Source organism: Triticum aestivum, chromosome 3A, assembly GCF_018294505.1.
Source record: "Triticum aestivum cultivar Chinese Spring chromosome 3A, IWGSC CS RefSeq v2.1, whole genome shotgun sequence".
In the NCBI taxonomy this organism is placed as follows: domain Eukaryota; kingdom Viridiplantae; phylum Streptophyta; class Magnoliopsida; order Poales; family Poaceae; genus Triticum; species Triticum aestivum.
The window spans coordinates 516,555,528-516,626,729 of record NC_057800.1 but is presented as its reverse complement, the minus strand read 5'-3'; the positions used below and the strand labels follow the sequence as shown (position 1 = coordinate 516,626,729).

The following is a 71,202-nucleotide window of genomic DNA, read 5'->3' as shown; positions in this document are numbered from 1 at the left end:
GCAACTTGCAGATGCGAACTTGCGACAGCGAAGGCGCGGCGGTTCAATTGTGGCGAGTCACATGAAAGACCAAGCCTGTGGACCATCCGTGTACGGCTCATGTTTATTGGATCCGTATATTAACCAAGGCTCGCAGGGCTTATGCTGATAGCCTGCCTCTGATCCGATTTCTTTGGTCTTCATGTACTAATCCCACATAGTAGCCTTTTCCTTCTTTTAATCCTTAATTTCATCTCATGGCAGCGGCCACTCAGCGGATCAGAAAAAATAACCGCAACTTGATATGTAGATGCACCGGTAGCTTTTGGCGGATTGATTGCATAGGAAACCAACCTCCACCACGATGACCCGGCAGACTGATTTTTGCGGTAACCGCCTAAAAGCAATCGGACCCAGCTGTCGAATCCGTAGCAAATTCACCAATGACCACAGAAACGCTCTTGTCGATCTCGGCGACTTGCGGAAAACAAACAATGACGCAGCCTTACTTTTCTTGAATTTTAAATCTCAGACTATGAATCTAGACTGATGAATTCAAAACCATTGTAAATCCTTCCAAACCGGTTCTTCTTCATCCAGAAAATTGTGAACCTCTCGACTTGTGAAATAGATCCCTCCAAGAACTCAACACCACCGTGCGCAGGCCCCACGGTGGGCGCCAACTGTCGTGGAATTGTCACGGCAGATGTTCTAGTGTGAGGACTTAGTCGTGAGGCCAACGCATCTATGTGGTAGCTTGAGAGGGGTTGAGCGGAATCGAGAGATGCAACACAAGACAAGGGTTTAGACAGCTTCGGGCCCCAGGAAACATCATCCGGTAACAACCCTACATGTTGTTTGTGGCTAGGTCTCATTATCATAATCAGGGAGTCACCATAAACCGGCTCTCCCAGTTATGTCTAACCCTAAGATTATTCCCCCCCCCTTCTTGGGGTGCCCTGCCCCTCCTTATATATGTTGAAGGGGCGGGTTACATGTAGACTCCAACTCGGATTAAGACTCAAACTATTCTGACTTCTCTTCATGGGATTCTTAACGTCTTGGGTTTCATAACGTCTCGGGCTTCATAACTCCTGGCAACCGAGTTATCATTGTCTGCCGAGTTATGACTGGTGCCGGTTTATGATGGTCTGGCGGTTATGACTGTCTGCTGAGTTATCATCTAACTTAACTCCTGTCGGGTTATCATTTGACTTATCTGTGAGCCGGTTTACCATCTGGTTTATCATCTGTCTTAACTGTCAGCCGGTTTATCAACCTGCCAATTTACCGTCTCGGCTAACTGTCTGTCTTAACTATCTGTCTTAGTTGTCAGCCGGTTTATCAACCTGTCGGTTTACGAAGTCCCAGCCAGGTTATAACTTCGGCCGGATCATGCCGCGGGGTATATCTCCAACACTCACGATATATCTGGAGCGCGATCTCGAGCTCCAAGCTGGCTATTTCATCAGAGATCACCAGCTCGAGGATGCGACGGCCATGTTCCTCTACTGCGCCCAGGTGAACACCTGGGCCAAGGAGGCGGTCAAGCCTACCAACCAGCATGTTGGCATCGAGCGGGCCACGGACAAGGAGAACGACGCAACCCATGCGAACGGCATGGCAGGCGTCCGATGCAAGTACGGCGCGGCCGGCCTCTGGTGCAAGTATGACCCAGAAGGCCTCTGCCCACTCCTAGCGAGGAATGGGGGTACTGATGGGACGTGTACCCAGCTACGACGCCCTATTGACAGCAGGCAAGCGCCGATGGATCCGCTCTTGCTGTGCAGTGCGCCGCGCCTCTCGCTCTACGGCGCTCCAACGCTCTCATCATGCGGCGAGCCATAGCCTATCGCCGCTGACGTGCCTAGCTTGCTCTGCAGCGCGCCATTGATCATGTTGTGCGGCGAGCTACAGCCTCTCTGTGCTGACATGCCTAACTTGATCCGCAGCACTAAAGCGCCATGCGCCAAGGGTCTGCTCAACCCTGGCGATGACATGCATCACGGCGTCATCCATCGCGTTGCCGGCGAGCGCCTCGTCCTCGACGGGTCGTGGCTGAAGGAAATATGCCCTAGAGGCAATAATAAAGTTGTTATTTATATTTCCTTATATCATGATAAATGTTTATTATTCATGATAGAATTGTATTAACCGGAAACTTAGTACATGTGTGAATACATAGACAAACAGAGTGTCACTAGTATGCCTCTACTTGACTAGCTCGTTGAATCAATGATGGTTATGTTTCCTAACAATAGACATGAGTTCTCATTTGATTAACAGGATCACATCATTAGAGAATGATGTGATTGACTTGACCCATCCATTAGCTTAGCACGATGATCATTTAGTTTGTTGCTATTGCTTTCTCCATAACTTATGCATGTTCCTATGACTATGAGATCATGCAACTCCCGAATACCGGAGGAACACTTAGTGTGCTATCAAACGTCACAACGTAACTGGGCGACTATAAAGATGCTCTACAGGTATCTCCGATGGTGTTTGTTGAGTTGGCATAGATCGAGATTAGGATTTGTCACTCCGAGTATCGGAGAGGTATCTCTGGGCCCTCTCAGTAATGCACATCACTATAAGCTTTGCAAGCAATGTGACTAATGAGTTAGTTACGGGATGATGCATTAGGGAACGAGTAAAGAGACTTGCCGGTAACAAGATTGAACTAGGTATTGAGATACCAACGATCGAATCTCGGGCAAGTAACATATCCATGACAAAGGGAACAACGTATATCGTTATGCAGTTTGACCGATAAAGATCTTCGTAGAATATGTGGGAGCAAATATGAACATCCAGGTTCCGCTATTGGTTATTGACCTGAGACGTGTCTCGGTCATGTCTACATAGTTCTCGAACCCGTAGGGCCCGCACGCTTAACGTTCAGTGATGATTGGTATTATGAGTTTATGTGTTTTGATGTACCGAAGATAGTTCGGAGTCCCGGATGTGATCGCAGACATGACGAGGAGTCTCGAAATGGTCGAGACATAAAGATTGATATATTGGATGACTATATTCGGACACCGGATGAGTTCCGGGGGTCACCGGATAATTATCGGATGTCGGGGGGTTATCAGGAACCCTCGGGGGAACTAATGGACCAACATGGGCCTTAGTGGAGACAGAGAGAGGGCCAGCCAAGGCAGGGCCACGCGCCCCTCCCCCTCTAGTCCGAATTGGACTAGGGAAGGGGGGGCGGCGCCCCCCTTTCCTTCTCTTCTCTCCCTCTCCTTCCTTCCCCCTTCCTCCTCCTAGTTGGACTAGGAAAGGGGGAGTCCTACTCCTACTAGGAGGAGGACTCCTCCCCTCCTTGGCACGCCTCCAAGGGTCGGCCGGCCTCCCCCTTGCTCCTTTATATACGGGGGCAGGGGGCACCCTAGGACACACAAGTTGATCATTGATCTCTTAGCCGTGTGTGGTGCCCTCCTCCACCATAATCCACCTCGATCATATCATCGTAGTGCTTAGGCAAAGCCCTGCGCAAGTAGCTTCATCATCACCGTCATCATGTCGTCGTGCTGACGAAGCTCTCCCTCGACACTCAGCTGGATCGAGAGTTCGTGGAATGTCACCGAGCCGAACGTGTGCAGATCGCGAAGGTGTCGTACTTTCGGTACTAGGATCGATCGGATCGTGAAGACGTACGACTACATCAACCACGTTGTCATAACGCTTCTGCTTATGATCTACAAGGGTACGTGGACAACACTCTTCCCCTCTCGTTGCTATGCATCACCATGATAGATCTTGCGTGTGCGTAGGAATTTTTTGAAATCACTGCGTTCCCCAACAGTGGCGCCTGCTCGTTTTCCTCGTCGACGAGGTTGATGGCAGAGGCGGCACTTTGGTGGGTTGGCATGCTTGGAAATGTGGATGTGCTACAGGCTGCGTTTGTTGCCTCCGTGCGTCACACGTCGCCTAGGTGTATGCGCAATATCGATGGGTGGCGGGAAACCGGTGAGGAAATGGCGGGAAACAGTGGCGTGTTCATAAAATGCCATCAATTAATGGAAACTTAGAATAGAAAGAACATCGAGCTAGCACAAGAAGTAGATGATGATCAGATGATCATTTATCCTAGTATATTATGCATGTAATAGTTTACTTCGGTGTGTGGAAATGTCATGTGTGTACTAGCCTGTCACATCCCAAGTTTTGGTATGCTCTGAGCTAGCTAGTAATGTGCTGCATCATGTTTAAATTCTTTTCAATTTGAAATGGGGATTGATCAAACCCTAGCACCAGATCAAATCAAATAGGTTTAACATAAAATCATTTTCAATGAACCCAAAATGCCCTTCATAAATGTTCATCATTTTTGAATTGGTATAGAACCTCTGCCAAAAATGGTGCACACTTCTCTAGGACACTCTCGATTTTTGAATTAAACCATAAGTATTTGAATTTGGACATTTAAATTCTATAAAATATTTTAAATGTCCAAATAATCTTGAAAGCATTTGAGGGCTGTTGAAAATAATTCTAAAGGCGCCCACAAATATTTCAGGAGTTTTGTAAATGGATTAGTATTTTTACTAATTCAAACAGAGCAAAACAATTAGAAAATAGAAATAAAAGAGAGAGACAGAATCTACCTGGGTTACCTGGCAGCCCAGCTAACCAGTCCAACACTGTTGGCCCAGCCCACTACTGCAATGGCCCAGCCCAACACCGCCTCCTTCAACCTCGTGCCAGAAGGCACGAGGGCGTGTGACCGCGGTGCGCCAGCACGCGCACGGCCACCGACGGCCACCTCCTGCTTGCCGCTTCGCCATGGCCCTCCCTGGTGTAGCCATGCTACCCTCTTCGACTCTCTCCCACTCTCTCTCGTGCTTCTCCCCTCCTCTGCTCTCTCTCCCTATCGCCACCGAACGTGTCGAGCGTCGTCGTCGCCATAGTCATGTCCACAACCATCCCCGAGCCTCTCTGATGCGCCCCCGAGCTCCGTCGTGCCTCCCTCGTCATCTCCGTCGTCTCACGCGACCGGAAGAGCCCCAACGCGTCATCCCCGACCTCTTATTCATCGTCGGCCACTGAAGCTCACTGGCGTGGATTCGCGAGCTCCAGACCCTCCCCGTCCTTGTCGATGCCTCTGCTGGATTTGCCGTGAGCCCCTGCCCCTTTCCACTCTCTCCCCGCACTCGTCCGTGTCATCTAACCATCGTGGCCACCGGAGCCGAAAGCTCCTCACCGCTGGCCATGTCGCCACCGCAGCTACGGCCCTGCAAGCACGCGTCCAAGCTCACCACTGAACTCACTGCACCCCCACGAGTCTAACGCGGCCACCCGCGGCTCCTGCCATGCCCAGCACCGTCGATTCGTTCGACGCCCGAACACCGGCCGCCGCGCTTGCCATCGCCGCCGTCGTTCTAGGCCATATCCGGTGAAGCTGAGAGCACCACTCGATGCACGCGAGCTCCAGCTACTCGTAGATGGGCTTCGCCATTGTTTTGGTCACCGCAGGGAGATTTCCGAGCCTCACCGGCGTCGAGTCACCGGCGGGTTTGACCCGTGTTAACCAGGGTTGACCCCCCTGGGTCATTGACATGTGGGCCCCAGCACTACTAACTTTGGGTTAAGTTTATAATTAAACTTAATTAACCCTCTGACTCACTGACTAGTGGGTCTGGGCCCCACTGATAGTTTTGTTAGGATTAAATTAACGCTAATTAACACTATTAATTTGTGTTGGCACTGCCACGTGGGTCCCACAGGTCAGGTTTGACCTGGCTGACTGCCGTTGACCTGCTAACGTCACACTAACATCAGGCTGACGCAGTAAATCATTTTCTGGATTAAAAATAATCTAGGAAATTCCATAAAACAATTTAAACTTCTAAAAATCATAGAAAATCAACCGTAACTCCAAATAAAATAATTTATATATCAAAAATTATCAGAAAAATCCAATCTATCCATTTATGCTACTTTCATGCATGTTCAACCAACTTATACCCACTGTATAAGTGAAAACATGATAATGGCATTTTAAATACTTCTTATGGAGTTTGCATATGAACCCTTGGTTCATATGTACTTCATTTAAATTGTTGCTAGATGCATTAGTACAAATCACAGCATATTGCCATGTCATGATCATGCATCATATTGTCGCATTGCATTGATTGTGTTCTTTCTCTGTTGCCGGTGTTGTCCCCTCTCAATAGACGTGGTTTCGACGGTGAGATCGATGACACCGATGAAGAGCTATACTATCTTCGGAAGTGTCAAGCAAGCAAAACCCCCCTTGTTCATTCTGATACAATCCCACTCTCTCCCTTCTGCTCTCTTTTACTGCATTAGGAGAACAACGATTCAACTGTTACATGCTGCGGTAGTTGAACCCCTTTCCTCTACATGACCTGTCATTGCCACAGTAAATAGATGAAACCCACTAGCATGAGTAGGAGTTGTTTGAGCCCTGATGTGCCTACTCATTCATGCTTGTTTGAGCCCTGATCCGACAACCTAGTTGTTTATCCTTGGTAGCCTCTCTTATGGGGAAATGTAGTCTAGTGCTTCCACTGAGCCATGGTAGTCTGCTACAGCCCGGTTTACCGGAGTCCTGCTAGCCTAGTTACTACTGCTCCAGAACACTTAGACTGGCCGGCATGTGATCCACTTCGTTTCTGTGTCTATCCCTTCGGGGAAATGTCACGAGGTGATTTCCGGAGTCCTGCTAGCCTGCTACAGCCCGGGTTCCTAGAGTCCTGTTAGCCCAGTTGCTACAGCCCGGATTCACACATTGATGACCGACACGTTCGAGACTGGGTCACGTATGCCTGTCCCCGTAAGTTAGTGCCACTTTGGGTTCGCGACTAGTCATGTCGGCCCGGGTTCTCTGTCATATGGATGCTAGCGACACTATCATATATGTGAGCCAAAAGGAGCAAACGGTCCCGGGCCAGGTAAGGTGGCACCTGTGGGAATACCGTGCGTGAGGCCGCAAAGTGATATGATGTGTTACGTGCTAGATCGGTGTGACTTAGAATCGGGGTCCTGACAGCTTTGGTATCAGAGCCTGACTGCCTGTAGGATTACCAAGCCAAACTGGTCGAAGTTGAGTCTAGAAATTCTTTAGTTATATAAGGGAATTGATTGTGGAAGGGAACGTAAGGCTCTTTTCACTCCTTTATCTTATGCCCTTTTGATCCGAGTCAACCTCTTCTTTTCTACGGGGTTAAGGAACTAGGCTTCTCATCTTTCTATCAGGATCACGTGTTACTAATCCATAGACTTATAGGATTGATGGTTTCAAGCCCCAGTTCAGTTCCTACTACCTCCGTGTGATAACAGTTGGTCTCGGAACCTTGATATTGTGATGTTGAGTGGTTATGCCACTATTTTGCAGGATGTCTCAAATCTTTTGAGCATTTACAACCGTTATGATGTCCGAGTCATCCCAGGTTTCTAACTAATCTGAAGCATTTGCAAATTCCCTCTTCTCGTTACTGATGTTCCTTTGGGCCAGTTTCACCACACTAATCGGTGAATTGAGGTACTCTGTTGCCTCGACATATATGTTGGAGCTACTATTATGACCCTAGGTGTCAGGATCACCTAGTAATATACCATGTTTTGTGTTCCCCGTGTGATGATTCTGGCCATCATTCTCGAAAGCATCCCGTGATGTTATTAGTTAGTAGGTATTCTATTTCTGGGTTCTTGAACCCGAGATTCACCCTACTTACCTCATGTTGATAGTGTTGCTAGTTCCTTTAGGATATTAGTAACCTTTGCGATAGTCCTCGAGGTTCATGGTACATCCTTCTTCCAATTACCATGAACCATTCTTGGCAGGAGTTCTTTTGAACCAAAAGATCACAACAAGAGTGCTCTTGATGAGTTCTCCATTCTATATTGTGACTCTGCCAATTCTACCTCTCTGCATGGATTATCCGGAAGAAACCTGTTGAACTTGGTTCCACATACTAATCTATGCATCCACAACTCAGAAAATCATATGTTCCTTTAAGTTGTCCCTCTTTAGTTGTTTTCTGACCTTCATCTATCAATTGATAGTCAAGAGTATGCATGCATTCGTTCATCGTTGCCTTTACTCTTGCGTTCTGTCAAGCCATTCTATCTCAGAATGACTAGGAGAAACAAACTCCATTACCTCATCCATTTCTTGAATTGGGTCAAAGCAGTTGTATTCCGCAGATCAAAATGCTAAACCAGCCTTGGTTCTATTCTACCTTGGAGTATTACCCCCTTTATGTCAGGATTTTCATGAGAATTGCACCACCTCTTGTGAATTCTTGACAAAATGATACTTCTTGCCATCATCATTCATTCCTCGGTCTCCGTGTTATTGTAACTGGAATACTGACAAGTGAATTGTGATGTGTGAAATCAATACCCCTAGCAACTCCGTTGTTTGGTAGTTAATGGACAATACTCTCATTCTTAGCGTGCTGGTTATTGAATCATCATCCTAAGATTGATCATGCTACCTAGTCCTTATTTTCGGTGCACTCTTCGGTCAATAAGTTAGGATTGTGTCAATCCTTCACTCTTTTGATCATATCGTCTTGCCCTGAAAAGCAAGATTGTTCTCGAGCTTAGTAACATATCGGTGGTTCGTGATGTTCTGAATATCTTCTCGAAAGTATTACTAGGTTGTCACCTGACCGCTATGTTGAGTTCATGATCATGTTGGTTTTCCTCCAAACCACCCATTCTCCAAGATTATGTGTTGGATACCCCTGAGCTAGTTGGTCAAGCTAAACAACAACTTGGAGAGTTGGAAGATAAAAGCTTGTCCGACTTAGTTCATCTCTAAGGGATATCTTTTATGTATATGTGTGTCGAAGAAAGATGATATCTTCATCGATTGGTCCTCGTGATCAATTGTTGGATATATTGTCTTCTCAAAACTTTGATTTGAGTGTGGGCTATCCTCAAATCAAATCAGAACCAACGATGTTCGTAATGTTGTCTTACTCGTGGTTGATCCCTCGAGCATACACCATTACATCTTTTGGCCTGACCAATACTATCACATTGTTCACATAATGATGGAAATCCAGTGATATGGAAATTCCGACGAGTTGCTGTTGAGCCCATCAGCAACATTTTGTCTCCTCCATGATTCATGTTGAACATCAAGCTAGTGTTGGAAACTTTTGTAAGCATTATCTTCGTGTTCCGTTCATGAAGCCTATGTTTGGATGAAAGAAGTGACTCCCTCTAATTCATGTGCATTTGATGCAAGTTGCCGTCGTGAATTCGAGAAAGTCAATGTTGCTTCCTCTGGAATCATCCCAAGTCAGTCATGCATATATGCGAAGTATTCTATGGTTTGGAGACTTGCAACCTTCATTCCATATGTATTCCCTAGCACCCCAAGCCACTGATTGATTTTCTCAAGGAAACGGAGTTTATTGTGTTAATTCTAGATCATGCACAAGACTCTGATATCCTCGATGATGGTTCCCAACTAGAACGCGGTAGTGTTTTGTTGTAAGACTACCATATGGTCATGCTTGTCTGGGACAACATGTTCACATATGTGTAGCAAAACCAGCTCATATTTTGGAGCTTACTACCATAGTCCATTTCCCGAGAATCTCGCAACGTTATCCCGTCGACTTGTGTTGCAAACTTTCCTTTTCAGGCACGTGGATGTCTGGAATATTCTGTCACCAATCGGATCTGAATCTCAGGCAGATATGATGGTTGGAAAATCCCCAACATTTGCATTTTGTTCCCATCTTGCACTGCCATTGCACCAAATTCCCATGGGCTTCCCTTCTCAGTATTTGTTGTTCAGGATCATCTTCAAAAGAGTTCCCACCATGGGTCCCATCCATCTCCAATGATAAGCAAAAATCACTCATTGTGTTGTCTTCAACAAAGTAGTCCACATCATCCATTCTAGTATGAGTGTGCCACTCTTTTAAACTCCTTCAGACGATCGATTGTGTTTGCCTTAGGCCGGTATAAAGAGTTTCAATGATCTTTGTATCAAAAGAAATTCTTTTTGCCACTTAAGGGAATCGTTCTATGAGTCGCCTTCTCTAAGATATTTCGTTATGGTATCTTGGCAACTCAACTCCTCGCTACGTTGACAACCGTTCACCACCTTCTTAAGCATAAAATTGTTGTCTACCCAGTGAACCTTCGTCATCTGCTTCACCCCATCCCTTTGGATGTTTGCTTTTTGTCTCAACTCGCGAGATATTTTAATGTCTCATTCCGTGGGTTGAGCATCGGTTGTTCGATCTTTGAGAAGATCGATCCTTCTAGAGTTTTTCCTTTTCCTCTTGTTGTCATGTTGGTTGGAATTCTCAGAGCAAGACGCCGAGACAAAGATGGTGATGAATCAACATTCTTACAAAGTGCAACCTAGATCGTGAAGATTGTGTTAGTTTGCGTTTCCCCTTCATCTTACCCTACGCTTGAATCTCGGGACGAGATTCTTGTTTAGTGGGGGTGAGTTGTCACATCCCTAGTTCTGGTATGCTCTAAGCTAGCTAGTCATGTGTTGCATCATGTTTAAATTATTTTGAATTTGAAATGGGGATTGATCAAACCCTAGCACCAGATCAAATCAAATAGGTTTAACATAAAATCATTTTCAATGAACCCAAAATGCCCTTCATAAATGTTCATCATTTTTGAATTGGTATAGAACCTCTGCCAAAAATGGTGCACACTTCTCTAGGACACTCTGGATTTTTGAATTAAACCATAAGTATTTGAATTTGTACATTTAAATTCTATAAAATATTTTAAATGTCCAAATAATCTTGAAAGCATTTGAGGGCTATTGAAAATAATTCTAAAGGTGCCCACAAATATTTTCATGAGTTTTGTAAATGGATTAGTATTTTTACTAATTCAAACAAAGCAAAACAATTAGAAAATAGAAATAAAAGAGAGAGACATAATCTACCTGGGTTACCTGCCAGCCCAGCTAATCAGTCCAACAATGTTGGCACAGCCCACTGCTAAAGTGGCCCAGCCCAGCGCCGCCTTCTTCAACCTCGTGCCAGAAGGCATGAGGGCGTGTGCCCGCGGTGCGCCAGCACGCGCACGGCCACCGACGGCCACCTCCTGCTTGCCCCTTCGCCCTGGACCTCCCTGGTCCAGCCACGCGACCCTCCCCGACTCTCTCCAGTGCTTCTCCCCTCCTCTGCTCTCTCTCCCGCTCACCACCGAACATGTCAAGCGTCGTCGTCACCTTAGTTGTGTCCACAGCCGTCCCCGAGCCTCTCTGACGCGCCGCCAAGCTCCGCCATGCCGCCCTCGTCGTCTCCGTCGTCTCACGCGACCGAAAGAGCCCCGACGCATCGTCCTCGACCTCTTATTCATCATCGGCCACTGAAGCTCGCCGGCGTGGATTCACGAGCTCTAGACCCTCCTCGTCCTCATTGTTGCCTCTGTTGGATTTGTCGTGAGCCCCTGCCCCTTTCCCCTCTCTCCCCACACTCGTCCGCGTTGTCTAACCACCGTGGCCACCGGAGCCGAAAGCTCCTCGCCGCCGGCCATGTTGCCATCGCGGCTACGGCCCTGCAAGCACGCGTCCAAGCTCACCACTGAACTCACTGCACCCCCATGAGTCTAATGCGGCCACCCGCGGCTCCTGCCATGCCCTGCACCGTCGATTCGTTCGATGCTCGAACGCCGGCCGCCGCGCTTGCCATCGCCGCCGTTGTTCTAGGCCATCTCCGGCGAAGCTGAGAGCACCACTCGATGCACGCGAGCTCCAGCTACTCGTAGATGGGCTCCGCCGTTGTTTTGGTCACCGGGGGGAGATTTCCGAGCCTCATCGTCGTGTCTGGCCTTGCCGGCGTTGAGTCGCCGGCGGGTTTGACCCGAGTTAACCAGGGCTGGGTCATTGACATGTGGGCCCCAGCACTACTAACTTTGGGTTAAGTTTATAATTAAACTTAATTAACCCTCTGACTCACTGACTAGTGGGTCCGGGCCCCACTAACAGTTTTGTTAGGATTAAATTAACGCTAATTAACCCTGTTAATTAGTGTTGACACTGCCACGTAGGTCCCACAAGTCAGGTTTGACCTGGCTAACTGTCGTTGACCTGCTGACATCACACTAACATCAGGCTGATGTAGTAAATCATTTTCTGGATTAAAAATAATCCAGGAAATTCCAGAAAGCAATTTAAACTTCTAAAAATCATAGAAAATCAACCATAACTCCAAATGAAATAATTTATATATGAAAAATTATCAAAAAATCGAATCTATCCATTTATGATACTTTCATGCATGTTCAACCAAATTATACCCACTGTATAAGTGAAAACATGATAATGGTATTTTAAATACTTCTTATGGAGTTTGCATATGAACCCTTGGTACATATGTACTTCAATTAAATTGTTGCTAGATGCATTAGAACAAATCACAACATATTGCCATGTCATGATCATGCATCATATGTCGTACTGCATTGATTGTGTTCTTTCTCTGTTGCTGGTGTTGTCCCCTCTCAGCAGACGTGGTTTCGTTGGTGAGATCAATGACACCGATGAAGAGCTATACTATCTTCGGAAGTGTCTGATACATCTCCAACGTATCTATAATTTTTGATTGCTCCATGCTATATTATCTACTGTTTTGGACATTATTGGGCTTTATTATCCACTTTTATATTATTTTTGGGACAAACCTATTAACCGGAGGCCCAGCCCAGAATTGTTGTTTTTTGCCTGTTTTAGGGTTTCGAAGAAAAGGAATATCAAACGGAGTCCAAACGGAATGAAACCTTCGAGAACGTGATTTTTAGGAAGATTATGATCCGAGAGACTTGGACCCTACGTCAAGAAAGAAAAGAGGAGGCCACGAGGTAGGGGTGCGCACCTACCCCCCCCCCCCCAGGCACGCCCTCCACCCTCGTGGGCCCCCTGTTGCTCCATCGACGTACTCCTTCCTCCTATGTATACCTACGTACCCCCAAACGATCAGATACGGAGCCGAAAACCTAATTCCACCGCCGCAACTTTCTGTATCCACGAGATCCCATCTTGGGGCCTATTCTGGAGCTCCGCCGGAGGGGGCATCGATCACGGAGGGCTTCTACATCAACACCATAGCCCCTCCGATGAAGTGTGAGTAGTTTACCTCAGACCTACGGGTCCATAGTTAGTAGCTAGATGGCTTCTTCTCTCTTTTTGGATCTCAATACAATGTTCTCCCCCTCTCTTGTGGAGAACTATTCGATGTAATCTTCTTTTTGCGGTGTGTTTGTTGAGACCGATGAATTGTGGGTTTATGATCAAGTCTATCTATGAATAATATTTGAATCTTCTCTGAATTCTTTTATGTATGATTGGTTATCTTTGCAAGTCTCTTCGAATTATTAGTTTGGTTTGGCCTACTAGATTGATCTTTCTTGCAATGGGAGAAGTGCTTAGCTTTGGGTTCAATCTTGCGGTGTCCTTTCCCAGTGACAGTAGGGGCAGCAAGGCACGTATTGTATTGTTGCCATCGAGGATAACAAGATGGGGTTTTCTTCATATTGCATGAGTCTATCCCTCTACATCATGTCATCTTGCTTAAGGCGTTACTCTATTTTTAACTTAATACTCTAGATGCATGCTGGATAGCGGTCGATGAGTGGAGTAATAGTAGTAGATGCAGACAGGAGTCGATCTACTTGTCTCGGATGTGATGCCTATATACATGATCATACCTAGATATTCTCATAACTATGCTCAATTCTCTCAATTGCTCAACAGTAATTTGTTCACCCACCGTAGAATACTTATGCTCTCGAGAGAAGCCACTAGTGAAACCTATGGCCCCCGGGTCTATCTTCATCATATTAATCTCCTACTACTTAGTTACTTCCTTTGCTATTTACTTTTCCTTTATTTTACTTTGCATCTTTATCATAAAAATACCAAAAATATTATCTTATCATATCTCACTCTCGTAAGTGGACTTATAGGGATTGACAACCCCTATTTGCGTTGGTTGCGAGGATTTATTTGTTTTGTGCAGGTACGAGGGACTCGCGCGTAGCCTCCTACTAGATTGATACCTTGGTTCTAAAAAACTGAGGGAAATACTTACGCTACTTTTCTGCATCATCCCTTCCTCTTCGGGGAAAACCAACGCAGTGCTCAAGAGGTAGCAAGAAGGATTTCTGGCGCCGTTGCCTGGGAGGTCTATGCAAAAGTCAACATACCAAGTACCCATCACATACCCTTATCTCCCGCATTACATTATTTGTCATTTGCCTCTCGTTTTCCTCTCCCCCACTTCACCCTTGCCGTTTTATTCGCCCTATCTCTCTATCCTCCCTCTCTTTCTCTATTTGCCTCTTTTTGCCCGCTTGCTTTTTGTTTGCTTGTGTGTTAGTTCATTTTCTTGTCGTTATGGCTAGTCCCTTATATTCTCTGTTGTCTCCCGAGAATGAAATTATAAATTTTAAGCAAAGGGAGGGAGGAAATCTAAAAGATGCTTGGTATAGAATTTGCAATGCTCAAAATAGATCTACTAGGAAGCAATCTACTTCCGTTCTCCTTCGCAATTTTTATGTAGGCATTACTCCTTGGCACCGATATGTTCTTGATACTATTACCGGAGGGAACTTTTTGGGTAGCCATACTTTTGATTCTTATAATGCTATGCTAGATTTATTTGGCTCACCCCCTCTCTTGGTTAATGGAACTATATTAACTTTGGAGCATGTAATGCAAAGGCTTGAAATTATTGAAAATAAGGTTTCTACCGTAGAGTTAATTGAAAATTTGGATAAAAAGATTCACAGCCAAATCTCTCAATATGGATCTAAAGTAGGAGTTACTTTGAAAAATATTAAAGAAAAGGAACCCATAGTTAATGAGAAAATAAATCACGATTCCACTAGGATCGATAAACTTGAGGGTATTATCAGCAACTTGGGAACCGCTTTTTCTTCCATAAAGAATACTCCAAGTCCTCCCACTAAAATTGCCAAGCTTATGTATGTTCCTAAAAATAAGGGTGGATCCTCTAGTAAGGAAAATGCGGATCTCAAATCTATAAGTATCCATTCCAATCTTTTTGCTATCATCAAGGAACCATTTGTTACAAATGAATTTTTCGATCTTGTGCCTAAAAGTTTGATAATTAATAAAAAGAAAGAAATTCATAAAGATGGTAGATGCCTCATTGAAGAATTGCCAACCAAAGATGGCAATACCTAGATCTATTCTTGCTTGTTATGCCCAGCTAGGAGCGTTAAATGATAGCGCTTGTTGGGAGGCAACCCAATTTTATTTTTATTCCTTGATTTTTGATCCTGTTTAGTAATAAATAATTTATTGAGCCTCTGTTTTGGTTGTGTTTTTTTATGTTTAATTAGTTTTTGTGCCGAGTAGAACCGTTGGGAAGACTTGGGGAAAGTCTTGTTACACTTGCTGTAAAAAACTAGAAACTTTAGCGCTCATGAGAACTGCTGCCATTTTTATTTGGAGAGTGATATTTAGTTAATTATTTTTTTCATATGATTAATAGATAAATTACTCACGTCCAGAAATTTATTTTAGAATTTTTGGGGTTCCATATCTTGCGCTAGCTACAGATTACTACAGACTGTTCTGTTTTTGACAGATTCTGTTTTTCGTGTGTTGTTTGCTTATTTTGATGAATCTATGGCTAGTATAATAGTTTATAAACCATAGAGAAGTTGTAATACAGTAGGTATAACACTAATATAAATAAATAAGGAGTTCATTACAGTACCTTGAAGTGGTCTTTTATTTTCTTTCGCTAACGGAGCTCACAAGATTTTCTACTTTAAGTTTTGTGTTGTGAAGTTTTCAAGTTTTGGGTAAAGATTTGATGGATTATGGAACAAGGAGTGGCAAGAGCCTAAGCTTGGGGATGCCCATGGCACCCCCAAGATAATCTAAGGACACCTAAATTCCAAATCTTGGGGATGCCTCGGAAGGCATCCCCTCTTTCGTCTACTTCTATCGGTAACTTTACTTGGAGCTATATTTTTATTCGCCACATGATATGTGTTTTGCTTGGAGCGTCTTGTATTATTTGAGTCTTTACTTTTTAGTTTACCACAATCATCCTTGCTGCACACACCTTTTGAGAGAGCCATACATGATTTAGAATTTGTTAGAATACTCTATGTGCTTCGCTTATATCTTTTGAGTTATATAATTTTGCTCTAGTACTTCACTTATATCTTTTAGAGCACGGTGGTGGATTTGTTTTATAGAAACTATTGATCTCTCATGCTTCACTTAGATTATTTTGAGAGTCTTAAATAGCATGGTAATTTGCTTAAAGTCTTAATATGCTTGGTATACAAGATTAATAATAAAACTTTCTTATGAGTGTGTTGAATACTATGATAAGTTTGATACTTGATAATTGTTTTGAGATATGGAGATGGTGATATTAAAGTCATGCTAATTGAGTAGTTGTGAATTTGAGAAATACTTGTGTTAAAGCTTGTGATTCCCGTAGCATGCACATATGGTGAACCGTTATGTGATGAAGTCGGAGCATGATTTATTTATTGATTGTCTTCCTTATGAGTGGCGGTCGGGGATGAGCGATGGTCTTTTCCTACCAATCTATCCCCCTAGGAGCATGCGCGTAATACTTTGCTTTGATAACTTGTAGATTTTTGCAATAAGTATATGAGTTCTTTATGACTAATGTTGAGTCCATGGATTATACGCACTCTCACCCTTCCACCTTTGCTAGCCTCTCTAATACCGCGCACCTTTCGCCGGTATCATACACCCACCATATACCTTCCTCAAAACAGCCAACATACCTACCTATTATGGCATTTTCATAGCCATTCCGAGATATATTGCCATGCAACTCTCCACCGTTCCGTTTATTATGACATACTCCATCATTGTCATATTGCTTAGCATGATCATGTAGTTGACATCGTATTTTTGGCAAAGCCACCATTCATAATTATTTCATACATGTCACTCTTGATTCATTGCATATCCCGGTACACCGCCGGAGGCATTCATATAGAGTCATATTTTGTTCTAAGTATCGAGTTGTAATTGTTAAGTTGTAAGAAAAATAAAAGTGTGATGATCATCATTATTAGAGCATTGTCCCAGTGAGGAAAGGATGATGGAGACTATGATTCCCCCACAAGTCTGATGAGACTCCAGACGAAAAATAAAAATAAAAAAAGAGAGAAAGAAAAGAGGCCATAAAAAAGAGAAAAGGCCCAAATAAAAAAAATGAGAGAAAAAGAGAGAAGGGACAATGTTACTATCCTTTTACCACACTTGTGCTTCAAAGTAGCACCATGATCTTCATAGTAGAGAGTATCTCATGTTATCACTTTCATATACTAGTGGGAATCTTTCATTATAGAACTTGGCTTGTATATTCCAATGATGGGCTTCCTCAAAATGCCCTAGGTCTTCATGAGCAAGCAAGTTGGATGCACACCCACTTAGTTTCTTTTTGAGCTTTCATATACTTATAGCTCTAGTGCATCCGTTGCATGGCAATCCCTACTCACTCACATTGATATCTATTGATGGGCATCTCCATAGCCCGTTGATATGCCTAGTTGATGTGAGACTATCTTCTCCCTTTTTGTCTTCTCCGCAACCACCACTCTATTTCACCTATAGTGCTATATCCATGGTTCACGCTCATGTATTGCGTGAAGATTGAAAAAGTTTTGAGAATGTCAAAAGTATGAAACAATTGCTTGGCTTGTCATTGGGGTTGTGCATGATTTAAATACTTTGTGTGGTGAAGATAGAGCATAGCCAGACTATATGATTTTGTAGGGATAACTTTCTTTAGCCATGTTATTTTGAGAAGACATAATTGCTTTGTTAGTATGCTTGAAGTATTATTATTTTTATGTCAATATGAACTTTTGCCTTGAATCTTTCGGATCTGAATGTTCATACCACAATTAAGAAGAATTACATTAAAATTATGCCAAGTAGCACTCCGCATCAAAAATTCTATTTTTATCATTTACCTACTCGAGGACGAGCGGGAATTAAGCTTGGGGATGCTTGATACGTCTCCAACGTATCTATAATTTTTGATTGCTCCATGCTATATTATCTACTGTTTTGGACATTATTGGGCTTTATTATCCACTTTTATATTATTTTTGGGACTAACCTATTAACCGGAGGTCTAGCCCAGAATTGTTGTTTTTTGCTTGTTTTAGGGTTTCGAAGAAAAGGAATATCAAACGGAGTCCAAACGGAATGAAACCTTCGGGAACATGATTTTTAGGAAGATTATGATCCGGGAGACTTGGACCCTATGTCAAGAAAGAAAAGAGGAGGCCACGAGGTAGGGGGCGCGCCTACCCCCCCCCCCCCCAGGCGCGCCCTCCACCCTCGTGGGCCCCCTGTTGCTCCACCGACGTACTCCTTCCTCCTATATATACCTACGTACCCCCAAACGATCAGATACGGAGCCAAAAACCTAATTTCACCGCCGCAACTTTCTGTATCCACGAGATCCCATCTTGGGGCCTGTTCCGGAGCTCCGCCGAAGGGGGCATCGATCATGGAGGGATTTTACATCAACACCATAGCCCCTCCGATGAAGTGTGAGTAGTTTACCTCAGACCTACGGGTCCATAGTTAGTAGCTAGATGGCTTCTTCTCTCTTTTTGGATATCAATACAATGTTCTCCCCCCCTCTTGTGGAGAACTATTCGATGTAATCTTCCTTTTGCGGTGTGTTTGTTGAGACCGATGAATTGTGGGTTTATGATCAAGTCTATCTATGAATAATATTTGAATCTTCTCTGAATTCTTTTATGTATGATTGGTTATCTTTGCAAGTCTCTTCGAATTATCAGTTTGGTTTGGCCTACTAGATTGATCTTTCTTGCAATGGGAGAAGTGCTTAGCTTTGGGTTCAATCTTGCGGTGTCCTTTCCCAGTGACAGTAGGGGCAGCAAGGCACGTATTGTATTGTATTGTTGCCATTGAGGATAACAAGATGGGGTTTTCTTCATATTGCATGAGTCTATCCCTCTACATCATGTCATCTTGCTTAAGGCATTACTCTATTTTTAACTTAATACTCTAGATGCATGTTGGACAGCGGTCGATGAGTGGAGTAATAGTAGTAGATGCAGGCAGGAGTCGGTCTACTTGTCTCGGATGTGATGCCTATATACATGATCATACCTAGATATTCTCATAACTATGATCAATTCTGTCAATTTCTCAACAGTAATTTGTTCACCCATCATAGAATACTTATGCTCTCGAGAGAAGCCACTAGTGAAACTATGGCCCCCGGGTCTATCTTCATCATATTAATCTCCTACTACTTAGTTATTTCCTTTGCTATTTCCTTTGCCTTTATTTTACTTTGCATCTTTATCATAAAAATACCAAAAATATTATCTTATCATATCTCACTCTCGTAAGTGGCCTTATGTGGATTGACAACCCATATTTGCGTTGGTTGCGAGGATTTATTTGTTTTTTGCAGGTACAAGGGACTCGCGCGTAGCCTCCTACTGGATTGATACCTTGGTTCTCAAAAACTGAGGGAAATACTTACGCTACTTTGCTGCATCATCCCTTCCTCTTCGGGGAAAACCAACGCAGTGCTCAAGAGGTAGCAATGTTAGGTAAGCAAAACCCCCTTGTTCATTCCGATACAATCCCACTCTCTCGCTTCTGCTCACTTTTACTGCATTAGGACAACAACGATTCAACTGTTACATGCTGTGGTAGTTGAACCCCTTTCCTCTGCATGACCTGTCATTGCCACGGTAAATAGATGAAACCCACTAGCATGAGAGGAGTTGTTTGATCCCTGATGTGCCTACTCATTCATGCTTGTTTGTCATGCCTGCTACTGCTTAGAGTTGAGTCAGGTCTGATTCATCAGGGATGAATTGGAGGTGTGTGAACTTGTCCTACTGTTATGAGCTAAGTGTGTGAACACAATTTGGTAAAGGTATCGGTGAGAGGCCATGTAGGAGTACATGGTGGGTTGTCTCATTGAAGTCGTCCTCAGGAACTAAGTTCTGTGTTTGTGATCCATGAACAGTTACTACCACACATTAGGCTCCGGGCGCTCCAAGATCTCTCGACTTATTGATCAACCTGATCTCTGTCCAAGAGTTGCAACTAGTTTCTGGTGTTTGTGGGTAGTGTTAGTAGTCTACCAAGTGGCACCCGATACAGGTGGGCTTGGGACAGACTAGGCACCGTGGCCGGGTAGACCAAGAGTCGCCCGTTTGGTGGGCTTGGAACCCTGTACACATCGTTTGGGGCTGTGAGCGACACCCCGGCCGGATCTCCTTACGGATGGAACCCGAATAGGCGATAAACCTGGACTAGAGACTTGCGTGGTTAGTCAGGTCGTGGCCGACTCCCTCGCCAGGCTTCCGCTTGAAGGTTGCCGAGATACACGACGTGTACATGGTGGTAAGTGGCAAGAGCATGTGTGAAGAAGTACACACCTGCAGGGTTAACATCATCTATTTGAATAGCCGCGTCCGCGGTAAAGGACTTCTGGGTTGCTTGTATAGTTCATAGACAAGTGAAAGTGGATACTCTAAAATGCGCAAGATAAGCGTGAGTTCTATGGATGGCGTTCTCGTAGGGAGACGGGAGCGGATCTATAGTGGTGTATTGATATGGTGAATATGTGGACTCGTGTGCGCCACCTCAGAAGAGTTGTTTGCAGTCGTAGTTCAGGTTAGCCACTGAATCAAAGCTGGCTTGCTGCAGTTAAACTCCACCACCACTTTGTTGATACCGGTGCATATGTAGATAGTTCTGATGTAAGTCTTGGTGGGTACATTTAGACTCTCGTTTGCTTAATTTATGTTTTTGTAGAGAGACTTCAGTCTTACTAGTAGTTTCGTGTGGACTTCGATGTTTAGCTTGATACCTCAGCTACAATCTTGTGCCCTCGATAGGATCTGATAGATAGTCAGGCTTCTCAGCCTTTTTCATTTGTAGATGTCTGTACTCAGACATGTTAAGCTTCCGCATGTGCTTTGACTTGCATGCTCTGAATGTTGGGTCATGAGACCCATGTTTGTAGTATCTCGCTCCTTGGAGCCTAATGAATAAATACTTTGAGTTGTAGAGTTTTGTTGTGATACCATGTTGTATTTACACATATCAGGCATATTGTGTGTATGATTGAAATGCTTGGTATGTGTGGGATCCGACAACCTACTTGTTTATCCTTGGTAGCCTATCTTATGGGGAAATGTAGTCTAGTGCTTCCACTGAGCCATGGTAGTCTGCTACAGCCCGGTTTACCGGAGTCCTGCTAGCCCAGTTACTACTGCTCCGGAGCACTTAGACTGGCCGGCATGTGATCCACTTCGTTCTTGTGTCTGTCCCTTCGGGGAAATGTCACGCGGTGATTTCCGGAGTCCTGCTAGCCTGCTACAGCCCGGGTTCACGGTGTCCTGTTAGCCCAGTTGCTACAGCTCGGATTCACACGTTGATGACCGACACGTTCGAGACTGGGTCATGTATGCCTGTCCCCGTAAGTTAGTGCCACTTTGGGTTCACGACTAGTCATGTCGGCCCGGGTTCTTTGTCATATGGATGCTAGCGACACTATCATATACGTGAGCCAAAAGGCGCAAACGGTCCCGGGCCAGGTAAGATGGCACCCGTGGGAATACCGTGCGTGAGGCCGCAAAGTGATATAATGTGTTACATGCTAGATCGGTGTGACTTAGAATCGGGGTCCTGACATAGCCACCTATGTAATTGGATGTTTGCCGCGTATTACACGCATCTTGTTTATGTGAAATGTTTCCGTTCTCTTGGCTCAACACAAACAGTTTATCAGAATGAACTGTATGCCCTCCATTGCACACACCTTGATCTGGTTGAACCGTTTCTGTTGCATTGCCTAATCGAAAGCAGTTCATCCGAGTGAACCGTATGCCGTATATCGCACACAACTTGATCTGGCTGTCCGTTTCTGTTGTGTTGCCTAATCACAAACAGTTCATCCAAGTGAACCGTAAGTTGTATACCGCACACGCCTTCATCTGGCTGCCCGTTTCTTTTGTTCTGCCACATCGCAAACAGTTAATTGAACTGAATCGTACGCCCTGTATCACACACACAACTAAAATCTGAACCGTGTTTGATGCATCCTTCATCGCAAACCTTTTGCACTTTTTTTGACGAGGTTTTACACCACCGTTTGCGATTAATGCATCGCACACAGTTTCGTCAAAGGGTCTCCGGTCGTAGTGTCGCGTTAGCAGCAACCTGTAGTAGTTCTACCACGCCTGAACTACCGCCCCAAGCGGTAGTACCGGTCACCTGAGCGATAATACCACTTGTGTGCGGGCTGAAGGCATAACGGTTGAATTTGTGGGTGTCTATAAAAGGGGGGGTCTTCTTCCCCATTGAACCAAATCCTTTTGAGCTTGTATTCTTCCCCCATTGTTGACCTTCTTCGAGCTTGCTATCTCTCAATCCCTCCAATGATTCTTGCTAGTTCTTAAGGGAAAAGAGAGAGGAGATCTAGATCTACGTTTCCACCAATTACTTTCTCCTCTATGTGAGGGGAACCCCTTGGATCTTGATCTTGGAGTTCTTGATGTTCTCCTTGTTCTTCCTCTCATATTCCTTCATAACTTTTGTTGTTGTGATGGGATTTGGGAGTGAGGGACATGACCAATTTGTATGGTCTTGTCGTTGCATCAGTTACACCAGTTTGAGTTCTCCACGATGATATGTGGAAGTGAAAGTTGAGAAGCTTGGGTGCTTGGTACCCTAGAGCTTGTTCCTCCTCGGTGCTTGGGTGCCCTAGACGGTTGGTTGTGCTTCGGAGTTTAATCATTGTGGTGTAAAGCTTCGGGCAAGTGTCGGGGTCTTCAATTAGGTTGTGGAGATGGCCTCGAGCAATTTGTACGTGTTCCGATGACCGCCTCCAAGGATTGCCAAAGTATACGGGTTCGGTGACCGCCCCAAGTGTCTCCATTTGTACGGTTCGGTGACCAACCTCAAGGGTCCCTTAGTGGAATCACGGGATTTTGCATTGTGTAAGGGCGTGAGGAGATTACGATGGCCCTAGTGGCTTCTTGGGGAGCATTGTGCCTCCACGCCGCTCCAACCGCAGATTAGCATCCGAAAGGATGTGAACTTCGGGATACATCGTCATCTCCGAGTGCCTCGGTTATCTCTTACCCGAGCCATTTACTTACGCATTTTACTTTGTGATAGTCATATTGTTTCATGTTATATATCTTACTATCACTTAGTTGCTTATCTTGTTTAACATAAGTTGTCGGTGCATATAGGTGAGCCTAGTCATTTTAGCTTTTGTACTTGACAAATTAAACGTTAATTTTATTCCGCATTTGTTTAAGCCTAAATCATAATTATTTTAAAGCGTCTATTCACCCCACAGGCGACATCCACGATCTTTCAGATGTTGTAAGTATATTGGACGGAGTACATTGATACATTTTCAATTGTTTATAGTTAAACCTATTATATTTGACTAAAATCCTAGGAACGGATTTTTTTTATATAGGGGGCCTAGGAACGGAAATGGACCCTCAAATAATGAAGCCATAAACAAAGGCCCAATCCGAATCAATCCACGTCTTACCCCACCCAGCCAGCCCACCTCGTCGCAAAGGTCGAAAACGTATTGCACGATTATTCCAGGAAGCACACACCACGCTGTACCAAGGACAGCGAAAGATAACGTATAAAACGTAAACATCGCACCGGGACCCAGATGTCAGCGGAAGACAGGGAAACGCCACCGTTCCCTGCGTCTACTCTACTACCCACTCCACTCCGGCTCTCCCGCCGCACCACCACACGCCAGGCACTACCGGACTACCCCGCCTCGCCAGTGCCGGACGCCGCCGCCGCCGCCATGCCGCCGCCGCTCGGCGACGACGACTCCTGCCTGCTTACCCCGCTCATCCCCGCCTCCCCTCCTCCTCTTCCTCCCCGGGCAACCGCGAGGCTCCACCCGCTCCCTCTCCTCGTCGGCGCCTTGTTCGCCACCTACTACCACCTCCTCGTCGCGCCCGCCCCGTCCTACTACCAATCCCTCTTCCTCTCACTGGGTTGCAACGACACCGCCGCCGCGCACCTGCGCGCGCTCACCGTCCGTCCCCACCTCGCGGGCACCGAGGCCAACGCGCTCGCCGCCGACCACGTCGTCTCCACGCTCTCCTCCCTCTCCTTCCCCACCCGCGTCACGCCCTACGAAGTCCTCCTCTCCTACCCCGTCCGCCGTTCCCTCTCCCTCTCCGCGCCAGGCCACGCCACCACCACCTTCGCGTTGGTGCAGGACACCTACCCCGGCGACCCCTACGCCGCGGCCTCGGCGGAGGTCGTCCCCACCTTCCTCGCCTACGCCGCGTCCGGCTCGGCCGCCGCCGAGGTGGTCTACGCCAACTACGGCCGCACGGAGGACTACGCCTACCTCGCCTCCCGCGGCGTAAACGTCACCGGGAAGGTCGCCCTCGCGCGCTACGGCAAGGTGTACCGGGGCGACATCGTGATAAACGCCCGTGACGCTGGCGCGGCGGCGGCGGTGATATTCACCGACGCCAAGGACTACACGCCGGGGAAGGCCTTTCCGGATGGGCCGTGGATGCCGGCGACCGGCGTGCAGGTGGGGAGCACGTTCAAGGGGGTGGGGGACCCCACGACGCCGATGTGGGCGTCGTCGGAAGGGTGCGAGCGCGTGAGCATCGCGGAGGCGATGGCCACGGACGACATGCCGGGGATACCGGCGCTGCCGGTGTCGGGAAGGGACGGGGAGGAGATACTGCGGCTCGTCGGCGGGGACGTCGCGCCAGAGGATTGGCAAGGCGGCGAGGGCGCGCCGGTTTACCACCTCGGGCCCGGGCCGGCGGTGCTCAATCTGTCCTACACAGTAAGTTACTGTCAAGGAGATGAGATCTGCCTTTGCTCTTTTTGGTTCGTTCCACTTCCTGATCACTGACTTGAGTGATGCTTGTGTGTTTCTTTCCAGGGGAATGAGACGATAGCTACTATTCAGAATGTTATTTCGGTGATTGAAGGGAAAGAAGAACCAGATAGGTAAGTAAAACTCTCCACGTTTCTTCTATTTCTGGCCAAACACTTCGCTTCAGTGGGAATTCCACTCCAATGCCGAACAAACGCCCTACTCTCGGCAACAGTGTGACCAAGTGAACCGAGTCCAAATCCGATGGCTTGAATCACAGAGAAGCTCAGCTACATTTCATCAGTACTCCCTCCGTAAAGAAATATAAGAGCGTTTAGATCACTACGGAGAGAGTACTTGTTTAGAGATATCTTGGATTGCAATTTTGAGACAGACACCATCACACCAAGCACCATCTTAGGTTTCAACTGTTTATCAGCACTGATGATTTCGCATGTAAAAGAAATTCAGTACGTAGATAACTACATACCCAGTAATAATTATCATGCACATACAGGTATGTTATTCTTGGCAACCATCGGGATGCGTGGACATTTGGGGCAGCTGACCCAAACAGCGGAACGGCAGCCTTGCTTGAGGTATGACATATTCAGTTGCTCTATGCCACCCCTTTGGTGTAGCCTACTTATGATTTGGTGCAACACATTGGCTTGTTAACTTAAGTTGAATGTAGCTAGCTGAAAGGTTGTCTAAGCTACAAACCAAGGGTTGGAGACCTCGCCGGACCATCATTTTGTGTAATTGGGATGCCGAAGAGTACGGATTGGTCTCTCTCTCTCTCTCTCTCTCTCTCTCTCTCTCTCTCTCTCTCTCTCCCTCCCTCTCCCTTGGACTATTATAAAGCAGTTCACCTGTCCTTTTCATACTAATTTCCTTACAAAATTGCAGATAGGATCCACAGAATGGGTTGAAGAGAACAGGGCAATGCTAACTTCAAGAACTGTTGCTTACCTGAATGTAGATGTTGGGGTGTCTGGTTCTGGAGTTGACGCGTCAGCCACTCCTCAACTTGATCAATTGCTTAAGCAAGCGAGTAAGAAGGTATAATAATTGAAACAGACATGTCGTTTCTGTCAACAGCAAAAATATACAGTAATGTTTGGTTCAGATCCGACCCGCCATGGGCCGCTTTCTTCCATGGTGCCATAGCATTTACGTGAGAAGATCTGGAGGTCTTTGTAGCAAGCCACAGTTTGGCCAAGTCCTTTTTTTGTTCATAACCAAACCTTGCCACAATTTGCCACACCTTGACTTAGGCATCCATTTGGTCCCACATGTCAATAACCTAGGAAACTGTGGCACAAATTTCCTTTAGACTAACCAAAGTGGTTCCAATTTTGATGATCTAACCTTACACAAATTTGGCAAAAAGAAAAAAAATGTGGCAAACTTTGGTGAGTTTAGTATATATACCAACTTGCTCTATGTTTTGGCTTAGTTAGGCACCAATTGCAAGCAGTAACTCGTACGTGGCCAAAAACTACAAGCGACTTGAAATGCATGGCTCATGCAATTATGCCTAGGGGACAATCGAGCAACTAATTTACAATCAGTAAATTCCTTTCTCTCTAGCCTGTGCTCGGCTTGTTTTGTCATTGCTTATAATTGATATACATTTGAAAGAAAGAATAGTCTACTGTGTAATGGAATTGTTGTCCATAGGAAACTAGGAATCTCTAACAACAACAACAACAACAACAACAAACAACAAATCCTTTAGACCCCAAACTAATAAAAAACAAAAAAGTGAAATTAGTGATGAGGGTTCTCTATTTCTCTTAATATTCTGTGTTTTCTTTCTTTTCGAGGAAGGTTCAAAATCCCGATAATGGAACAGAAAGTCTGTATGACATGTGGATGGCTTCTGATAGTTCTCTGGTAAGCACTTAGTGTTAGCTAAAGCTTGCCACACAAATTTGTTGTCAGTTTTCTGAGCACTGCACATGTACAAGGAATATTGTGTATAGTCTAGACATGGTTCTGTTTCCATTTTTCTAAGTTCAGGCGTGTGATGCTTTTGCTATACTAGATGCAAGTTTAAGATTTCTGATGACACACTTATTTATTAAGATTGGAAGGTTAGGAGGTGGAGGATCAGATTATTCTGCCTTTGTTCAACATATTGGTATTCCTTCAGTCGACATGGCTATTGGGTCAGGTTTGTTTTATGTTTTTTATCTGCCTATGTTCATTAAGTTACATTCCTGAAATGTTTTGTTATTTGCACTTGAATGATTGTGAATTCTTTTACTAGATCAAATCGAATAAGCGTGCTACTTGCTTGCAGGATACGCAGTGTACCATAGCTTGTATGATGACTTCACATGGATGGAGAAGTATGGAGATCCCATGTTCCGCAGGCATGTCGCAGGTACCCCATAGCAACGAACCTATGCTAAAATTACTAGCGGTCTTAAGACCGATGAACATAACAAAGTTGGATTTATGGCTCCGATGAGCAAGGGTAGGCTGGTGTGCAAGGTATCTTTACTAGTTTGTTCTTCTCATTGCTTGATTGATAGTGTATGGTTTGCCTTTTATAGGGAAAACTCAGACTTGAGCACTAAGAATATAAGAGCATCTCCGACACATCCCCAATCCTGTCCCATTTTTATGTATTTAGGGAGTTGGGAAAAAATCAGCTCCAATAGATCCCCAATCCCGTCCCATCTTATTGGTGATCATCAATAAATCACCCCAACTCCCCGGCCTAGCTCAAATGGTTGGGGGAGTGGATGTACAAACCCAACACCTGGGTTCAAATCCACACGGTGGCGAATTTAGGTTCCTATTTATTCTTGAGGACCAGGTTTTTAAGGGGAGTGAGCCTAGCTCAACTGGTTGGCGGTGCCCTACCTAGCCGTCGGGGGCACATACTCTTTGCTCCCTTCCTCCGCCGCCGGTCTAAGCCCGGGGCTGACGGCGGTGGCGGAGGACATTGCCTCTCTCCCGCGGATCTGGGGTTGTGCGGGGCCCCGAATTGTGTGGAGGCATGCCCGATTCGATCTGCAATGGCGAGGCGGCGCAGGCTGCGGGCGAGGCGGCCAACCCCGTTCGGGCGGCGCTTTGGATCGCCGGCGGCGGCGTGGAGGGCCTGGTGGTCGCGGCGGCGGCACCTCCGTTCAGATTTGTTCTGACCGGTCCAGTCGGCGGTGGTGGTCATCTCTTCCGTCAGAGGTGGTCGGCCTGCGGCTGGGTGGTCGGATCTCGGGATTCGTCATCTAGTCCCGGCTACGAGTCAGGGAGACATAGTTGCCGGTGAATACCGAGCCGTTGGCGGGCGATGGCGGTGTTTTTGCGTCGTACCTTGATGAAGGCATCGTCGTGTAACTGTTGTTGACCCACTCGTGCTGCTTCGGGGGAAACCCTAGGATCTGGTCTTCCAGATCTGACGATGGCAATACTACGGTGCCGTTTCTCTCTTGGGAGCATCGTTTGTGGAGCAGCACTGGAAGACGGAGGCAGGAGGTGGAGCGGCTTCGTCTTGCACGGAGCTTCGGTGGAGCTATCAAGTCATGCCTGGTCGACAGGTGCTACGCTGAGTCATGCCTGGTTGGCAGGTGCTACGCACGACAGATCTTCCAGAGTCTTCGCGTCTGGGCGGATAAGCGCAGGGCGGCGGTGCCGTTGGGCGTCGTGGTGGCGTTGACGGATGTCCGAACTGGCAAGGATGATGCAGATATCTCTCCTGAAGATGGGTCAGTGGTCTGATGATGATGACGGCTTCTAAAACGTGTGCATGTGGTGTGCGCTTTAGGTAGCCTGCACCGGCTGTTGGTCCCGATACGTTATGCGGATGGATCGGCGACGACACCGGTTTTAGATATGGGGAGTGAGAGCACTCCACATTATCGAGTTTGTACGTGTGAGTGGTGGCTTCAAATGAATTGATGTATGTTCTTGTCAGACCTTTGTGGAATAATTAATAAAGATGGCTGCATGCATTGATTGATGCAGAGGCCGGGGGTTTAACTTCCTTTCTAAAAAAAAACTCCCCCAATATAGAGGGGGAATTGCCTCTTACCCAATACCATGGTGCCCACTGTCGAACACCGTGTCACCACCCTCGTTTCTCCGTCGTTGTCTTTCTAAAAAATATCTCATTGACAAGTGAGGCCCATATGCAATTGGGGATGGGGTTATTGTGGATTTGCGAAAACAACCATCCCCAATAATCTGAAAATTGTTATTGGGGATCGTTGGAGATGTGCCATTTTCCTAGCAAATCACATTCTTATCGTCCTCCTTCAAGTCTACCCATGACATTACACCCCTCTCTACTAGCAGCTTGTCTTCGAGCTGCTCTTTTATTTGTTGTGACAGCCCTAAGATGACAAGCTCGATGTCAACATAGGTCTCCATGTGCTCCTCTGCCCACTATTCACATTTCTGGACTTCCATTGCAAACAGGAACTTGTATGTGCCTATCCAGCAGGAGGCACAACACAAAAAGTTAGGGAGTAACAGGAACTTGGTATGGGACATTGCTAAAACATGTGAAGCGTACATCTTAACCATACCAAGTGAATAAGTGTCTGTCATGTATACTTTCGATTGAGTTGATCATCGAAATATGGTGGTGTCGTAAATTTCGTTGCATTTGCAGAACACTTGCATAAGCCCACTAGCCAAAACTTAAGCTAAAATCATCTCTTCTTGTAGTGGCAAGCATATGGGGGCTTGTTGCTTTGAGGCTTTCAGATGAGGAGATCCTACCCTTCAACTACAGCTCTTATGTAACAGAGCTTGAGGTAACATGTCCTTGGGAACTCTCCCATAAATCATGGAGCAACTTCTTCAGAACTGAGCATCTTTTGTCAGCAATTAGGAGTATATAAATTTGGAGGATCGTGACAGTAGCTCTCTCTTTTGCAGAATGGTGCTGTGGATATAAATAAGAGAGTACTAGGAATGCCTGTCAGCTTATCTCCCCTCCACAAGTCAATCAAACAGCTCAATAGAGCAGTGCTGAAAGTGGATTCTGAACTTCAGGTATTGATGTCTGTTGTTGTTGGGTCATAGTCATAACCCCTTGCTTTCTAAGTTCATCTTGCTAACTAGGCTCTGCAAACATGGAAATTTTGGTCCCCGTGGCGAAACGACCGGTTGAGGGTAAGAGATCTGAATGACCGGCTGATGATGACCGAACGGGCATTCACAGAGAGGGAAGGACTGTCTGGGAGACCATGGTACAAACACATGGTAAGCTGTTGTGGTTTCGGTAAAATGCGTTGTTGGTTCATTACATACCGTCATGCTTACGGAAAAGAAATCACACAGATTTATGGACCTTCACTGTACAACGATTATGGAGCGGAAGTGTATCCAGGTGTGGATGATGCCATTCAGACTGCAAAGAAAACAAGTACCTCCGAGTCCTGGCAATCTGTACAGCATGAGATCCACAGGATTGCTAGAGTCATCAGCCAAGCCGCGTTAGTCCTAAGTGGAGGGTTGACATGAAGCTTTTTCCTCTGCTGACTCAATTAGCAGGGAGCATACAGTCTGCAAATGTTTCATGCATAAGCTATATCACCATAACCACACATGTAACTTTGAGAAAATAACCATAAAGTTGTCCAGAGATGGTATTTGGACATTATATTTCAGTAAATAATCCTTTTAATATCTATTAACAGTGTCCATAATAACCAGGAACAAAAGGCTAATCCAAGCATATCAAACAAAACGCTTATCAGTACCACTAGCAGAAAGGCCAACAAGTGCAAAACTAGCATTGTGCAGTTATAAAAAATGTTCTACATATGCTATCTGCGCAAGAAACCCATGGCTTGGTAGACGTTGTTGAGGGTGGCGTCTGCTATCTCAGAAGCTTTCCCTGCCCCATTTAGCAGAACATTGTCCAAATAACCTGGATCAGACATGATCTCCTCGTATCGAACCTACAGAAAGGTGAAAAGATGAATGTAATAACCAGGGAGCATATGCAAGACTAAATTAATTATACAAGTGAGAATAATTTGGTTAACTAATTAGGGTGTACGTTACAATCAGGGATGCAGGCGGACCGCCCACATCTTCGCATCCGTCCACTGGAGATTGAATTAACTAAAGCACGTACATACTACTCCCTCCATCCCATAATGTAAGACGCTTTTTAACACTAATGTAGTGTCAAAAAACATCTTACATTATGGGATGGAGGGAGCACTTTAGTGGCTGATGCATGATGCGGACTGTATTAATTTCTTTGGTGGACAGATGCGGATGATGCGGGCGCGTCTGCCTGCATCCCTAGTACAATGGTCAAGTATACTTGGATAGGGTGAACATGATCAGACCACACAAACACTAAAGATTATCAGACCTGAATAGGTTGCAGATGATCAATTAAGGCATCCGTAAGGGTAACCTTGAACGTCCCCCAGTTCATATCTTGGCATTCACTAACAACTTCCTGCAAAAACCAAATGGGTAAATTATGTTCTCTATCAACATGATGTTGGTCTATGTGCAGGAGATCCTGTTTCATGTTCTGGCTGAGCAGGTGTACTATTCAAGCATGAAAAAGTGACCTCTTTCGTTTTTCCAGTGATGATCTGGTAGACTGAGAGAAGATTTTTGCATTCCGGCCTCTCTGGGTTGTCGAATTCCAAGCTGGAGTGTACAAGTTGAATGACATGAATTCGTTACCAACGGCTATCTTAACTCAAATTGCGGTGAGAGGGGGAAGGAGAGACTACACACCCAGGGAGCGAGTCAGTTTTGCAGCGTTTGATTTTGTTCACAATCACCTGCAAAGCGTCAGAGATCTATCAGATAAAATCAAATTGCATAAACCTATAAACATAAACACGGTCAGTTGATGGAAGAAAATAACACAAAAGCAGAACATTGAATTCATATTACACTGAACTTACATCTTTTGGGTCAAGAAGGTTAATGCGAGACAAATCTGAAGGAGCAGACTTCGACATCTATCATCAATAAACAGAATGTCAGTAGTACGGTACATACATATACATACATTATATTGAGGAGGTAACTAGAATATGTGCATTGAATCAGCTCTGCAAATACTATGTATGTGATCAAGGAGGAACATCTAGACTAGCAGTATAATAAGCTTAAGAGAAGTATTAACTTTAGTTCGTGATCAGGTAAGAAATGATACAAGGTGTTGTATTAACTTTAGACTAGAAGAAATGATACCTTGGAGAGGCCATCAGTTAAGGACATCACACGGGCCCCTGCTGGAGGGATAAGGGCTTCAGGAACCTAAACATATAACCCAGAAAGTTCCGTAAGAAAAGGTACATAACACCCTTCGCTCAAGGTGTTGTATCTTGAAATGATGCCAAACCATGTGTACGCATGACTATTGACTACACCCACCTTAAATAATGAACCGCCTCTCCTGCAAACACATAGACATGACATTATCATGCTGAGACAGCTACTGGTATCGCAAAAGATGTACAGAATATTTAGCTTTTCTCACCCTCCCAATTTCTTCCACTTTCTTCCACCATATAGATTATTTACACGTTCAGAAATTTCACGAGTTAATTCCAAATGTTGTGTCTGATCTTCCCCAACAGGTACCAAATCGGACTGCAACCATTCAAACCAGCTATTGTTGAGATCAATGCAAGGAATGCAGTGTAAAAGCACAAAGGTTGAAGTTGAATTATATGCTAATAATGCAAAGCTTTTACACTAGGACTAACATAACAAAATGGTAGACACAAACAAACTTTACCTGGTACAGAAGGATGTCAGAAGCCATTAGAACAGGGTACGTCAAAAGTGCCACTCCAACATTTTCATTACCCTGGTAATTTAAGAGAACATGAGCAATGCAATACATTTCTAATGAAATCTAACAAATTTAACAACGTGATGGAAGTTGCAGATGGACTCGTTTGACATGCATAAAATAAAACCTGGGTTCATCTGATCACTAAAAATATGGAACTAATGCTTGGTAAGGCTAGAACTAACAATTTTGACGAAGTACAGAAAAACTTTGGTGTGTAATCTTGATGACAAACCGAAACACGTGATAAAGAATTATAAGACACAACATATGACATATCAAAGAAAATAGTAATATATTATAAGAAGAATATTTACCCCTGATTCAACAGTGCATTGAATCCTTCAAGTGTAGAAGTTAATAACTTAAGGTCTAGTCATCATTACATGCAACTACTCTCGCAAGAATGATGTCATGTAAATATGATCATACATCAGTGGACAACGAGCACCAGTATTCTTAATCGGTATACTGTAAGGAGCACTACATTTAGTGTTTCCCTTTCCTTTCATTGCTCAGTAGGATATTATAAATCACAAGGGAACATATATCAATGCATATTATTGGTGTAGAGATTTTTTTTGACTGCAGGTTATTCATATCCGTCCTGAATTGCAAAGGCGCTATTTTTCGACTACCAAATAATCTCCACAACATAGGAAACATGTCTATTTGTGAAGTGAACTATCATCTTCTAAAATTCCTTCTGCACTATGATGATTTATGAGAGCTAAATCATAAGTTGACAGTGAAGCTATCATACAGCGAATGACGCACCGCCTTGCGTGATTTCTCTTTGAACTGAATCATTTTATTCAGCCAACCAATAGGAGTTGAAGAACTCAGCAGCCACATCAGCTCAATATGGGCACGGACATGAGACTGTACAAAAATAGAAGCCTGGAAACACACAAAGTATCATAAAACGTTCAGCACCAGAAAGCTATCCACTAGCAGGAACACCAAAACAGAGCATAACTAAGCATGCAAAGCAAACCTTGGAGCTATCAATGCCGCATGCTAGATAAATTGCAGCGGTGCTTCTTGTAGCTTTAGATAGCTCTGGTGCATCATATGGCAAAGTAATCTGCACATTTTTTAACATAGTGGTAAACATAAATTATCATATGTTAAGCTAGGCAGCTAGCCAAATGAATCATGAAGATAAATCTTAAAAAAAATATTATAAAAATAGTCAAACATGAACATTATGCAGCTGCTTGTGTTCTTGTAAGAGAACTCTGTAGTTCAGATATACAGCATTAACACTGCTTGGTTAACACAGAGGCTGTGCTTTTTATACTTCTTGTACTGTAAGGGAAGTACTTCATATTGTCTGATTAGACGTTGTGATGAACCTCAGGTATCACACAAAAATCTTGCAGTTGTAGCTTGTGTTAGACGGGTATCCAACCATACAAGGTAAAATGAAGCATCCCAGTTTGATCAAAGCACTGAATAAATTAGAAAGGGAATGCCGATACCCGATAGCTAGCTTGTGTTAATAGGTTATTCACAACCAACTACATACTACACAGCGCTTTTGTTGTAGGGTGGCCATGAAATGCTTACCGCATGCAGGTCCACAATGAAAAAGAATGTCTCATACAAATCCTGCAAGGAATTATCAAAAAAATAAAGGGTAAGAAGATGTTAAACATAGATAAAATGAATTATTAGTTCAGCACTGGATAAGTAGTTGTTGAAACACATCTCAACTAGATGAAGGTGGAGGAATATCATTACTGAACCAGCCTTGCGGTTACATTGTTTGATTAATACTTTCTGGTTTGATTGCTTTGATAATTTTCTTTTTGAGACACTAACAGTAAAGCCAAAACACTTGCAATACAGTTTGATAGAACAATGCAGTTACAAATTAAAATATGCAGTACCTGAAGTGCAACCCAGTTCTTAATAGCGCCAAGATAATTTCCAAGGTGCACCATTCCTGTTGGCTGTACACCAGAAACTACTCTTTTCCTGCAGTGGGTAGGCACATAGATTGTTGTTCGAATTAGAAAAGAAGAAACAAGTAAATGGATTTATCAGAGCTACATGTGACCTTGCTATACAAATATCAACATGGACAAATTCAACATCAGGATATTTAAACATGACAATAATATCAACATTTTATTGCTCTACAGAGAGTTGCAATGAGATTTGTATACTGGTATGAGACCCCAATAGGGGAAGTGGTATATACACATAAAAAAGGTCGAGAATTCCCTTTCTTTGCAAAACTTACAAGGGATTTCTTAGTAGTGAATGAATAATGCCATTCATATATAATCTTACAGTGCTGCTTAGTGTGAAAAGTTGGCATTGGCTTATTGAACATGTCTGATTTTTATGTTCAACTTAAGGTTGCATTATGTGCACATGTTAAGCACAGAAAACCAAATGATTACTGCAACAATGAGTAGGGTGGGATGAAAAGTGAAGTGAAGCCTAACTGGTATACCCAGCTTGCTCCATCCAAAACAGGTATTCTCTGTAAGGTTTGCATGAAGTAGATTGCAGTCGGCAACAGCAATTCTAGCAAGTCATGCGTAGGCATTTCCAACCCTCCAACAGATGTGGAAAGGCATGCATTGGTATATCATGATGTAGCATTGCATCACACACCGGCGGTGCACAACTGAAGCACACTCTCCGGCATTGCATATTTGCATTCACAATTCAAAGCAGCGTCGTCCGCGTAACCTAACCTCCAACTTGAATGCAGGCAATCACGTGTGCCCCAAGGTCCTCGCGCCGCACGAAACTACACGAACACGAACCGGAGGAGCAGAGCCTAGCAGACGCATTACGTCGAACAGCACAGGGGCGAGGGCAGAGGCGCGGGCGGGGCTTACTTCCTCGCCGGGGGAGCAGGCGCCTCATCGGCCGAGGCGGTTGCTTCAGCCGCGCTGCAGTTGAGGCGGAGAGCGCGGAGGCGGGAAGGCAGCGCTCCTCCTCGGACGCCACTCCTCGACCTGCGCGCGAAGCCCAAACGGCGGGAGACATAAAAAAAAGTATCAGCGTCAGCTCCGACAGCCCAGGCGTTCAGGGCGCACGAGAGAGGGTGGGAAGAAGGAGAGCGCGCGTACGCGAGGAGAGGCGGGCGGTGGAGGATGTGGGAGAGGAGCGCGCGGCTCATGGCGGTTCTCTGCTCTGCTCTGCTTCGGATTTGGCTGCGCGGCTCCGGATGGAGGAAGGAAGGAGGAGGAGAGAGTGCCGCACGCAGGCTGACGGGGCGGGTTGGGTTTTGAGATGGGGATCGAGTGGGCCGGGCCGGGCCGGGCTTGGAAAGGCCTGTGTTTTTCCAGGTGGCTCGGCCCGGCCTGGCACCGCAGAGTTTCTAGAGCCGGCCTACCGTGGGGCTACGTGTCGCGGCCTCTCCCGCGACGTGTCCCCGGACAAGAGGCGACGGTGTCTTCGCTGTCCTCCGCACCGCACCGCGCTGCGCTGGTGCTTCTCCAGTTCTCCTCCTCCTCCTGGCGCCCCCTTTATGCGCGGGCTACGACGCAGCAGCTTGGCTCGCATTGCATCCACCACCAGAGCGGCGTGGGCGCGTCAGTGCAGCAGCAGCATATTCGGAGGAGCGAGAGCGGCGCCGTACTGCACCATGGCGGGACGATCGGGGGAGGAAGCGGACGCCGCGATGGCGGGCGTGGCCACCGGCGGCGTGGAGGACGCCTACGGCGAGGACCGCGCCACCGAGGACCAGCCCGTCACGCCGTGGGCCGTCTGCATCGCCAGGTACATACACGCATACGGCGGCCACCTTGTTCCATTGGTGCTCTGCTCGCCGTCGATCGTTGATTCTTACTACCTAGAACTTGGTTAATCAATCTGCAGTGGCCACTCCCTGCTGAGGGATCCGCGGCACAACAAGGGGCTGTCCTTCACGGAGAAGGAGCGGGACGCGCACTACCTGCGCGGCCTGCTGCCTCCGGCCATCCTGCCCCAGGAGCTCCAGGAGAAGCGGCTGCTGCAGAACGTGCGGCAGCTCGAGGTCCCGCTGCAGCGCTATATGTTCCTCATGGACCTTCAGGTCAGCTCAGCTCTCTCCGGACATGCGTGCATCCTCTTAGGCATGTCATCTTTCACCCTTGGCGTTGATGCGCTGATCTGTTTGTTTGCAGGAGAGAAATGAGAGGCTCTTCTACAAGCTCATGATCGACAACGTCGAGGAGCTGCTCCCCGTCGTCTACACGCCCACCGTCGGCGAGGCCTGCCAGAAGTACGGCTCCATCTTCAGGCGCTCGCAAGGTCTCTACATCAGTCTCAAAGACAAGTACGTGTCTGATCATTTCACTTAAGTTTTCAGTTTTCACATGGCCGGAGGCCAGTTTCTGTATCAAGTGAGTGAAACGCTTGCGTGGTGTTCCTGTTGCTGATGCTAGGGGGAGAGTACTGGAGTTGCTGAGGAACTGGCCGGAGAAGAGTATTCAGGTCATCGTTGTCACCGACGGCGAGCGCATCTTAGGCCTCGGAGATCTTGGCTGTCAGGTCAGTCACGGAATTATTTTCTTTAACTGAAAGTTATTGGCTTGGTGCTTACCATTAACATGGTTTTGGATTTCAGTTTCAGAAATATTTTAGCCATAGACGAAATTCATCAGTGATTTTGATTTTCATTTCGGTCAAAGCACCGAAATTTTCACTTGAAACTGATTGAGATCCAATCAAATATTTTGAAATTTCAAACAATAATTTGAATTTGTGGGTACTACAGAAATTGCTGAAATATTTTGACCGAAAGACAATTATGTCAATAATGAAATTTCGATGAAATCACACGAATGACCAGGAATGGAATTCCATCATGTGCAGGGCATGGGAATTCCCGTGGGGAAGCTTGCGCTGTACACGGCCCTTGGTGGCGTCAGGCCATCTGCTGTAAGTACTTGGAATTTGGACTCTGTCTTGCTCTGTTTTGCAATGACCAATTTCATAATTTTCATGCAACTATATACCATGTTTCCATTTGGCGTGCCAGTGTTTACCCATCACCATTGATGTGGGGACGAACAACGAAGAGCTACTGAACGATGAGTTCTACATTGGATTACGGCAAAGAAGAGCCACCGGCCAGGTTCCACTTCTGCTACGTTGGCTGTGCGCAGTCAGTTAACTAAATATGGCCATCAATCAGTCCCTCATGTTTCATCTCTTTTGCCTGCTTGATTTAGGAATACACTGAGCTTCTGGATGAGTTCATGGTTGCCGTGAAGCAGAACTATGGGCAGAAGGTTCTTGTCCAGGTATGCGAATAGTAGGAAGAACCCTCATTTCTGATCTGTAGTTGAGCTACTGGCATGGCCACTTACCCGAAACTTCTTCGACTTCTTATAGTTTGAAGACTTTGCAAACCACAATGCGTTTGCCCTTCTCGACAAGTACAAGGCGACCCATCTTGTCTTCAATGATGATATTCAGGTTTTGGGACCAGATTTCTGGTTTCTGTATGCTTATCTATTATCTACTGTACTGTGCAACGGTAAAGAAGTTAACTTTGGAAATGCGGTATTCACAGGGAACGGCTGCGGTGGTACTTGCCGGCCTTATGGCTGGTCTGAAGTTTGCTGGTGGAACTTTAGCTGATCACACATTCTTATTCTTCGGTGCCGGAGAGGTCAGTTTATCTTACATCGTACTAGGCTGGTTATGCATTGCTCATCATGGTTGCTTCTGACTGCTGCCAAGTGTATAAGCATCTACCAGCGCTGCGACATGACAGATTGCTTTGCATTCTTATTAACCTTAAAATGGTTAAGTGAAGATTTGTTAGGGAGGTTTCAATTCAAAAACAGTAACAGATGGAAGACTTGTCTATAAAACAATTAGATGAAGGATTGATAGTATAATATATAGTACTAGTTCAAGTTGCTTCTTGTTTTCATTCTTTAAATGCATCCTAATATATGTGCTCATATTATCAGTTTTCAGAACAATTTATGTAATGGTTTCTGAGTCGTTGCCAAGTTAGTAAGTATAAATCAAAGCCCAACTGTCTATTCTTTGCAGGCTGGTACAGGCATTGCTGAACTAGTTGCTCTGGAGATATCCATGCAGGTAGTTGGCTGGTTTAACCTCATCTGATTGTGCTTTGGAGAGTGTGTTACTAATTCTGCTCAAAAAATATTTCGGCTGTTGTGTTCCAGTCCAAGACTTCACAGGAAGAGGCTCACAAAAACATCTGGCTTGTTGATTCAAAGGTAATATCACTGTACCCCCCCCCCCCCCCCCCCCCCCCCCTCTTTCCATGTGTTGATAACCGGTCCGTAAATGATGCACGTTGTGTTTGCAGGGATTGATCGTGAGTTCGCGTAAAGATTCTATACAGCCCTTCAAGAAGCTATATGCACATGAGCATGAACCAGTCAAAGACCTTTTAAGTGCCATCAAGGTGCAAAACTAGAACTCTACTTTAGGGGCGCACATACAACCGTTGCGCACATAGTGTTCCACAGTTCTCTTCAAAAAAAAAATAGTGTTCCAAAGTTCCAGTAAACACCTTATTTTTACCAAGCAGCACACTGATTTCCATTTTTTTTAGGATATCAAACCGACCGCACTAATAGGATCAGCCGGTGTGGGTCAAAGTTTCACAAAAGAGGTGATCGAGGCTATGTCTTCGATTAACAAGGTAGAACTAACAATATTGATAATTGTCACCAGAGAACTACTCATTGTCAACCTGCCTTTGTAATTATTTCATTACCCACAATGACTGAGAGCTAGTTCCTATCAAATGCAGAGACCAATCATCCTTGCGCTATCCAACCCAACATCGAAATCTGAATGTACAGCTGAGCAGGCATATTCATGGAGTCAGGTGGTATTCCATTAATGATAACCCTTATGCCATCAGTGATAAATCAAAGTTTTGGTCAGATGCATGATGCTACATCTCACTGAAAACCACATACGCCTAATCATATCGTGTGTGTATGTGTAGGGCCGTGCAATATTCGGGAGTGGAAGCCCATTTGATCCGGTGAAATATAATGAGAAGCTTTTCGTACCCGCACAGGTTGGAAATCACCCGTGTTTGCGTGTATTATCTGTGGATGCTTTTTGTGCTTTGTGTGTTCTGATAGTGTGAAGTTACTCATCTCCATTGTGGAAACATCAGGCGAACAATGCATACATCTTCCCAGGATTTGGTTTAGGTGTAGTGATCTCCGGGGCGATAAGGGTGAAAGACGATATGGTCCTTGCTGCTGGTAATAATTCTACAAGAACCAAAGTGTTGTTCCAAATCAATGGTACTGTGCTACTCTGTTGAACTGCTCTAAGCCTGGATGATTATTTGTTTCATCTTTGGTGTTGGGCAGCTGAGGCCTTAGCCGAACAGGTCACGGCGGAGCATTTCGACAAAGGCCTGATCTATCCACCCTTCTCCAGCATCAGGAAGATATCAACTAACATCGCGGCTCGAGTCGCTGCAAAAGCCTACGACCTCGGTAAAATCTTCTTTCCTAGACCTGTAGCTCTCTTTCTCTTTAATAGCACTAGAAAGACACGATCACCAAACCCGTATGCTTGTCTGTACGAGCAGGACTGGCAAGCCATCTCCCTCGCCCAAAAGACTTGGTGAAGTACGCTGAGAGCTGCATGTACAGCCCCATCTACCGTTCATACAGATGAAGCCATGGCGCCTCATACTCTGACCATGAATAATGTTCCGTCGAACCTAGACTGTAATTTTGTATGTATGCTTGTTTAGTCGTATTTCCTTTGTTATCATATTATGCACTCTTAAATGAACTTTATAATGGCAGGCCGACACCCAGGTTTCAGGTCTATGTAATCGTGTAATAAAGTTGCGGACATGTTGTGTATGATCATAGTGGCATCCTTTACTTTTGATGTGATCGTATGACGAATACAGTACCATTTTATGGGGAACTATCTGTTGATCATAAAGGTGTCTTGTGCAAGCTTTTTACGTTGGGCTCAAAAGGGGGAAGACAACTACACCAACGTAAAGTAAGCCACGTACCCGTCTGAACAAAGTCGACCTGGAATTTGAATTCTAGATGAAATCGAACCACATTCAGCATGTGTACTGAACAAAGTCTGATCTTGAGCAAGAATTCTAGACAAAATCGCAGGCCACATCCAGCGTGGTCTCAAACGAGCAGACATTGATATTGCACAAGGGGCCCTTTGTTGCGCAGTTCCGGGAAGGCGAAGATAGGTTACTGGGTCTGCTGAAATATGAGGATAATCGCGCTGACCACGGCCTTACACGGGCGAAGATAGGTTACTGGGTCAGCTGAAAGATAAGGAGAATCATGCTGAGAACCACGACCACAACCTCATACGGACGATCGGTCCTTGGCCGATTGTGTGCCATCTTTAGTTTGGGAAATGCGGACACCCCAGAAGGATTTCGGAAGAAGGTTCCTTTTGTCAGCCCTGAACAGCCAGCCGATGTTGGACTCGCAGGCAGCACACAGCGCAATCGTCCACGTATATCTGCAGGATTCCTCTGGGTGTCAGCGTTACAAAGAGTGTGCAATTACAGAAGTACTCTCTCCGTTCCAAAATAAGTGTCGTGGTTTTAGTTTAAACAAGTCCAAATTTGAACTAAAACTATGACACTTATTTTGGGACGAAGGGAGTAGAATTCACAGAGGTCGCTCTGTTTTCCAGTTCAAGCTATGAAACTGAAAACGGATGACATGTTAGAGGGGTAGGGATCATACCCTGGGAACCAGCTGTGAGCATCAGAAGGATTGCCATGGAGTGCGAGCCCAGACGTGTTGTGCACTGTTATCACCTCCTGCGCACCTTTGTACAACAACGGCATGACATGAGGACCACATTGGTCAACACTAGACGGTATCACCATGTCACTCCGTCTAGCTATGAGAGCCTACAACAAGAATTCAACCTGTCATATCAGTTAAAAGTTCAACCTTGAATATATTTTTCTCTCTTTCAAATTTAGTTGTGCCTTTTGCTCAACTTCATAGCCAGCTTTACGTAATAAAGAAGGTTGCACATAAGTGTCTCTCTTTAATACATCTGCAGTAGGTAAATCACCTGCTGTTTTCTTACTGCAAATATACTCGCGAAAATCTCTAGTGAGTTTTAGCTATTCAGAGGTAGAGAAACACAGGTTCAGAACTGTTTCCTGGTATTTTCAAGGCGAACTGAAGCACTGAATGAACCCCCAAAACATGCAGAACTTATTAAACTGCAGCTCGTTTTATCTAGACCTCCTCTGCGAGAAATTTTGGTGGCAATGTTGTTGAAGTATCCTACATGAAGTAATTTGGTTTTATGTCACAGCTGTGGCATGCTGCAGCATACCAAATACTAGTATTGTGGTTGCAACTGCAGACCAGATACAGGCAAATCAAGTAACAAACCAAGCGTAAGCAGGACCGGAGCAGCTAATACTAAGAAACCACGTAAACAGAACTGAAGTAATGAAGATTGGGACATCAGGTAGAAGTGGGAAAAGAACCTGAAATACGAGGAACTTCAGTTAAATAACAGTTTCAAAATAATAAATCATTTACCAGGCAATTTCTACATCGTACGAGATTGAAGGCCTTGAGTAGCTGAATCTCTCGCTGCAACCGATATGATACTCCATCAATGTCAAGCAATTCCTGTCTCATAGACGCTGACACGGGTAGTTTGCTTCCAATAAGAAACGACAAAATATCTGGTTTTCTCACATAATCATCCATGCCTGGCTCTGCAATTATCTGATTCCACAAATCTGCCATGAAGGTTTAATCACAGCTAAGGTCATGCATACAGCACGGTACTGTCTAATCACAGCTTAACATACTGACAGAAATGGAAGGAATATTATCTGATTAAAAATAAATTAACATACAACAATAAGGACAAGGTTTGCTACATGACGACAAAGAAGAGGTGAAATAACTCGTACCTGCAGCCTTGCGTGCAAGTGAAGATGAATCGTACATATTGTAAACCCATCGGGGCCAAAATGATAATGGAGCCATCTTTGAATTATAAGCAGCACGGTATTGTCTCTGTTGTCCAGCATCTTTCTCTCTCACTGTTGATAAGGATTCAGGGGATGCAAAGCAAAGATCATCATCATCTCCGATGGTGGTATCCTTGACTGGCTGACTTAATGCACCAAATTCATTCACAGAACCATGCTTCTGCCAAGACAGTTCAGGCATGAGATATTCATCTTCATTTGAGGAATAGTATATTCCTGTATCTGTTACTGAATGGTCACTTGAAGTACTAGTGCATGACAGAGAATCCAAATCAAGATCAGAATCCATAAGATCTTTTTGCTTGAAACAAGATACACCAAAACTGTGCACTGATGAATCACATTGCTTGAAGGTATTACTTGCAGCTAACTGTCCAAATGCATCCCTCGGAGTTCTTAAAGGCATGTCTTCTTCAATGATTTGGATCTCACCCCATGGCTGTCAAGTAAATAAATAAATAAGGAAGGAAGGAAGTTGCACCCTCATGGCTCTGGCTCATAGCATTAGAGAACTGCAGGTCAAAACTTACTACTTCATCGATGTCGACCCAACTGCGCCTAAGGCGAAACCGCTGCTGACCTCGAGTGATAACATTTGTCGAGCCATCATCCAATCGCCTAATTTCAAGTATCTATGTTATCAAATAAAAGCACAAGACCTTATTACTGAGAACTTATCACAGTGCAGATGAAGAACAATGGTTTGAGGATGAAAAAAGAGACTCCAGCAACAGATAGCATATCATAGTACACTTGTCTTCCTTGAAAGTTTGGGATAATACAAGACATAGAACACGCATTCACATTAAGGCCCTTCCCAGTGCTCCATGTTGTACAGGTGCTAAGCATGCCACATAGGCAAAAAATCTGATGTGGCAAAGTATTTAAGAGGAGAGAGAGGAGTTTGGTGACCCCAGGAAGAACCAATGCCAAGCGTGTGGACCTATGCAAAACACTTAAATGAAAGAAGTTTGCCCTGTGCATGGAAGAGTTTAGTTGTTGAACAATTAAAGGAAGGAAGCTAAGCAACAACAAACTAAGCACCTATGCATTGGGGACTTTAGTTCCTAAACGCTTTAATGCATCTAGCACCCCAACTAAGCACCTGTGCATTGGAAGAGGCCTAATATACGAACGATATATGTAGTGCATACTTGTGCTTGATTATGTTCTGTTGATTAACATACAAACCCGTAAATTAGATTGAAACATGATAGTGACAGGTTGCTCCATTAAGATATTTGCAAGCATCAACTCGGCAAGTGTATACCATGTGCACTATCTAGTAATGATGACTAATGAATGGATGTGTCCTATGACATCATCATTTCCCTTGATGTATATCAATCAGGTGACAGGGGACCATGGGCATCCACAGATGCAACGTCTTAGCCTTGGCATTAGCTGGGTGTTTCTAGAAAAATAGTTCAACCAACGAAATACACCAAAAATAAAAACATACGTTTGATGAACTGATAATATGTAAACAAAAGATAAACAAATAACAGATGAATTACCAAACCACAATACAACATATACGATTTAAGACGGAAAGGATCTGTGGAAAAAGAAGCAACACCTCCGCTGCTGTGCCAACTGAAGCAATAGCATGATGCCCATCATTTACGTGTCGGTAGACATGAACCTAAAGTTGGAGAACTGTCAGAAAATAAAACTATAATAAGACACGGCAGAAGAACAGCAAGTAGCACTCACCACACCTATCATGCATGGATTATCAACATGGTTAATAGCCTTGTCAACAGCTGCTGCAAATCTAGGTTGAGTTACTCTAAGAGTCAGGGTAGCTTCAGGAAACAAAACAAATCCTGCAAAAGTATGCCATAAAATTGAATAAAATTGCTACGCTGTAAATGCCAGCCATTAAGGCATGGCTTTGTAAGCGACAAACAGAAGGATGACACAGATGTGTATTGAACCTCAATTGTACTTCGTCCGTTCAGAATAGATGATTTTTTTATTCTCTAATTGATAATTGAAGAGCTTTTGCTCCCAATTTCATTTCCATGGAATTGACAAACTATAACAGATGAGATAATTTTATTAAGTTATGCAGTTAATGTTAAGCACAAATAGATCAGCTATTGATAAAGAGAAACACCTAAATATGTATTGACGGTGTAGTCAGATCAATTTGAGATAAGCTCCCATGTCCTGGTATATTAGAATGAAGAGTCAGTAGGAATGCTACCTTGAAGAGAAAGCATAGGTAAACTGAGGAGTGCACCGCCATCCAAGAAAGCAAATCTGCCCCGGGTATCATCAATCTCTGTCATATAAACAGACTTCAAAACTATGCAGCTGGCATGATACAACATGCTAAGATCAGCACTAATATTTACCACCAACATATGTGTTCAGGGAAGCCCGAGACATATTGACTGTAAACTCTCCAGAAGTGCTAGTCTCTCCATCTCCATGAGTATTTCTGTGATAGAAGAATGAGGAAAAGGATCAGAGTAATGTCCTCATAAACATCAATGGAACTAACTGATAAAAAAATAGTTAAACAATTAATCAGAGAATTGGTACATTTCAGTGGACTAATAGCGCATGGTGTAATTGGTTTGAAAAAATCACCACGTTCTAGGACAGGTCAATTCATCGTAGATGGGATCATCCGGTGATTTCAGTGAGATGGCCCCATTCATCATCTTCAAACTAGCAGCTTATAACAGATGGTGTGCTGATGCCCAATTCAATCCATTCCCGGAACAAGCAAAATCATGAGGGCTGCAAGCCACTGCTCAAACCAAACCCCCAAATGGTGTACGAAGGGGAGAAGGCGCATCTAATCATCAGACGGAATCGCTGCAAGTGTGAGAAATTGTGAACACCATATAAACTACTTCGTCAGTCTTCCTACCGTCAGATCGTCCATTCACCCCCAAAGGGGAATACCACTATTTAACCTTGACTCCTAATTGATGTATACCCAGAATGTTACGAGTTTTGGGTGCCAAATCACCTTAAACCAAATAGATTCGGAGCAATCGAAACCTATGAGCGCCATTGCCTACCGACCATCTCGGCAGCAGTTTCTACTATCAATTTCGAGCTCGAAAACCTTCCCCGACCCCAATTTCCACCGCCTCCGAGTTCAGAGTGGTGAGAAGGGCAGAAGGCACACCCCAGAGATGGGCGTGGGATGGTAATCACGAGGAAATGGTAAAATTGGGGCGACGGATGGGCGTGCTGGACCTGAGGAAGGTGGCGACGTCGGAGGAGGAGGAGGAGCCGGAGTCGTCGACCTCTTCGACCTCGAGCTCCTCCATGTCCAGCTCGAGGATCTGGTCCATCTGCCTCCGCATCCAGGCCGGCACCGCCATTCCGCCGCCGCCGCCTGAGGACCCAGGGTGTGGAAGGGACGCCGATGAGTTTCGGCACTCCCCACTTCTCCTCTCCTCGTTTTTTTTTTTGACAGCACTTGTGCCTTCAGGCTTGTTGGTAGATTTCAGACCCTTCCCGGTTATACTTTTCACAAAACAAGTACAGTACTCTCGTTTTGAGTTTTTTTTTAAAAGAAGGATGTACTCCTGACCTCTGCATCTCAACTATGCATATAGCCATGTTATTAATTATTCACAAAGACCATATAAGGTGATACATCAATAAGCCTGAAGCCATCATCTTGACAACACCGTTGCTACTACTATCCTCTTGATGAAGGTGTGCCGAATATCCGGGCCTAGTAACAAACAGACATCGCACCAAAGCCTAACATCTAAAGCCGGGTGTTCCATCCAAGCCACTACCTGGATTGGGTCCCACACCGATCTGGCACACTCCTGTGAGCACCGCACGCTGCAAGGGTCGTCATCTTCATCATCCCCCGGTCCATCCCCAGAGCAAAACTGAAGACCGACATTGCCAGGCCTCTCTGCCATCAACGCCACCATGATGCCAGACAGCTTCCTCCTCCTGCGCGAGTCCATCGCCGCGCATCAGACGTCGAATCTTCACAGCGCCACGCCGCCGAGATCCGCCACCATTGATGTGTAAAATGAAGCACCGCTCCACCAAAGACGTCGTCCTCTAGTCCCTCGAGCCCGTGTGCACCTCAAAAATGACGCCCCCAAGGGGGAAACGACACCAGAAAGCCACCGTCATCCGATCTATTGATCCAGGGTTTCCCCCAGAGATAGCAGAGAGTGGCCTTGAACTTCTCCTCGATGATGCCTTCAGGAAGGAAACGACATGGACATCGTCACCATCGTCGGCCTTGGCAATAGCCAATAGCAGGTTTTCACCCAGATCTGATTGAAGACCTCCATCTCTCATGCACGGGCCGCCGTCATCCTTGCCGGGATCTGGATGATCCAGGCCGCCGCTAGTAAATTGCATGTTTAGTCCTCGTAGTCGCTGGCTTGTCACACAACCATCCTGATACTCGTAGAATGCTCCAATATGGTACTCATATATGTGCATACGTAATGGATACAGTACTGCCTACAGACGTGTGTATACAAGGTGTTGGGACTATTGCCACATCAGCATACAATAGAAGTGTGAATCCAAATGTGACAGTATAAGAGAGACGAATAATAACTTTTGTTTCAGAGAGAAATAATAACTTGGCGATACATGAGAAAAATAATATAAATAAATAATAACTTGGCAGTACATGAGAGAAAAATAATATATGAAATAAATAATATGATCGCAGGGTTCCAACATTGGTAGTTATCACCGGCTCTCTATATCTCTTCTTCATGTCGATGAGGCATAACTCAAGAAATTCACCAACAATTTTTTTCATAAGCATTATCTTTATTTTATAATTTATTAAGAGTGGATATAGATTATTGAAATAAATGGAGGATAAGAAAACTAAAGTGGAGAGTAATGCTACATAAACTAGCTATCAATGTTAGTACAATGATACAAGACAAATGTACCAAAAAGAGCAATGCATAGATAAATTTCATCGGTAGCATTGATCTTATTCAATATTTTGGTAAGAATAAATATGATATGATAATTTGGAGAAATGAAGACTAGAACGGAAATTCACTTTGGCACATGGGAGCCATCAGAAAAAACATTTCAAAATGTAAAAAAATCCAAACAAAATTTCGACACGAATATCTCGATATTCTATTTGTGCAAGCCAAAGCTTCACACAAAACCAAATTTTTTTGTAGCTAGTGTAAAAAAGACAAAAAATATCTCGTGAGAAGCCCTTTTTAACATTGAATCTTGTATTTTTCACACGCGACACAAGAGTTGTCGGTTGAAACTTTAGCATGATCCTTTATTCTAACAGGGAAAGGTGATTTCTCAGTATAAGCGGTAGGAACAACAGAATCATTATAAGTGATGGTCTTTTCTTCAACTTTAATGGGTGCAACTACTTTTACTTCAATGGGAGGATTATATTTAAACCACTTCTCCTTAGGGAGATCGACATGAGTAGCAAAGGATTCACAAAAAAGCTACTATCTCAGAGTCAAATCCATATTTAGTGCTAAATTCACGGAAAGCATCAGTATCCATAAAAGATTTAACACAATCAAACTTAGGTGTTATACCTGACTCCTTACCTTCGTCGAGGTCCCAATCTTCAAAGTTGCATTTAATTATTTTCAATAAATCCCATTTGAATTCAATAGTCTTCATTATAAAAGATTCAGTACAAGAAGTATCGAGCATGGAGCGATTACTGAGAGAAAGTCGAGCATAAAAATTTTGAATAATCATTTTTTTTGAGAGCTCATAATTGGGGCATGAAAATAACATTGACTTAAGCCTCCCCCAAGCTGGAGCGATGCTTTCTCCTTCACGAGGCCAAAAATTATATATATCATTACGATCACGATGAACAAGAAGCATGGGATAAAACTTCTGATGAAATTTCAATTTTAATCGTTGGTAGTTCCATGATCCAACATCATCACATAGCCTCAACCATGTCAATGCATATCCTTTCAAAGATAAAGAGAAGACCTTCTTCTTGATAACATCCTTGGGCATACCTGCAAGCTTAAATAATCCACAAACTTCATCCACATAGATTAGGTGCAAATCGGGATGTAATGTTCCATCACCTGTGAAAGGATTAGCCAGCAGTTTCTCTATCATACCCGAAGGAATCTCAAAGTAAACATTTTCAGTAGGTTCAGTAGGTTGATGAGCAACTCTTTGCTCTACTGGTCGGGGTGAAGATATCCCGAACAAGCCCCCCAAAGGATTATGTTCTAAAGTAACAAGTGACAGTAAATTTCAGCACACTATATAAATTTTTCCTTACCAAATTCAACCTACCAAAGGCGCTTTACTCCCCGGCAACGGCGCCAGAAAAGAGTCTTGATGACCCACAAGTGTAGGGATCTATCGTAGCCTTTTCGATAAGTAAGAGTTTGTCGAACCCAACGAGGAGCATAAGGAAATGATAAGCGGTTTTCAGCAAGGTACTCTCTGCAAGCACTGAAATTATCGGTAATAAATAGTTTTGTGATAAGGTAATTTGTAACGGGTAGCAAGTAATAAAGGTAAATAAGGTGCAGCAAGATGGCCCAATCCTTTTTGTAGCAAGGGACAAGCCTGGAAAAACTCTTATATGAAGGGAAGCACTCCCGAGGACACATGGGAATTATCGTCAAGCTAGTTTTCATCACGTTCATATGATTCGCGTTCGATACTTTGATAATCTGATATGTGGGGGGATCGGTGGTTGGGTATTGTCCTTACTTGGACAAGCATCCCACTTATGATTAACCCCTATTGCAAGTATCTGCAACTATAACAGAAGTATTAAGGTAAACCTAACCATAGCATGAAACATATGGATCCAAATCAGCCCCTTACGAAGCAACGCATAAACTAGGGTTTAAGATTCTGTCACTCTAGCAACCCATCATCTACTTATTACTTCCCAATGCCTCCCTCTAGGCCCAAACAATGGTGAAGTGTCATGTAGTCGACGTTCACATGACACCACTAGAGGGATGACAACATACATCTCATCAAATATCGAACGAATACCAAATTCACATGACTACTTATAGCAAGACTTCTCCCATGTCTTCAGGAACAAAAGTAACTACTCACAAAGCATATTCATGTTCACAATCAGAGGGGTATTAATATGCATAATGGGTCTGAACATATGATCTTCCACCAAGTAAACCAACTAGCATCAACTACAAGGAGTAATCAACACTACTAGCAACCCACGGAACAAATCTGAGGTTTGGATACAAAGATTGGATACAAGAGATGAACTAGGGTTTGAGATGAGATGGTGCCGGTGAAGATGTTGATGGAGATTGACCCCCTCCCGATGAGAGGATCGTTGGTGATGATGATGGTGATGATTTCCCCCTCCCGGAGGGAAGTTTCCCCGGCAGAACAGCTCCGCCGGAGCCTTAGATTGGTTCCGCCTTGTGGCGGCGGAGTTTCGTCCCATGAGCTTGCTTCTGTTTTTTTTCCTCGACGAAAGACTTCATAGCCAAAGATGGGCATCGGAGGGCCACCAGGGGGCCCACGAGGTAGGGGGCGCGCCCCCCACCCTCGTGGACGGTGGTTGGCCCCCCTCCGGTACTTCTTTCGCCCAATATTTTTTGAGAGAATTCCTTATTTGGCCCTTTCTTAAAATTTGCTTCCCTATTTGGCCCAAAATAAAAGAAGTTCCCTATTTGAAACCTAAAGTAAATTTTGTTCCTTATTTGACACTTTCGTCCATTTTAGACACCAAATGGTTTAAGTGTGAAGTGAAAAGACCATTTTGCCCTTAGTCCATTGTGTAACTATCCTGGATGCAGTAAAAAAGCAACTAGTTCACCCATATTTTTGGGATGTTTAATGGATGATGCGCATATATGTGTATGCCCTAATATTTTGTTCATTAAGTAAGTCTGTGCGTGTAAAACCATACAAATATACTCGCAGAAAAGTACAGCACCATATACCATATTTTGGTTAGTCTCGCCGGCCGATTAGCCCACGACGTTGAGGAGGTCTCGGCTTTGCGTCCACACACATGGCGCCGTGACGTGCGGGTTGAGGGGAGCCTCGGCGTGGAGCCTGGCTGCGCATGTGCGTGTGTCTCCTCCGAGCCAAGCCTGGCGGTCTGCGTGCGAGTCTTCCCTCACGGTTGCACGGGACGGGTGGCTTTATCTTTTTTTGGCTTTATCGATCGCTGATAGCTAACAAGGGCCTTGGCTCGTTGAGTCACCATTGGATGCGCAAATACGGACTTACGAAGTATACATGAGTGCATGCATGCTGACCAATTACAAACTTGGATAGTTTTGCATGCATGTATTTGTCTCTTTTAGCAATTATTTCTTTTGGATCAAAGTGTAAAACTTCAATCTTTTCGCAGCACTCTATTCTACATGATGAACTCTACAAATAAAGTCCAATATTGAATATATTCTCTCACTCATAAATTTTCTAGCAACACGTGGGACCTACACATCATACAATAGTACTTTGCTAGATCAAACTTATATTTTTCTCACATATATACACTCGTATTTATTTGTTTGTCGGTCCACCACGGCTTACATAAATAATTGAGTTTAGTGCGTAAAAAATTCATCAAACACTAATCAAAATATGGTATTGTACAAATTATACGGATGTTTTGTACAGCTTTTACATGTACAAACCAGATTACATAAGGAAGAAAATATTGAAGCATACATATACATGTGCATCATCCATTGAACATCCTAAAAACATGGGGGTACTGATTGCTTTTTTACTACATCCAAAATAGTTACAAAATGCACTAGGGGCAAAATGGTCTTTTGACCTCATACTTAACACCGTTAGTGTCTAAAATGAACAGAAGTGTCATATAAGGAACAAAATTTACTTTAGGTGTCAAATAGGGAAGAAATTTTTATTTTGGGTCAAATAGGGAGGTAAACTTTAAGAAAGGGCCAAATAAGGAATTCTTTCATATTTTTTATATATTCTGAAATGTGCTCCCGTGAAGTTTCAGGACTTTTGGAGATGTGCATAATAGGTCTCTAATATTTGCTCGTTTTCCATCCCAGAATTCCAGTTGCCGACATTCCTCCTCTTCATGTAAACCTTGTAAAATAAGAGAGAATAGGCATAAGTATTGTGACATAATGTGTAATAACAGCCCATGATGCAATAAATATCGATATAAAAGCATGATGCAAAATGGACGTATCAGCCATGCTATGTACCAAACATATTGTGTACCTTACCAAGAGTTTGGTAAGTGGGTACAATAGTGATCCAGGAGTAGATCACTGAACAACGTTCAAAATTATCCTTAGTTACCTAAGAGGACTAAGGAAATGTTTCTCGGTTATGGAGGTGATAAAGAGTTTGTCGTAAAGAGTTACGTCGATGCAAGCTTTAACACTGATCTAGATGACTCTAAGTCTCAATCTAGATACATATTGAACGTGGGAGCAATTAGCTAGAGTAGCTCCATGCAGAGCATTGTAGACATAGAAATTTGCAAAATACATACGGATCTGAATGTGGCAGACCCATTGACTAAAACTTCTCTCACAAGCAAAACATGATCACACATTAGTACTCTTTGGGTGTTAATCATATAGCAATGTGAACTAGATTATTGACTCAGATGTGAACTACGACTGTTAATCACATAAAGATGTGAATTATTAGTGTTAAATCACATGGTGATGTGAACTAGATTATGGACTCTAGTGCAAGTGGGGGGCTGAAGGAAATATGCCCTAGAGGCAATAATAAAGTTGTTATTTATATTTCCTTATATCATGATAAATGTTTATTATTCATGCTAGAATTGTATTAACCGGAAACTTAGTACATGTGTGAATACATAGACAAAACAAAGTGTACCTAGTATGCCTCTACTTGACTACCTCGTTAATCAAAGATGGTTAAGTTTCCTAACCGTAGACATGTGTTGTCATTTGATGAACATGATCACATCATTAGGAGAATGATGTGATGGACAAGACCCATTCATTAGCTTAGCATAATGATCGTTAAGTTTTATTGCTATTGCTTTCTTCATGGCTTATACATATTCCTTTGACTATGAGATTATGCAACTCCGAATACCGGAGGAACACCTTGTGTGCTATCAAATGTCACAATGTAACTGAGTGATTATAAAGATGCCCTACAGGTGTCTCCGAAGGTGTTTGTTGGGTTGGCATAGATCGAGATTAGGATTTGTCACTCCGATTATCAAAGAGGTATCTCTGGGCCCTCTCGGTAATGCACATCATGATAAGCCTTTCAAGCAATGTGACTAATGAGTTAGTGATACGTCCATTTTGCATCATACTTTTATATCGATATTTATTGCATTATGGGCTGTTATTACACATTATGTCACAATACTTATGCCTATTCTCTCTTATTTTACAAGGTTTACATGAAGAGGGAGAATGCCGGCAGCTGGGATTCTGGGCTGGAAAAGGAGAAAATATTAGAGACCTATTCTGCAGAGCTCCAAAAGTCCTAAAACTTCACGGAAGTTATTTCCACAATATATAAAAAATACTGAGCGCAAGAAGTACCAGAGGGGGCCACACACCAGCCACGAGGGTGGGGGGAACGCCCTACCCCCCTGGACGCGCCCCCTGCCTCGTGGGCCCCCTGATGGCCCTCCGATGCCCATCTTCTGCTATATGGAGTCTTTCATCGAGGAAAAAATCATAAGCAGGCTTTCGGGACGAGACTCCGCCGCCACGAGGTGGAACCTTGGCGGAACCAATCTAGGGCTCCGGCGGAGCTGTTCTGCCGGGGAAACTTCCCTCTGGGAGGGGGAAATCATCACCATCGTCATCACCAACGATCCTCTCATCGGGAGAGGGTCAATCTCCATCAACATCTTCACCAGCACCATCTCATCTCAAACCCTAGTTCATCTCTTGTATCCAATCTTTGTATCCAAACCTCAGATTGGTACCTGTGGGTTGCTAGTAGTGTTGATTACTCCTTGTAGTTGATGCTAGTTGGTTTACTTGGTGGAAGATTATATGTTTAGATCCATTATGCATATTAATACCCCTCTGATTATGAACATGAATATGCTTTGTGAGTAGTTACGTTTGTTCCTGAGGACATGGGAGAAGTCTTGCTATTAGTAGTCATGTGAATTTGGTATTCGTTCGATATTTTGATGAGATGTATGTTGTCATCCCTCTAGTGGTGTCATGTGAACGTTGACTACATGACACTTCACCATTGTTTGGGCCTAGAGGGAGGAATTGGGAAGTAATAAGTAGATGATGGGTTGCTAGAGTGACAGAAGCTTAAACCCTAGTTTATGTGTTGCTTCGTAAGGGGCTGATTTGGATCCTTCAACTCGATCACAATCTTCTTACCCCAACTGAGATCGAAGCTTTCAAGATGATTGAGTTAGCTCATATACAAAACAAGTATCTCACACGTGAAAATATTTTGTTGAAGGAGCATATCATCGCACTGAAGGGCATTATCCGCAAGTTGGAGGACCTCCTACGCTCGATGTGCGACTAACCATCATCAACAACTCCAGCTTCTTCACCAACAAAGAAGAACTGAGTATCTTGGGCACTCCCTTTGGCAACTGCCAAGCTTGGAGGAGTGCCCCGGTATCGTATCACCATCACTTTTATCTTTACTGTTTTTCTTAGCCCGATCCTTTTAGTAATATCTTGATCTAGTAGAATAAAGTTTTAGTATGATCTAGTTGTGAGTTTTGCTTTATGATCCCTCTATGTAATCGAGTTCATGAGCTATATAATAAAGATTAGTGTTGAGTCAAGGGCCGGTGATGGCATTTTCCAGGTTGACAACAAGAACAGAACATACATTGTTGACATCAAGGAAGAGATGTACATGCAAGAGGTGGGATCTTAGTGGAGTTCCATGTCACCATGCAATTGCATGCTGCAGACATGAAAGAATTGACCCTGAGAATTTGGTGCACTCTTGCTACACTATTGAGGCATTCAAGCCAGCATACCAACCCATTATCAAGCCTTGCAGAGATAGGAGAGAGTGGAAGAAGATGAATGGGTGTGAAATCAGGCCACCTGTCTATGAAAAAAAAGTAGGGAGGCCTTCAACCAAGAGTAGGAGAAAGCAGCCTTATGAGATTGAAAAGAACGATGAAACCAAGGTGATGAGCAGACATGGAGTTAAGATAACATGCTCCTACTGCCATGAATCAGGCCACAACATCAAAGGATGCAATCAAAGGAAGGCTGGCATTTTGCTAAAGAAACAAGTGAGGAGGGGGCCAAGGGCTATACCTGATGATGTGTCAGATGATGACCAACAAGCTGCTGTCCAAGCACCACATGCTGCTCAACAAGAAGGCCAACTCCCACAGCAGGAAGTCAATCTAACACAAGATGGTGGCCAGCTCACACAAGATGAGGTTAATCTAGCAGAAGATGATGCCCAAGTACCACAACAGGAGGTCAATGTAACACAAGATGATGGCCAACTCACACAGGAGGAGGTCCATACTGCTCAAAATGCTGCTCAAGAAGATGAAGAGTACGATACACCAGTTGTATTTCAGGTATATGCTAATCTTTTGTCCACTCTTTACCAGTTGTATTTCAGGTAAATGCTAGGATGCTTATAAGTTGTGTCCACCTCTTGTCTTTGAACAGGTGCAGGACTTTGGATGTACAATGGTACACAGGATGCAGCAAGCTAGACCAGTGCCTAGAGATTACAATGAAACCACTGTGCCAGATTCAACATTTGTCTCTATGGCAGCTAATTCTCAAGCTACAACACATACAACAACAACTACAACAGCTACAACTGATGGGAATCTGACCATGAAGCTGTTGAAGATGAAGAAGGACAAAGAAAGGCAGATGGCATCCAGAAGAGATGCAGCACTGGAGGCCATGAATGAGTTGGAAGAGAAAAGAGCAGAGGAGGCAGAAGCAAAAAGGCAAGAAATTGCTCTCAGGAAAGCAGAGCAGGCATCAAGAAGAAGAAGAGCAGCAAAAGACAAGAAGGCTGAGGAAACAGTAGCAAAGCAGCAAGCAACAGCAGTAAGGAAAGCTGCATTGCAACAAGAGAAGGAAGCAAAAACAATTGAAGCAATTGCAGCTAAAGCAGAGGCATCACTTAAGAGAAAAGAAGAATAAGAAGCAAAGAGAGCAGAGGCGGCACTGAAGAGGAAGCAAGATCAAGAAGCAAAGAGGAAACAACAAGAAGAGGCCAAGAGAAGAAGAGCTGAGGAGAAGAAGCAAGCAGGGCCAAGTGCACATGTGCCCAAGAAGCACAAACGAGTTAATATGTTTGATGAGTTTAGATGAATCTCTGGTGTTGCCATCTCATTTTTGTCAAAAAATTCATTCCGAGTGCTTGAAACTATTCAAATGTAGCAGCCATTCAGTGCTTGAAACTATTGAAATGTAGTTCAATCATTGGCTCATTCAATTAACTGCATGTTTGACTAAAATTTATGCAAGTTAGTACTCATCTCATCCGGATGTTTTGACCTAAATTTATGAAAGTTGATTGTTTGAGTTCATACAGATCAATCTGAGTGTTTTGATCTGATCAGCACTAATATTATTGATTGAAAAAAGACATTAAAAATGTTTGGCCTGAATGTAACTAGGTGTATTTCTGATCAACACTAACTAGGTGAAAAATGAATTTTTGATTCAAAAAACCAAAAAAAATGGTTGGCCCGGGGCTCGAACCCAGGCCTGTGGTATGAAGAGATGCATGCATTGCCAGTGGGATAGTACTAGTAGTCTGACCAAATGCTACTTGACACACACATTATTATTTCGTTCTGGCCCTTAGGTCCAGCGTTCGTTGCACATTATATCCGGCGACCGTGTGCTGCGTTGTCTGCATGCCGTTTCGGTTTCTCCGACTCTGTCTTTAAGCCTACCCACCCACCCGCCGCTCTCCACTCGCCACTCACCACTCACCACTCGCGTCCACAGTCCACTCGCCACTCGCGTCGCCTCGGTTTCTCGTCGCTCAATCACCGCCGACGACCACACCGCCGTCGCCCGCATGGAGAACAGCCCCGCATGGCAGAGGGTCATCGATGACCTCACAGGAAATGACAAGGCGATGTGCGCAGACCTGACAGAGATTGGGAAGTGGTTCCCCAACATTGGGATGCTGCGTCGCCACGCGCGTGGCCTCCTCAAGGTGATGACCGACGACGAGCTGGACCGCGCCTGCAACGACCCCGAAGGTATCCCTCCTGCGCTCGTCCTCCGCTTCGTGATGCAGGAGACGCGCTCCGACGACCCGGGGCAGCGAGCCCGGTGGTGGATGTACCGGTCCGCCACCACGCTGCGCCAGCCGGATCCGTTGCGCGTTGGCTCGCGAATGGAGCGCGTCCACAATGTCGACCTAGCCGTCCCCGCGCTTGTCATCACGGTGTACTGGGACCACTACCAGCCCAACCGCCTCGGGCGCGACGACGTCTCTGGGTACATCTCGTTTGAGTCGGAGTATGACTCTAGCTCCGACAACGACTCGGGCTACGCCGCCGACTCGTCGTGGTCGACTGGCTGGGAGGAGCCGGAGGTGATCGTCCTCTCTAACGACAAGTCGGAGGTCCAGATGGTGGCGCCTGTCGCTAGAGAGGGTGACAAGCACCGCCCAATTGACGTCGACGTGCTTCCAGATGTTCCTAAAATAGTCAAGCAGGAGGTGGTCTTGGCACTTGAAGCACATGCAGAGGTGGCTGACAAGAAGATGAACAAGAGGAAGAGGAAGATGCCTGAAGAAGGTGCAGCTGAGGTTCGCCGGTCAGAGCGCCTGAAGAAGATGGCCTGAAGAAGTGAAGGTGGTTAGTTAGGTATGCTGAAAGTATAGTATTTTCAGCATATAAGTTATAATTAGAGATGTTTGGTTAGTTACGTGTGCTTGTATAATATGAGCACATAAGTTAATTATTACTGCTGGTCTTCTTTTGGTAATGTGAACAAGTACTATGAAATGTTGAATGTTGCTGTCATATTTGTGGACAAATGATGACCCACAAGTATAGGGGATCTATCGTAGTCCTTTCGATAAGTAAGAGTGTCGAACCCAACGAGGAGCAGAAGAAAATGATAAGGGGTTTTCAGCAAGGTATTCTCTGCAAGTACTGAAATAAGTGGTAACAGATAGTTTTGTGATAAGATAATTTGTAACGAGCAACAAGTAATAAAAGTAAATAAAGTGCAGCAAGGTGGCCCAATCCTTTTTGTAGCACAGGACAAGCCTGGACAAACTCTTATATAAGGAAAAGTGCTCCCGGGGACACATGGGAATATCGTCAAGCTAGTTTCATCACGTTCATATGATTCGCGTTCGGTACTTTGATAATTTGACATGTGGGTGGACCGGTGCTTAGGTGCTGTTCTTACTTGAACAAGCATCCCACTTATAATTAACCTCTATTGCAAGCATCCGCAACTACAACAAAAGTATTAAGGTAAACCTAACCATAGCATGAAACATATGAATCCAAATCAGCCCCTTACGAAGTAACGCATAGACTAGGGTTTAAGCTTCTGTCACTCTAGCAACCCATCATCTACTTATTACTTCCCAATGCCTTCCTCTAGGCCTAAATAATGGTGAAGTGTTATGCAGTCGACGTTCACATAACACCACTAGAGGCTAGACAACATACATCTCATCAAAATATCGAACGAATACCAAATTCACATGACTACTAATAGCAAGACTTCTCCCTTGTCCTCAAGAACAAATGTAACTACTCACAAATCATATTCATGTTCATAATCAGAGGGGTAATAATATGCATAAAGGATCTGAACATATGATCTTCCACCAATTAAACCAACTAGCATCAACTACAAGGAGTAATTAACACTACTAGCACCAATCCCGGACTTGGAGACAAGAATTGGATACAAGAGATGAACTAGGGTTTTAAGATGAGATGGTGCTGATGAAGATGTTGATGGAGATTGCCCTCTCCCGATGAGAGGAGCGTTGGTGATGACGATGGCGATGATTTCCCCCTCCGGGAGAGAAGTTTCCCCGGCAGAACAGCTTTGCCGGAGCCCTAGATTGGTTCCGCCAAGGTTCCGCCTCGTGGCGGTGGAGTTTCGTCCCGAAAGGTTGCTTCTAGTTTTTTTTCTCGACGAAAGACTTCATATAGCAGAAGATGGTCATCGGAGAGCCACCAGGGGGCCCATGAGGTAGGGGGCGCGCCCTAGGGGGGGCGCCCCCACCCTCGTGGACAAGGTGTGGGCCCCCTGGTCTTCATCTTTGGCGAGGATTTTTCATTATTTATTATAAGGTATTCCGTGGAGTTTCAGGACTTTTGGAGTTGTGCAGAATAGGTCTCTAGTATTTGCTCCTTTTCCAGCCCAGAATTCCAGCTACCGTCATTCTCCCTCCTTATGTAAACCTTGTAAAATAAGAGAGAATAGCCATAAGTATTGTGACATAATGTGAAATAACAGCCCATAATGCAATAAATATCGATATAAAAGCATGATGCAAAATGGACGTATCAACTCCCCCAAGCTTAGACCTCGCTTGTCCTCAAGCGAAAGCCGATAAAATAAATATGTCCCCATGTTTAGAGGTAGAGGCGTCGATAAAAATAAGATACAGACATGAAGGCATCATGATTATTCTCGTAACAGCAACATATATAGATATTGTCATATGATTACTTATGTTCAAGTGATGATCTATTCACAATGCAAAAGTATGAATCAGAAACCTTATTGAGAACCAACAAACTATAACCTCAGTCATTGAAGCAATTGCAATTTATCATAACATCAGAAAGAGTCTATGTCAGAGCTAAAAAGCAAGTCCACATACTCAACTATCATCTAGTCCTTCATAGTTGCTAACACTCACGCAATACTTGTGGTTACAGAGTTTTAATCGGACACATAGAAAGATAGGGGTTTATAGTTTCGCCCCACAGTTTTTTAGGACTCCTCTTCTGTACTTCTGGGAGTATGTACTCTCATCCTCAATATACCTCATATACGCATTAATTATACCATTTTATTATTCTCAATATACTTCATTAAATATTCTAAGATACCCCAATACAAGTTTTGTTGAAAAAATAGCATTTGCGACATATTTTTTGTAATATACCTTTTTTACGTACAAACACATCAGTATATACGTAAATATTTAAAAATATAGACTCACTTGAATTTTTTCATGAAACTCATTTTGGGGTATCTAATAATTACTAATGAAGTATGTTAAAAATAATAAAAAGATATAAAAGATTCATCTATGTGGTATATGAGGAGCGGGAGTACGTACTTCCAGGAGTACACAACCATTTTCCTATATATATATATATATATATATATATATATATATATCAGGTTCTTTCCAACATGCTGGGCTTGCCAAAGGATAAAATGAAAAAGGAAATGTGAAGATCACCATGACAATTGCATAAGGTAGAAGATAATAATAAAAGATACCTTCGCAGAGGGAAGCAGAGGTTGCCATGCGCTTTTATGGTTGGATGCACAAAATCTTAATGTGAAAGAACGTCACTTTATATTGCCCCTTGTGATATGAACCTTTATTATGCAGTCCATCGCTTTTATTACTTCCACATCACAAGATCGTATAAAGCTTATTTCTCCCACACTACTAATACATATTTAGAGCAATTTTTATTGCTTTGCACCGATGACATATTACTTGAAGGATCTTACTCAATCCATAGGTAGATATGGTGGACTCTCATGGCAAAACTAGTTTAAGGGTATTTGGAAGCACAAGTAGTATCTCTACTTGGTGCTGAGAATTTGGCTAGCATGAGGCGGAAAGGCAAGCTCAACATGTTGGATGATCCATGACAACATACTTTATCTCAGGTATAAGAAAAGATAACCCATTACGTTGTCTTCCTTGTCCAACATCAACTCTTTAGCATGTCATATTTTGATGAGTGCTCCCAATCATAAAAGATGTCAATAATAGTATATTTATATGTGAAACCTCTCTTTCCTTATTACTCCCTATTAATTGCAACGATGACCAAAGCTATGTTTGCCAACTCTCAACAACTTTTAATCGTCACACTCTTTCTATGTGAAGTCATTACTGTCAATAAGATCAATATAAACTTTTGTTTCTTCTTATTCTTTTTCTCTTTTCTTTTATTCACCCAAGATCATAGCAAGAAAATCAAGCCCTTGACTCAACACTAACATTTATTATATAGCTCACGGACTTGATTACATAGAGAGATCATAATGCAAAACTCAAAACTAGATCATGCCATAAACTTTATTCTACTAGATCGAAATACTACTAATAGGATTGAACTAAGGAAAATGGTAAAGATAGGAGTTGCGATTGTGATACGATACCGGGGCACCTCCCCCAAGCTTGGCGGTTGCCAAGGGGAGTGCCCATTCCCATGTGATTATGTCTCCTTCTTTGTTGTTGGTGGAATATTCTTGGCGATGATTCCTCTCAGGATACGATTCTCCTCCTCGAGCTTGTTGACTTGCTGCTTGAGGTCCATTGTTTCCTTACGAAGCTTTCCTATGACGGCTAAAGCTCCTTGCACCCAAGGGTGTTTCATAGCTGCGGGAGAACAAGTGACACTCCTCTTCATATTTTCATAAGAAAGAAATCTAACATTGGAAGGGATAACCGAGTTTGGAATAGCTGAGCTCTGTAGTTCCCCCATCGTGAACCCAGCTCGGAAGCGAGAGGTGACTTCTTGATCCTCCATGGCATCTACCCTCATTAAGTCGGCCTCCATCTCTTCCTCCGTTGCTGGCCCAAAGTGGTCAGGGTCGCTGTTTGCCCTTGGTTCCAGTGCCGGATTAGATACTCGGCTCTCCCCGACTGACTCTTGAGAAGACATCTTGCTCTAATCTGCAGCAGCAACAACTCGAAACAAAAACAGAGGATATTTGCGTGATACAGGAGTCAAAACCTTCGGGAGAATATATAATGAATTTTTACCGACTAAAATACGTATCGTGCAAGAAAACGGAGTCCGGAAGGCACACAAGATGCTCACGAGGTAGGGGGCGCGCCCAGGGGGGTAGGGCGTGCCCTCCACCCTCGTGGGGCCCTCGTGTCCTTCCCGGACTGCTACTTAATTTTCTATTTTTCTAAATATTCCAAAACAGAGAAATATTGCCTTAAAAATTGTTTTGGAGTCGGTTTACTTACCGTACCACATACCTATTCCTTTTCGGAGTCTGAAACGTTATGGAAAGTGTTCCTTATGTATTCCTCCGGGGTTACGGTTTCAATAATATTGGTTTCAACATTTATGGGATTACCTGAGATATAATGTTTGATTCTTTGACCGTTTACCACCTTCGGATTTGTGCCTTCGAAGTTGTTGATTTTTATGGCACCGGAACGATAGACCTCCTCGATAACATAGGGGCATTCCCATTTAGAGAGAAGTTTCCCTGCAAAAAATCTTAAACGAGAGTTGTATAGCAATACATAATCACCTACATTAAACTCACGCTTTTGTATCCTTTTGCCATGCCATCTTTTAACATTTTCTTTAAACAACTTGGCATTTTCATAAGCTTGGGTTCTCCATTCATCAAGAGAGCTAATATCAAATAACCTCTTTTCGCCGGCAAGTTTGAAATCATAATTGAGCTCTTTAATAGCCCAATATGCCTTATGTTCTAGTTCAAGAGGTAAGTGACATGCTTTTCCATATACCATTTTATACGGAGACATACCCATGGGATTTTTATATGCAGTTCTATAAGCCCATAATGCATCATCAAGTTTCTTGGACCAATTCTTTCTAGACCTATTGACAGTCTTTTGCAAAATTAATTTGAGTTCTCTATTACTCAATTCTACTTGACCACTAGACTGTGGGTGATACGGAGATGCAATTCTATGATTGACGTCATATTTAGCAAGCATTTTACGGAAAGCACCATGAATAAAATGTGAACCACCATCAGTCATTAAATATCTAGGGACTCCAAACCTCGGAAAAATAACTTCTTTAAGCATTTTAATAGAAGTGTTATGATCAGCATTACTAGTTGGAATAGCTTCTACCCACTTAGTAACGTAATCAACAGCAACTAAAATATGTGTATATCCATTAGAGGCAGGAAAAGGTCCCATATAATCTAAGCCCCAAACATCAAACGGTTCAATAACAAGTGAATAATTCATAGGCATTTCTTGACGTCTACTAATATTACCAATTCTTTGACATTCATCACAAGATAGGACAAACTTACGGGCATCCTTAAAGAGAGTAGGCCAATAAAAACCGGATTGCAATACCTTATGTGCAGTTCTATCTCCCGCGTGGTGTCCTCCATAAGTTTCGTAGTGGCACTTGCATAGGATCTGTTCATGTTCATGCTCAGGTACACAACGTCTAATAACACCATCTACTCCTTCTTTATAAAGATGTGGGTCATCCCAAAAGTAATGTCTCAAATCATAGAAGAACCTTTTCTTTTGTTGGTATGTGAAGCTAGGTGGTATGAATTTAGCAACAATGTAATTAGCATAATCAGCATACCAAGGAGTACTATGAGAAGTACTTATGACATTTAATTGTTCATCAGGAAAGCTATCATCAATAGGTAGTGGCTCATCAAGAACATTCTCTAACCTAGATAAGTTGTCTGCAACGGGGTTCTCAGCTCCTCTTCTATCAACAATATGCAAATCAAATTCTTGTAGCAAGAGAACCCATCTAATAAGTCTAGGTTTAGCATCTTTCTTCTCCATAAGATATTTAATAGCAGCGTGATCAGTGTGGATAGTTACTTTAGAATCAACAATATAAGGTTTGAACTTATCACAAGCAAATACAACAGCTAAAAGTTCTTTTTTAGTAGTAGCATAATTTCTTTGAGCATTGCCTAGAGTCTTACTAGCATAATGGATAACATTTAATTTCTTATCAACTCTTTGCCCTAGAACAAGACCTACAGCATAATCGCTAGCATCACACATAATTTCAAAGGGTAAATTCCAATCAGGTGCCTGAACAATAGGTGCAGAGACTAATGCTTTCTTAAGTATTTCAAATGCTTTTGCACAATCATCATCAAAGACAAATGGTATATCTTTTTGTAATAGATTAGTCAGAGGCCGAGAAAATTTTGAGAAGTCCTTAATGAACCTCCCATAAAATCCGGCGTGACCAAGGAAACTTCTTATACCTTTGATGTCCTTGGGACATGGCATCTTTTCAATAGCATCAACCTTGGCTTTATCAACTTCAATTCATCTTTCAGAAACTTTATGCCCCAAGACAGTACCCTCATTAACCATAAAGTGACACTTTTCCCAATTCAAGATAAGATTATTTTCTTCACATCTCTGCAAAACTCGATCAAGATTGCTCAAGCAATCATCAAAAGAAGATCCATAGACGGAAAAGTCATCCATGAAAACCTCACAAATCTTTTCACAAAAGTCAGAGAATATAGCCATGATGCATCTTTGAAAGGTAGCAGGTGCATTACATAAACCAAAAGGCATACGTCTATAAGCAAAAGTACCAAAAGGGCATGTAAAAGTAGTCTTTGATTGATCTTTAGCCGACACAGGTATTTGAGAGAAACTAGAATAACCATCTAGAAAGCAGTAATGTGTATGTTTGCATAATCTTTCTAGAATTTGATCGATAAAAGGTAAGGGGTAATGATCTTTCTTAGTAGCCTTATTTAATTCGCGGAAATCAATTACCATCCTGTAACCTGTAATAATTCTTTGTGGAATCAATTCATCTTTATCATTAGGAACAACAATAATACCTCCCTTCTTAGGGACACAATGAACAAGACTTACCCACTGACTATCAGCAACGGGATAAATTATACCTGCCTCCAGAAGCTTTAGTATTTCTTTTCTTACCACTTCTTTCATTTTAGGATTCAGACGTCGTTGAGGATCACGAACTGGTTTGGCATCTGCTTCCAAATTTATTTTATGTTGACATAGAGTGGGACTAATGCCCTTAAGATCATCAAGAGTATATCCAATAGCAACACGATGCTTCTTCAGAGTTTTCATTAATCTTTCTTCTTCATGCTCTGAAAGGTTAGCACTAATAATAATAGGATATATCTTCTTTTCATCAAGATACGCATATTTAAGATTATCAGGTAATGGTTTAAGCTCAAACACGGGATCACCCTTAGGTGGAGGGGGATCCCCTAGGATTTCAACAGGAAAATTGTGTTTCAGAATAGGTTCATGTTTAAAGAATACTTCATCTATTTCCCTTCTTTCATTCATAAACATATCATTCTCATGGTCTAGCAAATATTGTTCTAAAGGATCACTAGGAGGTACGGCAATAGAAGCAAGACCAATAATTTCGTCCTTACTAGGCAATTCTTCTTCACGGTGTTGTTTACTAAATTTAGAGAAATTAAATTCATGAGTCATATCATCCAAGCCAATAGTAACAACATCCCTTGTGCAATCTATGGTAGCATTAACAGTGTTCAAGAAGGGTCTACCAAATATAATGGGACAAAAGCTATCTTGTGGGGAGCCATGAACAAGAAAATCAGCAGGATATTTAGTTTTCCCACACAAGACTTCAACATCTCTAACAATTCCCATTGGTGAAATAGTATCTCTATTAGCAAGTTTAATTGTAACATCAATTTCTTCTAACTCAAGAGGTGCAATGTCATGCATAATTTCTTTGTATAAGTCAATAGGTATTGCACTAGCACTAGAACCCATATCACATAAGCCATGATAACAATGTTCTCCTATTTTAACATAAATAACAGGCATGCCTACCAGAGGTCTAGGTTTATCTGTATCACGGGGTTTAGCAATTCTAGCAGTTTCAGTACAGAAGTAAATAACATGCCCATCTATATTATCAGACAAGAGATCTTTAACAATAGCAATATTAGGTTCTACTTTAACTTGCTCAGGAGGTGTATATGTTTTAATATTGCTTTTACGAACCACAGTTGAAGCTTTAGCATGATCCTTTATCCTAACAGGGAAAGGTGGTTTATCAACATGACAAGTAGGAACAATAGGATCATTATAAGTGACAATCTTTTCTTCAACTTTAATAGGTGCAGCTACTTTTACTTCTATGGGAGGATGATATTTAAACCACTTCTCCTTAGGGAGATTAACATAAGTAGCAAAATATTCACAGAAAGAAGCTACTATCTCAGAATTAAGTCCATATTTAGTGCTAAACTAATGGAAAATATCGATATCGATAAAAGATTTAACACAATCAAACTTAGGTGTCATACCTGACTCCTTATCTTTGTCGAGATCCCAATCTTCAGAGTTGCGTTTAATTCTATCCAATAAATCCCATCTAAATCCAATAGTCTTCATCATAAAAGAGCCAGCACCAGAAGTATCGAGCATGGTGCGATTATTTTCAGAAAGCCGAGTTTAAATTTTTTGAAGAATTGTTTCTCTTGGGAGCTCATGATCGGGGCATGAATATAACATTGATTTAAGCCTCCCCAAGCTTGAGAGATGGTTTCTCCTTCGCGGGGCCAAAAATTATATATATAATTGTGGTCATGATGAACAAGATGCATAGGGTAAATCTTTTGATGAAATTCCAATTTCAATCTTCTATAGTTCCATGATCTCGTATCATCACATAGCCTATACCATGTCAATGCATCTCCCTTCAAAGATAAAGGGAAGACCATCTTCTTAGCAACATCATCGGGTATACCTGCAAGCTTAAATAATCCACAAACTTCATCCACATATATTAGGTGTTCATCAGGATGCTTTGTTCCATCTCCTGTAAAAGGATTAGCTAGCAGTTTTTCTATCATACCCGAAGGATACTCATAAGGAATTTCATTTTCAATAGGTTCAGTAGGTTGAGGAGAAACTCTTTGCTCTACTGGTTGGGGTGAAGATACCCCGAACAAGCCCCTCAGAGGATTACTTTCCATATTAACAAGTGACAGTAAATTTCAGCACACTATATAAATTTTCCTTGCCAAATTCCACCTACCAAAGGCGCTTCACTCCCCGGCAACGGCGCCAGAAAAGAGTCTTGATGACCCACAAGTATAGGGGATCTATCATAGTCCTTTCAATAAGTAAGAGTGTCGAACCCAACGAGGAGTAGAAGGAAATGATAAGCGGTTTTCAGCAAGGTATTCTCTGCAAGTACTGAAATAAGTGGTAACAGATAGTTTTGTGATAAGATAATTTGTAACGAGCAACAAGTAATAAAAGTAAATAAAGTGCAGCAAAGTGGCCCAATCCTTTTCATAGCAAAGGACAAGCCTGGACAGACTCTTATATAAGGAAAAGCGCTCCCGAGGACACATGGGAATATCGTCAAGCTAGTTTTCATCACGTTCATATGATTCGCGTTCGGTACCTTGATAATTTGACATGTGGGTGGACGGGTGCTTGGGTGCTGTTCTTACTTGAACAAGCATCCCACTTTTGATTAACCTCTATTGCAAGCATCCGCAACTACAACAAAAGTATTAAGGTAACCCTAACCATAGCATGAAACATATGGATCCAAATCAGCCCCTTACGAAGCAACGCATAAACTAGGGTTTAAGCTTCTGTCACTCTAGCAACCCATCATCTACTTATTACTTACCAATGCCTTCCTATAGGCCCAAATAATGGTGAAGTGTTATGTAGTCGACGTTCACATAACACCACTAGAGGCTAGACAACATACATCTCATCAAAATATCGAACAAATACCAAATTCACATGACTACTAATAGCAAGACTTCTCCCTTGTCCTGAGGAACAAATGTTGTTGGAAATATGCCCTAGAGGCAATAATAAAAGGATTATTATTATATTTCCTTGTTCATGATAATTGTCTTTTATTCATGCTATAATTGTGTTATCCAGAAATCGTAATACGTGTGTGAATGATAGACACCAACATGCCCCTAGTAAGCCTCTAGTTGACTAGCTCGTTGATCAATAGATAGTCATGGTTTCCTGACTATGGACATTGGATGTCATTGATAACAAGATCACATCATTAGGAGAATGATGTGATGGACAAGACCCAATCCTAAACATAGCATAAGATCGTATAGTTCGTTTGCTAGAGTTTTTGCAATGTCAAGTATCTTTTCCTTAGACCATGAGATCGTGTAACTCCCGGATACCGTAGGAGTGCTTTGGGTGTACCAAACGTCACAACGTAACTGGGTGACTATAAAGGTATACTACGGGTATCTCCGAAAGTGTCTGTTGGGTTGACACGGATCAAGACTGGGATTTGTCACTCCGTATGACGGAGAGGTATCACTGGGCCCACTCGGTAATGCATCATCATAATGAGCTCAAAGTGACCGAGTGTCTGGTCACGGGATCATGCATTACGGTACGAGTAAAGTGACTTGCCGGTAACAAGATTGAACGAGGTATTGGGATACCGACGATCGAATCTCGGGCAAGTAACATACCGATTGACGAAGGGAATTGTATACGGGATTGATTGAATCCTCGACATCGTGGTTCATCCGATGAGATCATCAAGGAGCATGTGGGAGCCAACATGGGTGTCCAGATCCCGCTGTTGGTTATTGGCCGGAGAGTCGTCTCGGTCATGTCTACGTGTCTCCCGAACCCGTAGGGTCTACACACTTAAGGTTCGATGACGCTAGGGTTGTAGGGATATGTATATGCAGTAACCCGAATGTTGTTCGGAGTCCCGGATGAGATCCCGGACGTCACGAGGAGTTCCGGAATGGTCCGGAGGTAAAGATTTATATATGGGAAGTCTTGTTTTGGTCGCCGGAAAAGTTTCACGCATTATCGGTATTGTACCGGGAGTGTCGAAAGGGGTCCGGGGGTCCACCAAGGGGGTCCACCTGCCCCGGGGGGCCACATGGGCTGTAGGGGTGTGCGCCTTGGCCTATATGGGCCAAGGGCACCAGCCCCAAGAGGCCCATGCGCCAAGAGATAAGGAAAGGAAGAGTCCTAAAGGGTGAAGGCACCTCCTAGGTGCCTTGGGGAGGATGGACTCCTCCCTTGGCCGCACCCTTCCTTGGAGGAAGGGCCAAGGCTGCGCCCCCCCTCTCCCTTGCCCCTATATATAGTGGGGGGAAGGGAGGGCAGCGACACCTAAGCCCTGGCGCCTCCCTCTCCCTCTCCAACACCTCCTCCTCCTCCATAGAGCTTGGCGAAGCCCTGCCGGAGTACTGCAGCTCCACCACCACCACGCCGTCGTGCTGCTGTTGGAGCCATCTTCCTCAACCTCTCCTTCCCCCTTGCTGGATCAAGAAGGAGGAGACGTTACGCTGACCGTACGTGTGTTGAACGCGGAGGTGCCGTCCGTTCGGCGCTAGGATCTCCGGTGATTTGGATCACGTCGAGTACGCCTTCCTCATCCCCGTTCTTTGAACGCTTCCGCGCGTGATCTACAAAGGTATGTAGATGCAATCATATCACTCGTTGCTAGATGAACTCCTAGATGGATCTTGGTGAAACCGTAAGAAATTTTTTGTTTTCTGCAACGTTCCCCAAAAGTGGCATCATGAGCTAGGTCTATGCATAGTTCTCTTTGCACGAGTAGAACACAATTTGTTGTGGGCGTAGATGTTGTCAACTTTCTTGCCGCTACTAGTCTTATCTTGCTTCAGCGGTATTGTGGGATGAAGCGGCCCAGACCAACCTTACACGTACGCTTACGTGAGACCGGTTCCACCGACTAACATGCACAAGTTGCATAAGGTGGCTGGCGGGTGTCTGTCTCTCCCACTTTAGTTGGAGCGGATTCGATGAAAAGGGTCCTTATGAAGGGTAAATAGAAGTTGACAAATCACGTTGTGGCTTTCACGTAGGTAAGAAAACGTTCTTGCTAGAACCCTTTTGCAGCCACGTAAAACTTGCAACAACAATTAGAGGACGTCTAACTTGTTTTTGCAGCAAGTGTTTGTGATGTGATATGGCCAAAGTTGTGATGAATGATGAATGATATATATGTGATGTATGAGATGTTCATGCTATTGTAATAGGAATCACGACTTGCATGTCGATGAGTATGACAACCGGCAGGAGCCATAGGAGTTGTCTTTATTTTTTGTATGACCTGCGTGTCATTGAGAAACGCCATGTAATTTACTTTACTTTATTGCTAAATGCGTTAGCCATAGTAGTAGAAGTAATAGTTGGCGAGCAACTTCATGGAGACACGATGATGGAGATCATGGTGTCATGCCGGTGACAAGATGATCATGGAGCCCCAAGATGGAGATCAAAGGAGCTATGTGATATTGGCCATATCATGTCACTATTATTATTTGATTGCATGTGATGTTTATCATGTTTTGCATCTTGTTTGCTTAGAACGACGGTAGTAAATAAGATGATCCCTCATAATAATTTCAAGAAAGTGTTCCCCCTAACTGTGCACCGTTGCGACAGTTCGTTGTTTCGAAGCACCACGTGATGATCGGGTGTGATAGATTCCAACGTTCACATACAACGGGTGTAAGACAGATTTACACATGCAAACACTTAGGTTGACTTGACGAGCCTAGCATGTACAGACATGGCCTCGGAACACAGAAGACCGAAAGGTCGAGCATGAGTCGTATAGAAGATACGATCAACATGAAGATGTTCACCGATGTTGACTAGTCCGTCTCACGTGATGATCGGACACGGCCTAGTTAACTCGGATCATGTTATACTTAGATTACTGGAGGGATGTCTATCTAAGTGGGAGTTCATTGAATAATTTGATTAGATGAACTTAATTATCATGAACTTAGTCTAAAATTTTTACAATATGTCTTGTAGATCAAATGGCCAACGTAGTCCTCAACTTCAACGCGTTCCTAGAGAAAACCAAGCTGAAAGACGATGGCAACAACTACACGGACTGGGTCCGGAACCTGAGGATCATCCTCATAGCTGCCAAGAAAGATTATGTCCTACAAGCACCGCTAGGTGACGCACCTGTTCTCCCTGCAGAACAAGACGTTATGAACGCTTGGCAGGCACGTACCGATGACTACTCCCTCGTTCAGTGCGGCATGCTTTACAGCTTAGAGCCGGGGCTCCAAAAGCGTTTTGAGAGACATGGAGCATATGAGATGTTCGAAGAGCTGAAAATGGTTTTCCAAGCTCATGCCCGGGTCGAGAGATATCAAGTCTCCGACAAGTTCTTCAGCTGTAAGATGGAGGAAAATAGTTCTGTCAGTGAGCACATACTCACTATGTCTGGGTTGCATAACCGCTTGACTCAGCTGGGAGTTAATCTCCCGGATGACGCGGTCATTGACAGAATCCTTCAGTCGCTTCCACCGAGCTACAAGAGCTTTGTGATGAACTTCAATATGCAGGGGATGGAAAAGACCATTCCTGAAGTATTTGCAATGCTGAAATCAGCAGAGGTAGAAGTCAAAAAGGAACATCAAGTGTTGATGGTGAATAAAACCACTAAGTTCAAGAAAGGGCAAGGGTAAGAAAGCCTTCAAGAAGGACGGCAAGGGAGTTGCCGCGCCCGGCAAGCAAGCTGCCGGGAAGAAGCCAAAGAATGGACCCAAGCCCGAGACTGAGTGCTTTTATTG

The 71,202-nt window shown here is 43.8% G+C and overlaps 4 protein-coding genes across 6 annotated transcripts; 2 read left to right on the top strand and 2 right to left on the bottom strand.

The window, feature by feature from the left end:
• Positions 1 to 23,731: 23,731 nt before the first annotated feature.
• On the top strand, positions 23,732 to 30,549 carry LOC123061944 (probable glutamate carboxypeptidase LAMP1). Its single transcript, XM_044485236.1, has 12 exons — positions 23,732 to 24,863; positions 24,963 to 25,030; positions 25,414 to 25,495; positions 25,591 to 25,683; positions 25,806 to 25,958; positions 26,730 to 26,795; positions 26,988 to 27,075; positions 27,205 to 27,288; positions 29,580 to 29,668; positions 29,793 to 29,909; positions 29,979 to 30,119; positions 30,198 to 30,549. Exons 1-12 carry the CDS (start codon positions 23,850 to 23,852, stop codon positions 30,378 to 30,380), a joined length of 2,178 nt encoding a protein of 725 aa, XP_044341171.1. The 5' UTR covers positions 23,732 to 23,849; the 3' UTR covers positions 30,381 to 30,549.
• On the bottom strand, positions 30,482 to 33,787 carry LOC123061946 (tryptophan--tRNA ligase, chloroplastic/mitochondrial). Its single transcript, XM_044485238.1, has 11 exons — positions 33,695 to 33,787; positions 33,461 to 33,597; positions 32,641 to 32,712; positions 32,380 to 32,492; positions 32,274 to 32,295; positions 32,091 to 32,156; positions 31,799 to 31,855; positions 31,626 to 31,672; positions 31,454 to 31,535; positions 31,246 to 31,335; positions 30,482 to 30,820 (listed from the first exon to the last, which is right to left on the bottom strand). Exons 3-11 carry the CDS (start codon positions 32,665 to 32,667, stop codon positions 30,686 to 30,688), a joined length of 639 nt encoding a protein of 212 aa, XP_044341173.1. The 5' UTR covers positions 32,668 to 32,712; positions 33,461 to 33,597; positions 33,695 to 33,787; the 3' UTR covers positions 30,482 to 30,685.
• Positions 33,788 to 35,407: 1,620 nt separating this feature from the next.
• On the top strand, positions 35,408 to 40,991 carry LOC123061943 (NADP-dependent malic enzyme). 3 transcript variants are annotated; one of them, XR_006429416.1, is made up of 19 exons: positions 35,408 to 36,444; positions 36,544 to 36,739; positions 36,831 to 36,982; positions 37,092 to 37,197; positions 37,522 to 37,587; positions 37,688 to 37,783; positions 37,881 to 37,952; positions 38,044 to 38,127; positions 38,225 to 38,323; positions 38,716 to 38,763; positions 38,853 to 38,906; positions 38,999 to 39,097; positions 39,248 to 39,337; positions 39,449 to 39,526; positions 39,650 to 39,724; positions 39,827 to 39,917; positions 40,029 to 40,157; positions 40,253 to 40,402; positions 40,476 to 40,535. XR_006429416.1 is itself a non-coding variant. In XM_044485235.1 (19 exons), the coding sequence occupies exons 1-19, from the start codon at positions 36,194 to 36,196 to the stop codon at positions 40,974 to 40,976; spliced, it is 2,052 nt and encodes a 683-aa protein (XP_044341170.1). In that variant the 5' UTR covers positions 36,084 to 36,193; the 3' UTR covers positions 40,977 to 40,991. The 3 variants fall into 3 exon arrangements, 2 of the variants coding, with proteins under 2 accessions (XP_044341169.1, XP_044341170.1); XM_044485235.1 differs by lacking the exons at positions 40,253 to 40,402; positions 40,476 to 40,535 and adding exons at positions 40,586 to 40,683; positions 40,809 to 40,991 and having other exon boundaries at positions 36,084 to 36,444; XM_044485234.1 differs by having other exon boundaries at positions 40,253 to 40,535.
• LOC123061945 (uncharacterized) lies at positions 40,848 to 46,140 on the bottom strand. Its single transcript, XM_044485237.1, has 10 exons — positions 45,914 to 46,140; positions 45,055 to 45,140; positions 44,904 to 44,981; positions 44,408 to 44,520; positions 44,271 to 44,336; positions 43,222 to 43,323; positions 42,611 to 43,130; positions 42,228 to 42,433; positions 41,406 to 41,575; positions 40,848 to 41,175 (listed from the first exon to the last, which is right to left on the bottom strand). The coding sequence occupies exons 1-10, from the start codon at positions 46,039 to 46,041 to the stop codon at positions 41,016 to 41,018; spliced, it is 1,629 nt and encodes a 542-aa protein (XP_044341172.1). The 5' UTR covers positions 46,042 to 46,140; the 3' UTR covers positions 40,848 to 41,015.
• Positions 46,141 to 71,202: the final 25,062 nt, after the last annotated feature.

Coding starts and splice junctions, on each gene's coding strand:
- LOC123061945 (XM_044485237.1), bottom strand. CDS start 46,041: ATGGCGGTGCCGGCCTGGATGCGGAGGCAGATGGACCAGATCCTCGAG. Junction 45,141..45,913: donor GACGTCGCCACCTTCCTCAG/GTCCAGCACGCC, acceptor CTTCTATCACAG/AAATACTCATGGAGATGGAG. Junction 44,521..44,903: donor ACCTATGCTTTCTCTTCAAG/GTAGCATTCCTA, acceptor ATACTTTTGCAG/GATTTGTTTTGTTTCCTGAA.
- LOC123061946 (XM_044485238.1), bottom strand. CDS start 32,667: ATGGCTTCTGACATCCTTCTGTACCAG. Junction 32,296..32,379: donor AAGTGGAAGAAATTGGGAGG/GTGAGAAAAGCT, acceptor ATGTGTTTGCAG/GAGAGGCGGTTCATTATTTA. Junction 31,336..31,453: donor TCACTGGAAAAACGAAAGAG/GTCACTTTTTCA, acceptor TGGTTTTTGCAG/GAAGTTGTTAGTGAATGCCA.
- LOC123061943 (XM_044485234.1), top strand. CDS start 35,423: ATGCAGGCAATCACGTGTGCCCCAAGGTCCTCGCGCCGCACGAAACTA. Junction 37,198..37,521: donor TCGGAGATCTTGGCTGTCAG/GTCAGTCACGGA, acceptor CATCATGTGCAG/GGCATGGGAATTCCCGTGGG. Junction 37,588..37,687: donor GTGGCGTCAGGCCATCTGCT/GTAAGTACTTGG, acceptor TTGGCGTGCCAG/TGTTTACCCATCACCATTGA.
- LOC123061944 (XM_044485236.1), top strand. CDS start 23,850: ATGCCGCCGCCGCTCGGCGACGACGACTCCTGCCTGCTTACCCCGCTC. Junction 25,684..25,805: donor ATGCCGAAGAGTACGGATTG/GTCTCTCTCTCT, acceptor ACAAAATTGCAG/ATAGGATCCACAGAATGGGT. Junction 25,959..26,729: donor TTAAGCAAGCGAGTAAGAAG/GTATAATAATTG, acceptor TTTTCGAGGAAG/GTTCAAAATCCCGATAATGG.